The 71521-nt window shown below is 49.3% G+C and overlaps 1 long non-coding RNA gene across 4 annotated transcripts; it reads right to left on the bottom strand.

Annotated features, from left to right (window-relative positions):
• Positions 1–40958: 40958 nt before the first annotated feature.
• Positions 40959–49951, bottom strand: LOC119150244. 4 transcript variants are annotated; one of them, XR_005104983.1, is made up of 4 exons: positions 49455–49951; positions 49178–49368; positions 48930–49028; positions 40959–48031 (listed from the first exon to the last, which is right to left on the bottom strand). It is a non-coding gene; the product is annotated as an uncharacterized LOC119150244 (long non-coding RNA). The 4 variants fall into 4 exon arrangements; XR_005104984.1 differs by having other exon boundaries at positions 49178–49362; XR_005104985.1 differs by having other exon boundaries at positions 49178–49348.
• Between the last annotated feature and the right edge of the window lie 21570 nt (positions 49952–71521).

Genomic DNA, 71521 nt, shown 5'->3' with positions numbered 1-71521 from the left:
GTTTTGCTGCAATGCTGGAATCCAGCAGCATTTTCCACCTGGCAGGCTGTGTAGGATGCGCCCATGCAAGGCAGTGGTCCCTGCAGGCTGGGGCTCCTCTTCGGTTTCTGCTGCCAGTGCAAGAAAATGGAGAGGGCAACCAACAGGAGACAAAAGACAGTCAGAGACCTGCTGAAAAATATCAGTAGTAGTAACTCTTAGGACTAACCTTAGATGTCAGAGGAGTCGATGCTTCTCTCTTTTGAATGTATGAGCCATTTTGTGGGTATAACAGCAACGTGCTCCATAATCCCTTCCATATTTGGCTTTATTGGCTTATTGTGCAGAGCCATTAGAATCAGGATTGTCTCTTATGAAGCTGTTAATGGGATGCAAATTGCATGAAAGATTTCTCTGCATCAATAGAAAACAACCTAGTAATAAGTTCTTGCATAAAAATCTGCTACAAAAGACATACTTTGAAAGAAGCAAAAATCCTTTGTCACTAAGGAATAAATATGCTCACCACGGGCAAACGAGTATCAGGTTTGGAACTAGAGGTGACCTATCTCAATTCTGCTTGGATCCCGAAGGACAGATGTGCCTTTAACTACCGAGGTACCGCGAAGATGTGGTTCACACAATAACATGGCTAGAGCCATGTAAAAAACTGCAATTAATATTTTATGCACTGAAAAATGCAGTTTCAGGCTGACCAAGCCTGAATCTGTGCTGAATTCAGCAAAGAGCAGTGGCCAAAATATATATGCTGTTTGAATAACATTATAAGTCTAAACAGTTTGCTCTGTGTGATGCACTTCTACTTTTCGTGCTGAAGTGATGCTTCAAGACTGAAATTTGACTTTCAGTAAGGTAGAAACACCTAAAACTGGCATGAAGTGCCAAGCAGTAAGTCAAGAGAAATGTCGTCCTTGATCTGCCACATTACTTTGGGGATTCTTTTTCCCTTTTTGGCGTTGACATCAGCACGACTGTGATTCCAGTCTGTTGTTTCTGGCAAGCACATAGCTGGAATGAACCTGTTACCAGTGTTCAGCCTGTGCCACCTAACACGGCGGCCCTGCCCACATCGGTGGCAGAGTCCCCAGCACCACCATGCACCGTCCATCTCCTGCATCATGCCATGGACATGCCTGTTCTGCCTTGGGCCCTGTGTGGCCATGAGTGCCCAGCACGGGAACGGGAGCGGTGGGAAATACCCAGACTGGGCAGAACTGCAGGTGTGAGCCCCCTTGGACCTGTCTGGTGGCAGTAGGCAGCCCTGGGGACACCTGCTATGCAAAACCTGGAAGACAGAGAAGAAAAGCAGCATTGCTGAAATTCCTTGTCCTTTTTCAACCCAAATCACCCATGCACGACAACAGAGCTCCCCTCCAGGGCCCATACTCTGTCTCAAGCATGAAAGACCAGGCTTTTCCTGAAATAACATCCAGCCTTTGCTTTGTGGCCTGCTGGGCTCAGCTGATATACATGGAGCAGCCTAAATAAAGAAGTGCTGAACTCATTGCCCAAGCTTTTCCTCACCGCTATCTGCATACTTTTGCATTCATTAAAAAACAAACAAACCTGTTTCCTGATAGCAGGGAGGAAAATCACAGGTCTGAGTTGTTTGGTGGTTGCGGTTTTTTGGTTTTTTTTTCACTTGCAAAAGGCACTTGAGTATTATAGACACAAGCAGCACTCCAGCATCTAGACAGAGATTGGAGTGGCCGATAATAGACAGGGGTTATAGGAAAGCAGAACAAACAAGAAATCCACTATCCCCATCTCTCAGAGATAGGAGGAGGGAAAGAGGGGTGTGAAAGGAAAAAAAAAGCATCGGCACTGATCTAACAGCCAGGTCTGAGAGAGGAGCCAGCGTGCTCCCAGACTGGCCCAGAGACCTGCCACGGGGAAGCTGGCTAGCAAGCAGCTAGAAGGGCTGGGGGACAGAGCCCCCTTTTTTTTGCAGTGGCGATTAGGTCTCTGAGAGAGAGTGAAAAGAAACAACAAGTGTAGAAACCCACGGCAAACAGCAGAAGCTGCCTCCAGATGATGACAGGGGTACAAAATAGCGCTGGAGGCTGCGGCACTCCTTGGCGCAGGGCTGGCCAGCGGCGGGAAGTGCCTCACATCCTCTTCTCCGCATTGTTCTCCCAACTCCTCCGGTGGCTGGGAAAGTTTCTTCCAGTGATTTACCCCATCCTCACCCTGCAGCTGGCCGGCCTGCTGCTATTGATTCACTTCCCCAGGCATTTCTCTTACTGTCATGCTCTTGTGGCATCAAAGCAGCCACTGGGCTCAGGGAGGGGGGAAGACCACAGCTTGTGTCTGCCGGAGGAAACTTTTCCTGCATACCAACATTTTTTAACCACAGGGAATGGCAGTGATGACAGTGGAGGTAAATGAACACTCAGCTGAGGTGCAGGTGGATTTAAGAGGCATTACTGCTGCTTTATGTGAGAGGAGACACGTTTCAGTACCCAGCATTGCTCCATTATGCATAAGGCTGCTTTCTCTCCCTCTTAGAACAAAATAAAAATTGTAGCACAAAGAGCCTTGGTTTTAGATGTGTAATTGGATCAAATTGTGTGTAATGACCTTGCCTGGTCTATCATGCCTTTGTTTTCCACTCCAGCTTGCACCCGAGCAGGTAGCATGTTTACATTGCAGTCAAGGTGACCTGACTTGGAGCCATCCTGGTTTTATTCTTTTCTTCATGGAAAGAGTGAGTCCTTGGGAGAGGGCTGGTGTCCTGCAGGACAAGGCTGGGTCTCACTGCCACAGAGCTACGGATGACTGCTAACATGTCGTGTCAAGATAAGTACAGGCGATGGTGTGGCAGACTGGAAGCTTCAAGAGAATGGTGTGCGAGCACAGAGCTTTAACAACACCAAGGTTACAATTAAACCTCACCTGGGGCTGGCTGTTTAAGTGAAGCAAGTCTTGTTTAACCGCAGGAAAGAACATCATGTAACAGAAATCTAATTACGTTGAACAGTACTCGATGTAAAGGTTATAGTTTATGGATTAACAGCAAGAATTGATGCTGTGAACTGGGAACTCATCTGGAACTGGCTGAAGGGGAAAAGGGCATGCTGGTAGTTAATGATTTTGGACACCAACGGGATGCAGTTATAGAAAGACAAGCATGATCTCAGGATGCACTGGAGAATGCATCCAGCAGAGGAGGTGAAATACAGAGATGCTGACGTGCACAGGTAGGTACTGGGATGCTGAAGGCCATGGGGAGCCTCCCAAGGGGGATTTTCTCCCTTCATCACATGTATAGGAGAGAATGACCAAAACAGAATAATGTTTCTCTGTGTGGCACGAGGGAAACTGGATTTGCTCATGGCTGTAAAGCAGAAGCTTTCTCTCTGGCAGAGCAGTGATGCTCTGGACCAGCCCAGCAGTCAGAACGCTGGGTACAAGATGCACAGCGAGGTTCATGACAGCCAGGTTGGATCAGGACAAGATCAGTGAGAGGCAATGTCTGCCATGGGAGAAGCCAGCATTCAGAGGACATTCTTCCCCATCCCGTGAGCCTAGGGAAAAAGCAGAAGCTGAGTGGAAAATTTGCGTAGCTGTTTAAACTGGTAGGGGAAAAAAAAAAATCCTACTAATGTGCCTCTGCAACTCTTCTGGTGCTGGAAGTAGCCAGCCTTTGATCCCAGGCCTTTAATGCACTCAATAAAAGGCACGAAGGCTGCAAATCCTCTCTTGTGTTATTGCTTACTTGGCTTAAAGGCACATGGTGCTGTCAAGGACATCTCCTGATGGCTCCAAGGGGAAAGGAGGAATGAAAGAAAATGAAAGATTTCATGGCAAAGACCACCAAGCACCGTGAAGGGCAGGCGAGCAGGACACACCAGCGCTGTGTGCGGGGAGAGCATGGAGGTGACCTTGCGTGGCATGTTTAAAAATAGCAGATGCCACCGTGCTTCCCACTCTGCAGGCTTCACGCTCCCTTCTTTGTCACAACCCGACACATCCCCTACAGCACTACATAAATTGTAAGTAATTTAAAAACAACTAATTACTTTGGAGAGATGTTTAAACACCTAAGTCTTCAGCAGCTACAGGACACTTACCAGCGCTATGGGCGTTGTAATGCAAGAGCAGAAGGTCTCCCGCTGGGTACCCGTGCTGGAGGAGCCAGCAGCCCTAGCACCGGTGGCACAGGGAGGTCAGCCGTCAGCAATCCCCACAATCGACCTCTTGTGTCAGACGTGTGAGAAAGCTCTCCCTTTCCTGTCGCACGCTGCCGGAGAGCCGTGGCAGCTGCAGGCCCCCTCCAACACCCCGGCGGGCCTGAATAGACAGAGCTGCCCCAGAAACACCCAGATGTGTGCTGGGTTACTCGAGATTTACTGGCACACCATGTACGAGATCAGCATCAGGCCAGGATGGTGATGTTTAGTTAATTTGCTTGTTCTGTTCTAATTTCCTTACTTTAACTCTTTTTGTCCCCCCAGCGTCTTGAAAGGAAGAAAAGAAGCGATCCAAGGTGCCAACGACTCCAACTCCTTTAAAGGGTCTCTGTTTGGTGTTCACTCCTCACCCACGTTCCTTGCTGTAAAATCTCCCCATTACTGTGATTTAATGCACACGCCAAAACAAGCTGCCAATTACACTGGTGTTACTGCAAGGAGGCTCCAAAGACACTGCCCTGAGAGCAGAATCAAAGAGGTTGCTGGGCGAGCTCAGTGACAAGCAATAGCTGCCTGACTTACAACCTCTCAGCCCCTCCAGGCATCTCGTTCCCTCGCCCCATAGCAGAGGCAGCCCTCTGCAAGCCACAAGTCTCTGCAGCATGGTCCACACCTGCCCCAGCTGTTGGGATGCAGCTCCTGTGGCTTTTACAAGGGATCATAGACCGTAGGAACCTCCAAGCTATGAGTAGTGTGCACCTCTTTGCTAATGAGAGCTCATGAAGGACCCACTTACTTCCCCTTCCAAAGACCCTGGCTAAGCTATGGAAGGTGACTTCAGGCGAATAGCAGAGCGTGGCTTTTTGACCCCAAGCACAGTGCATCCATCAAGTTTACTCGTCCTCTGGCCTAGACCCAGCTTCGAGGATTGAGGGATTCTCCCACAAAGTGAAATTTTTATGGCTTAGCCACATTTTGCAACAAGCCTCCAACTTGTCTAAGATCCCCCTGTCAAGTCCCATTTTTCAGGCTCTTTGTGCAAAAATGCTACTTAATGGAGGAGCCTCTCCAGTGTATGCACAAGCAAGGAGTAAAGAAGACACAACATGCAATCCATAAATAGAGACACTTTAGAGGCTCTTTAAACATTCACGCATTTTGCATAATTGATGATTTTCCATAATAGATATGGATGATAAACAGATTTAAATAAAATGAAAATTTATCGTTGTCATATCATTTATCAGCATTATGTTAAACTGGGAAGTATGGGAACAATATTACCATGTACTCACATGAAATTGGTGGAAGTGAGAATAATTCAGGGCTGCATCATTGCATTCATCAGAGTTTTTAACACGCTTGTCAACAGCCAAGAACCCATACTATAATCTGGGAGCCAGAGGAAGAATTTGTATGTAATTGTGTATCCACCATAGGTCATGGGGCACCTCCTCTGTGGCTCCAAAGGACCAAAAGTGACTCTGTTCTCTAGGGTGGGTCATACCATTTAGTGCTTGTCTTCTCTAAGGTGGGCAGCTATGGCTAACCAAACCTCCCAGGCTCCCACTATGCTCCAGGGAAGAGGCAGGCACTTCCAGCAAGAGTTTTGTCCTGCTGAACATATACGCGAGTCATGCTTTGTGAGATGCCTGTTCCTCCTCATACGCTATGAGAACAAGGATGATTAGCTTGGATCATTATGTGACTTTCAAACATCTACAGTCAGCTGAGATGAATCCCACCTCTGAGAAAGACAGCGTTCCCAGGGGATTTGAAGTCACTCCAAATTCCTTCATCGCGGGGAGTCTCCCGTGTCAGGGAAGTAAACAAAATTTCTTAGTTGTGATGGCAATGGGTGTCACGAGGCACTTCAACATCTCAGCCACAGGCTGCTGAGGAACCTCCTGTGCCCCAAAGCTTTGCGTTCCCTGTGATTTTTCAAAAATAATTGACAGCGGCTCAGCAGGTCAGCTAACTCTCCCAGGGTCCACCCTACCTAGCCTGCTCGTGCAGATAGGTTTGATTTTCCTAAGTATTCCCTTATCAACTCGTTGCTGATATCTTTGTTGACAAGGTCACTGAAAAGACAGACCAACCAAGCAAACATAACAAACCTGCATTCAAAGAAAAGTTAGTAATCATTAAAAAAAAAAAAAAAAAAGAAAAAGAAAAAAGCGGGTTTGTTTTTTTTTTACTCGCCTGCAGCATTTTTAAACCCATGGATGGGAAACAAGGTTTTCATGTCACTTGAAATACAAGTGTGCTCGAAAGACACGGGGCAGCGAGTGCTTTCTCTCACCAAAGGCCAGCCAGACTGCAAGCAGCAACCCAGCGAGCCGATTCTGCAGGGTGTCTCAGCCCTGCCGCCGAGGGAGTGTGGTGCAGCTCCCCGATGCATCCACAGCTGTGTGAGCCATCAGGACCCCTTTGCCTCTTCCCCTTTGCCCCTGGGGTAGCTATTCCAGCTTGCCAGCCCCTCCCTCACTGCTCCGAGCCTGGCTGCTCTACCACGGCCAGCAGCAGCAGAGCTGTAAAAGCCCTAGTGTGAGACTGGAAGAAAAGCTGTTTATACCTGGAGGTAGCTGGGGTCGCCATCAATCCACATGGCTTTAACAGAGAGCAAAGCATCCTGGACAGACATCTATTGCTCTCTCTCTCTTGCTCTCTGTCTCTCTATTTTTTTTTTTTTTTTTTTAACCTAAATTTCCAAAGTCTGTCCCTGACCTCTGTTGGACTTTGCTACTCTGGCTCCTCCCAGCCGGGCAGCCCGTGTGGCATCCTGCTGACTCCGCTTTGGCGGGGGTTCGTGCCAGCAGGTCCTCCGGCAGGACCGGGGCCCGAGAGAACAAAACAGCCAGCCCAGCAGGCCTGGCTCCCAGCACCAGCCCTGAACTCTTGTGCAATCTTCCTTGAAACCAGTTCAAGTTGGCCAGGAGCAGAGCATTTGCGCATGGCCTGAAAGCTGGATCAAGTACCATAAACAAAAGGAAACAAAAAGAGAGGGAGAGCTCTGGGTCCCGGGGTGAGGAGGAGCGCAGGCAGCTGACCCGGCCGAGCTGTGCTGAGTGCTGTGACGAAGGCACAGAGGCGGACGGGATGCAGCATGTGAGAGGTTGAGCTGGTGGGGGACCAAGGGCTGGGACCCTAACCCTGCTGTGGGTGGGAGCGTGAGGCGGAGGTGCTCATGGCCCCATTGGCTCCATACCAAGGAGCTGCAAGTATGGGAACATGGAAGAATAGAAACGGGGTGAGGGAACTAGAAGGGACTTGGAATGACCACAGAAATCTATTCCTCCTCCAAGCTGGTAAGTGAGGAGCTGGGACACTCCCGCAGCTCTAAACAGAGGAGGATGCACACAGATGGTAACTTCAATGCAGGACAAGGGGTGCTCACAGCATTTTTGTGAAGGTGATGGAGGGAAGGAGACTGCTTTACATGAGGTGTCCTCAGGGGTGTAACTCAGGCCAATCCAGTTATTTTGACTGTGCAGTATTTGCTCCATCCAGCTTGGGCACCTGGGTATGAGGCACCCTGCAACCGCACTGGTGATGTTCCTCGAAGGGACAGGACTGAGACTGCCCTGCTCGCACTGGCCTGGCCATTTGCCCTTTCAGAGTCACACCGAGAAGTTCCTCCACCCAAACCTCTTGCCTGCTCCTCTGCAGGGAGCATGGCCAAAGGAAAGGCTCTGTGTGGCCAGGGTGTTTCTATGCCTCAGCAGTCCTACTTGGCCAGAACAGCCCCTCTGGGCCGTTAGTAGTCAGTGTAAAATAGAGCATCCCTCCAGCTGCGCTTTCCCGTGCCAGCCGCTGAGCTCATGCTCACTGGCCTGGAGCTGGAGAAACACAGAGCTGTCGGGGAGCCACCACTGCCACAGCACATGGAGCCTCAGCCCCACACCAGGGAAGCTCTCTCCACCCAGAGATGCTTTGGCCACATCTGGCAGACCCAGGCCAGCATGGGGCAGACAGCAGCAAAGAGCAGGAAGGCAGTAAATAATTAAAAGATTAAGACTGACCGATGGAGAAAGTGAAAAGAGCTCAAGACATCTAGCTTGCCTGGAGAAGACAGGAGCCTACAAGCAGCTGGCATTTTGGGAAGCAAGCCTAGAACGTAGAGCTGAAATGTTGAAGCCAAATGCAGGGCGAGATGCACATCCTAACAGCAAAGTGCATTAGGCAGTGATGGAGTTTCCCAAAGGAAGCCCCATCACTTGAATTGCTGGAAACAAGGCTGGACAAAATAGTGGACCATGTCCAAGAAGGGATAACTCTTCATCAGCAAGGAGAAAGCAATGAATAAGATGAATACCTGGGCCTCTTCCATCTCCATGAATCTATCTATCTAGCGCACTCACTCTTTTTCCAACATCTGAAAAAGGTGTAAGTGCCTTTCCTGTGCCATCAGCACATCTCAGCATGGAGCCAGGGTGGGCAGACGCCTGGGTGGGAGCATGCTGCTGTCCCCTTTGGCACCCAGGAGCAGGGAGGTGAGGAGCTCTTGCCCCCTCTTTCAGAGGGACAGTCCTGCAAGCAGGCAGGGAGTGGGAGCAGAGCCCTGGCTTCTCTGCCCTTCAGCACTGCAGCAAGTCCCTCGCCCACAGCTAGGCTTGACCAAAGCCACAGCTCTGCTCTGCAAAGCACTCCCTGAGCTGTGCCTTACATGCATTATAAAGCCCAGGGCATGGCTGAGGCTTGCTTTGCTTCCTTGGCACAGCTGGAGGAGCCCAGGCACCAGCCCAGCCTTGTGGCGCATCAGCTTGGGGCAAGCAAGTGAGGGCTGCTGCTGCAGGGGGGTGAAGCCACTAGGGTCAGAGTATGCCAATTTTGATTTTTGGTGCCCTCTTTTTCCCATGAAGACTCAGGGCCTTTGGAAATGTTCCCCAGGGAAGCCCTCCCTCCAACGCCAATCCCTCCCTGGGGCACACTCATGCACCCCTTTCCCAGCGGAGGGCAGTCCCCATCCTGGGAAAGCTGCTCACAGCATCACAGCCTCTCTCCTGACGGCTGATTCTGTAATTATTTGGTTGCTGTTAATTGCTAATTAATTCCCAAGTTATGTTATTAGCAGGTGGGCCAGGGTGACATGGCTGGCACCAGGCACGGTGCCTGGTAAAATCACATACCTTGTCATGGGGAAGGGCACTACCGAATTTTTTAGGCCATTGCCTAGTTAACCATTAACAACTGGTAAAATCCCAGGTCTCTGCACAACCAGGCGAGTCCTCTTGGAGCTGTTAGAAAATCCTATTTCTAGTGGGTTATGAAACAGAGGTTTTGATGTGCTGCCAGGTTTGATGTGGAGCTCTGGGAGCTGAACACTTGCTGCACTGTCAGCTGCCGGCTGAGTGCTGCTTACATAAAGCTTTCCTAGCAACCCCGCTTTGCCATCTACGTTTGTCCATCCGTCCGCCTGTGCGGTGGAAAAACTGTGAGACCTGATGAGGAACCGGACCAGCCAGCTCTTCCCATGCTGGCAAAGACCACAGTCTGTGGCCAGCCCCAAGCTGGGGAGCTTTTCCATCACTGAGCGACCCAAAGCCCACCGTGCCCCTCGGACCCCTTCCCCACATCTGCAGCAACAGGAGGAAGCGAGCATCACATCCCGTAGCCCGCGCCAAGGAAAACAGGAGCGCTGCCACGAGGGAGGCAGGCACGGGGAGCAGGGAGGCCGTCCTCCTGCCCTGGCTGGCCCCAGCCTACCCACACGGGCCACCCACCCTCCTGGCTGCGGGTACCCCTGGGGGCTCCCTGGGGAGCCGGGCATGACTCTGCTATTTGGCTGGCAAAGAGACCAGGTGGAGAGAGGAAAATGCCCAGGGGAGAAGATGTCCAGAAGCAGAAAACTGGTCTTGGCTTTGAGGAGAAAGGCAGAAAATTCAGCGGTTTCTCCTGCGTGTCTTTCTCCCTGCCCTTCATGGCCAACAGCAACTAAAAATTCTCCTAAACAAAGTCCTGCCTTAACGCAACGGGCTTCCCTCCCGCGCCACCCCACAGCATCCCTATGGGCCCCCAGGCACCCTTGCACCCTGGGCTGGGTGGTCTCATCCCCATCATTTCGAGGGGCTGGCGGGGACTGCTCCCGGCTCCCGGGCCCTTTAAATCGGCGCCTTCATCAAGGCGATTTCTCCATGGAGTTTCATAAGGAAGCACATGACGAGGGCAGTTGGAAACCACAGCTCTGTGAGCGCTGATTACAGCCTACTGAGGAAAAGGAGATTTTTATCTTGCAGGAATTCAATTATGAGAAGCGAAAAAAAAAAAAAAAAATGCAGCGCCTGGCTTGGTTCACCCCAGCTTGCTGCACTTAGGGGGCTTTAATTTAACAAGAAAGGTGTGCAAGTGTTACCTAAACCATCGTGCTTGCTGGTGTGTGCACGGTGGTGGTTTTTTTAAGAGAAGGGGAAAAAAAAACCACCCCCCAAAAAAAAAACCCCACCACCCCCAAAGTCACCCTGCTGGCAGCTGAATGCAGCAGGGATGATGTCATTGGAACAGTTGGAGGAGAAAAGAGAAAAACAAGTCTGTGTGTGCTAATCCTGTTTGCTGCCCTAAAGGGAATGGAAAGCCGCCAAGGCGAGGAGTTCTGGGAAACCATATAAGGGTGCCAAACAAGCACCGCCGCCAACACGGGGAACTGACATCTTTGTTCTCCCTCGCTGGGCAGCCGGCCAAAGGCCTCATTTCGGCGCTGCGGCATGATTACACTGGACATCTGCCAGCTGAGTGCTGAGCCCCTTTTCTTCTCCGTAAGCTTTTTGCCAAACATGTAACAGTTGCCATGGCAGTCGCAAGTAAAGTTAAAAAAAAAAAATAATAAAAAAAAAAATAAAGCGCACATATAGATAGGGAGGGAGATAAAAAAATAAGAAAGCGAAGGCACGCCTTGCTCCAGATGCACCACATGTGTGGATATAAAAAGCAAGCAAACCTATTAATCAAAGATTTCAGGGATGGAGGTAAGGCGAGAGGCACAGGCTGAAAGGTGACGTGAGGATAAAACAATGAGTGCACGCAGGCACACGCACACCGCAGCGGCCGGGCAGGAGGTGGTGGGCTGACCCAGTGGTCTCCTCCCCTGCCTGCATGCGAAATTGCAGGCAAGCAGGATTTAAAATAGAACAACATGGTGGCACTTTCACTATTGCTTGCCTGCTTTTTTTTTTTTTTTTTCCCTTCTCATGTTGAAAAAAACCCACCACACCACCAAGAAGCTGTTCTGAGGATGAGAAGGGGGTTATTTATAAGCTCTGCATCGCAGAGGGAAGCAGGCAACCCAGATCTGGTCATGTCTCAAGGCGGAAAATACCATTTCGGCCCGTGGTCCAGGCCAAATCGTACTATATCAAAATGTGCCCTAAACAGTTAACAATCAGCCACCCGGTAGTCCCATGTTTATAATGAGTATTTCATTTAACTAGGCAAGTGCTGCCAGACCCCGATGGGCAGATCTGCGCACATAATAAAAGAGGTGTGGTCCCCGCTCGCTTTCTTTTTCCACCCAGAGAGGCACGGGCTAGTTTCATTTTACAAAGCAGCTATATACAAAAAGTTCACTGTGCAGTGAGCTGGAGTTCATCCAAATATTTATAATAGGGTTCCTTCTCCCCACACCCACCCTGCAGGCAATGGGACAGCCGCTGGGCGATGGCGGCCGTGTTCGCAGCCAGCCCGGCAGCCGATACGGCCGCAGCGTGTTTGCAGGCGAGGTTGCAGTGAAAGGACAGATAAGGCTGCCTGGGATGGGATGCAACACCCAACCCGTCCCTGGGGCACCCTCCTCTTCAAACCCACAGCGGGGTCCCCTGCCTGTCCCGAGGACTGGGGTCATTTATGGAGTGCAGGGCATCACCTCACCCCAAGGGCATCCCAAAATGCAGGAACTGCCGGAACAAACCTGGTCACATACCCCAGAAGCAGTAGCAAGCAGCTGCAGTCACCCAAGGACCAGCCCACCTTGAACAAGTGGGCGCTGGGAAGGCAAACAGCCCCCTTGCAGTGAGCAAGTTGGGTCTGGCCCCCAAGAGCCTGCAACAGCTCCTCTGATGGCTCCAGAGGAGCACCGTGGGCATGGAAAAGCTGGCTGAAAAACAGCACAGGGGAGTCGTGGTCACAGGTGGTAGGGAAGGAGACTGGACTCTCACCATACCTCTCTGCTGCCTTCCTGCGTGGCTGTAAGTCACTTATCTACAGTTTGATTCAGCTTCCCATTTGTGAAAAAGAGGATGGTTTTCCTTAGGTATCTCAGAGATGGGCTAAGCATCTTAAATCATTAATGTCTGTAAAGTGCTCTCATTTCCTCAGATGGAAGTTCTTACTGATGTGTGAAGTATTATTAGGATTATTATTGCTAATAAACAAGGAGAGCAGGGCAGTTTTATTTCTTGCTAGGGCTTTCGTGGGGCATGAGGATACAGAGGGTGGGGGAGATGCTAATTTGCCCCACAGCCTCTTCGAGGACTCGCAACAGCAACCCCCTCACCAGCACTAAGCTTAAAAGCAGTATTTGTGAAACATGGGGAGAAGACCCCGGGGTCCCAGTGGGTTGCCATCCACTGAAGACCTCCCTGGGAGCTCTTCCCACCCAGCAACCCCCATGGGGCCAGCAGCAGGAGCTCTGGGCCCCTGGCAGGCAGCATCCCGCTTTGCTGCACCTTCCTGGCCTCCACCATGTTTGGTGGGTGGTCCAGAGGGGGGAACCTGTGCAGAAGGTGATTTTTGCCTGTCTTTAGATGCCAAACTCCTCCCTGGTGTGCACCTCAGTGTCTAAAGCAAGGGGAGGTATTGAGGCATCATATCTAGTGGCTTGCGCAGATGCGTGTGTCCCCCCCCCCCCCCCCCCCAGCAAGTTCTGTAGAGAAACTGAGACACAGCATTTGCTGAGCCAAGAAAAGTTGTTTCCCTACCCAGTGGGCTGGGGAAAGGGAGGCACCTCTGCAGAGACATTCACCCCTCTGGGCCAGAGCTGGTCCCTAACCTTGACAGTGACCACCAAGGCCCCTCAGGCACCCTGGCATCCCTTACCCCAAAAGCGATGAGCCACAGGGCATTTTCCCAAGGTGACATGGCAAGTGGCTGGGGAAGGCATCACCCACTGCCTCAGTGCTCAGGTGGGCTGTGCGGGGCTCCACGCTGCAGCTTATCCCCTACCCAAGTGATACCCCCCCCCCCCCCCCCCCCGTGAGGTTGCTACTAACCGGAGGGTTGTAACCTGCTGAAAACTTTGCCAGCACATTTTCATGTATTAGAGCCTGGCTGTAAAAAAGAAATTTCAGGGAGGTGGATTAACGTTACTTGGTTCTGGCCAAGTTAATAAAATATGGGCTGAGTTACTGCCAGGCTACTTAATTCATTTTTATTCAGAGTGGCTGGGTAATTTCCCTGAGGTTGGTTCAGCGGGAAGCAGAGTCAGCTCCGGCTTTGTCTGCTCCTGCATGTCACCTTCCTGGCTGAAAACGATGGCTGTGTGCCCGTGGGGCTGGGAGAGCAGGGAGCAGGGGGACTGTCCTCTGGAAAGGCAGCACATGCCAGGGGCTGCAGGGTGATACCTGTTTCGGCATGGACCAGGAGGGAGCTTGGGCTGGGGGCACATGCTTGCACAGGCTGCCAGCTGCATGTGATGCTATGGGTGGCACCTAAGGTGGTCTCATCACAGCTGCCACTACTGCAGGTTGGTCCAGAATGGACAGGGTAGCCATCAACTCTATCATTGAAGGGCTTTGAAAAGCATCAGACTGTCACCTTGTGCCCCAAAAGCCAAGCTCCAGCTGGGGAAGCCAGTCAGAGGTGTTCTGGCACCGGGGCATGGCAGCGGGGGTACTGGGGCATGGCAGCAGGGGTACTGCAGCCTCGTGCAGGTCCTTTCTGCCCTGTGTGGGGGACTGGAAGGGCCAAGCATCTTTCCTCAATGGGTGAGCAACACCAGCTCCCTGCAGTGAGCTTGCGGTGCCCTGCTCAGCCAGCTGCTTTAAAGCAAACCCTCTGCATCTTGCCACCTGGCACTTCAGCTTTGGTGGGAGTGACATTTGCAAAGGTATTGCCATGCCTGTGCAAACTCTTCCTTTTCCCTGGCATCCTCCAGCTGATTACTTCCCCCCAGTTTCTAAACCCAATCTCATTCCTTTACCCACCTGCATGGCAGAACTCCTCATTGGCAGGCGTTATGCTGGCACTAAAAGCCAGCGTACAGGCGCATTCCTGCGTGTGCTCTGAATCATCATGAGGCTCCCAAGCTTTAAATGGGAAGCAGAACGCGCTGCTTTCTAGATAGACAAATGAAACTTTACCCAGTCCTCTTGCTTCAGAAACAAGCTCTGAATCATGCAGAGGGCGAGGTGCCAGAAGCGGCTCTGCTCTCATCCTGGCTCCACCACTTACTTGCTGTGTGGCCTTCAGAAAAACTCTGAGGGGGTAAGCCCTGGCCCTTCCTCCTCCCCGCTGGCAGCCCCAGGGCAGAGAAGAGGTGCAGGGGCTGCAGTGCTTCATGCACTGGGGGATGGAGGAAGGAACTGCTTCCCATAAGCTATGATACTGCACTCCCCAGCATAACAGGGCTCTTCTGCTTTCTCTGCCTTTCGCCCTCCTCCCAGGCTCCTGGCAGAGGAGGATGCTCCCAGTGCCAGAGGGTGCTGAGCAGCGGGGCTGGGAGCTACAAAATGAACTTTGTGAGGCTGCATGCAACAACTTCTGAGCTCAGGGGTGGAGATCCTCCTGCTGCATTAACAAAAGCCGAGATTCCCAGGTAAACAGAGTGCATTAGTATTTATTTTAGGAAGCTTGGAATCATGATTTAATACTGAAGGAAGGGCTATTCTTACACGGCATTTGCAGAGTTTCTCCTAATGCAATATTTCCTAACTTCAGACATGGTAACCCAGTAAGCTCCATTACTGAGCTAATACTATATAAAAATGATCCTTTATTATAAATCATACTGTACACCAAAAGGATATAAATAGAGCCTCGATGCAGCATTGGCATGCCTCATATTTCTCTTGGTTCGCATTAAATGAGCCACTAAATTACAGTGTCCTTCTTTATAATATTATCCTCCAAAGCCAAGCATTTTGTGTGTTACACAGGGCTGCTATAACAAGAGAAATTAGTACGGCTGGTTTAATTCAGCCGGGTCTGCCATGCATGTTATACCAGAGAATGTTAAAATGGGCCAGAATGGGCAATTTCATTGTCCTTTCAAAAAATTCATGACTTGGAATGTGTGATTTGAGCAGGGCTTTGCTAAGGTCTGACACACAGCCTCTCTGGAGGGGTTTAGCTTCAGAGAGGCGAAGGCAGGGGAGAGGACATCCCCACCCCGTCCTGCTGCTACTGCTCCAAGGGCATGTGGTCCTCAGGCATCCTGCAGGGAACTGGGTGGCTGCCTGGGGGAGAGGCAAAGGCTAGCAGGGCAGAGGCGGGATGATGCGGGGGCAGGGGGGAGCTGCCTTCAGATTGGGGTCCTGGTTTTGGTCTGCTGCTCGTTCGTCCTCCAGCAGCATTGGAGGTATTGGTGATTTAGGTGAATACAGATGCAGGCAGATTCAGGTCCTCACTGAGTGATGCTGGCAATTATTTAACTTCCCCACATCTCACCTGCAGAAATGGGGAGGTATTTTGCCCACAGGATTGATGCCTGCCCCTTTGTAAAGCAGCCCAAGCTCCTCTCCCTGACAGCTGGCACTACAGAAATACATGCAGTTATTGTTTGTATGGCAAAATACAATTATAGTGTTCAGACTAGGGGGATCCAGCTTGACTGTCATGTCTAATGATGGTATCTAACCGTACCAAAGAAGAAAACCCTCCTACAGTCCTGGGAGCTGCACATGCCTTCAGGGACATGTAAAGTAATTCAGGTCAAAAATGTAGGTTGTTTTATTTAGCAGACAAAGAGGTGGGGAAAGGAAAGAAGGAGACGGAAAGAGGAAACAGGCTGCTGCAAAAATACAGTCTTCATAAAGAGCCGTTCAGGATTTCCCCCCAAAATTTAAAGTGAAATGGAACTCTGAGTTCCAACATTTCCTCGGAGGCCTTGCTAGGTCCCAGCTCACACTGGCAGGGACTCAGGTTGGCTCCCTGCAGGGCAGAGATCAGGGTTAGCACATGGAGTTCATGGCTGGATGGAAGGAGGGGGTAGCTTGGAGCAGTGCCCTGGCAAACAGGGGCTACCAAACCCACCCAGGGGCAGCAGCTGGGCTGGTGGTACCAGGAGGGCCAGAGGTAGCATAAGTGCTTGGTGAGGAGCTGTTTAGGATTTCAGAGTCAAAGCCACCTAAATGCTTGTTACCTGCAGAGCTGGAATGCTTCAAGCAAATTTTCAAGCCAAACTGTCTGTGGTGAGGAAATATGTCCCCTTATGTGTGCTGGGAGGCTGCAGGCTCTGTGGCCTGTGAGGACGCCTAGCAAAGCAAACTGTGCCATGAATAATCAATGAAAACTAAAGGTTTCTATTACCTGCAGTGCTCCATGACCATGTGAGATAATGTAAAAATGGCAAGCAGCCTCCTGGAAGTGAAATAAAACCTCTACAGTGCAGCCCTTGGCATCATACCCCTCAGCAAAATCCTGAAGCAAATCAGGGTTATGCAAGCTGTGAAACACCCAGCCTTAGTGCTGAACTGATGAAGCTGCCAGGACCACATCTTGCTGCTTCCAAAAGTATCCAGCACCTCTTGGCAGGGCAGGTTATAAATCCCCCAGAGTTTAATGTACAGACCCCCTTCAGCTCCTTCTGTGTCTGTCCTCCCGCTCCTCAGTCCCTTGGGAAAGGATCTCATAGTGCTGTGCAATCACAGAGTCATTAATTTTGAGGCCTTGGGTTTAAAATTGGTCTTGCACAATAGATAGGAAGGCAGGCACACGTGAAGTAGTAATCGGCTCATAAGAGGAAGGCTGAAATCTGATGTCTTTAGCTATTCCCAGGGCAGAACAGAGCATGACCTGCACAGCCTGGACCACAGTCCCCAGTCCCTTAAAGCCTGGAGAGTGTTGGTTGGCCCGTGACAGTGACAAAGGAGAGGACAGGAAAACCTGATGGTGTTTGGATCTTATAATTCAATACAAACCCGTTTCTGTCATTTAAAAAACATTTAATAAAAAAAGAAAGAAAGAAAAAGAGATGATGATGTAGCATTTATCACAGGGAGACAGTGATATGCTGCAGTGTCCCTGGGCAAAGGTTACATTAAAGATGGTGCTACCATCATTAAGGTGGTGAGCTAGCATCTCTTACAAGCTCAATTTTTGCCTTTCCTCCTTAAAAATCTACATGCAAAAGCAGAAAGTTAGCTGCAGCATTGATAAAGGAGGTCTGGTCCCAAGGTGGAGTTTTTGGTCAGATTTAAAGTAAATCAAATACATCACCTTAAAAATAGCAGTGTTCAGCAAAGCCCAGAAAGCCTCAGTGGTTTCTACTTTGTGACCAGAAAGACAAGCAGGGTAGGGAGGTGGAGGGAGAGAGAGAGAGAGTGATATTAAAACAGCTTTAATTTTAGGACTCGTCTCATCAAGAGATAGTATGTGACACAAAAAATTAGTCCAATTAAAAATGTTTATAACTTAAAGTTGCTTAATTAGCAACTTCAGAAGTTTCCTGATGTTTCCTTGCTACCTTCCCCTCTCCTGTTGGGCCCACACATGGTGACAGCAGGTCCTGGAGGAGGGAAGGTCAGGGCTGCTCCAGCCGTATCCCAAACCTGGATGTTAATCCCTTGGGGACATATCAACCTCCTAGCAAAACCTTGGTGGTGGAAGGTCTCCAGAGGCTTCTGGGGGCACTGGAGGACACCTCTTCCATAGCCTCCAATGTTGCAAGAGAACAAACAAGATGCAAGATCCAACCTACGCCATCACCCTGGGCTGCGGAGCTTGCCCCACAGGGGCATGTGCTTTCCCCCCGGCACCCCGTGCCAGTGCTGGCTTTCCCCTTCGTGCTGCGTTTTCTGTCAGCACCCCAGCATAGCTGGCAGAACATGCAGCGATGTGTCTGGCAACAGCACCCGTGCCACCTTGGCCCACGTACAGGGTAAGTGGCAGAAGCCTTCTCCCCATCTTCCCACCTACTTTACAGCCTGGAGGAGACAGGCAGTTAACGAGAGATGCCTCATCAGGACTCCGCTTTCTGCTTCCTGCTAAGAAACAGCCCCAAAAGGGTCCCCTCCCCAAGCACCCGTGCCAGAGGTGCTTCCAGGAACACAGGCTGGGGACAGTCAAGGGGACACCATCCCCCCTGCCCACCTTCTGTGCTCATCCCTGTTGGAGGAGTTTGGGGAGCAGAGAGGTTCAGGAAAACCACGTGGCGAAACACGGGGACGTGGCATACTGCGGCAGCCACAAGGCAGGGAGCCTGGCTAACCCGGGAGGTGAGGCAGGTTTTGGAGGTTTGTGGCTCTGCCCCTCTAGCAGCCGCAGCCAGGCAGCCACTTTTGTGGTTTTTTGTGGCTTTTGGAGGGAGGTCACCACAGCCCCAAAGCGTCGGTGGCTGCTCAGCCGCTGCGGGGCAGAAGCATCACTGTGGGGACCTTGCACAGCGGAGTGACAGCAAATCGCAATCCAGCTTTAAAGGGTTTTTTTCCCAATTCTTTTAGAGATGGAGGAGGATTCTGGAATATAAGAAAGGGGTTTTCACAACACACATGAGATTTCCTCTGGCCTGGAAGAATAATGTCGAGAGCCAACTGAATTTCAAGGAGCCCTGACCCTTCATCCCCCGTCATCCCTAGCCGTTTTGTGGAGTTCACACAGAACATCCTTTTTGTTCGCTTTGGTTTGCCAACAACATAAAGTTTCGAGATGTATAGTCAGAACTAACACCTCATCTCGCTGACTGAATGTCTATCTAAAATGGGATGGAAAGTATGTAAAAAATGTCCATGCTGGATCAAATGAAAGGCCCTACCTATTAGTCTCTTTCTAATAGCTTTTCACCCTCTATTGCATCATGTATATAGGATTGTGTTCTGAGGTCCTAAAAATAATAAATAATAATTTACTTATTCATTATCTATTTCTGTTTATAGGCTATACTTACACAAGATACAGTGCCAGGCCATTAGACATCAAAGGCTCCACGGTGCAGGCAGCCTACAAAGAAGTCAACATGATTTTTCCAGTAGCTTATTTCACTATAACAACAATAATCATGACTTTACATAGTGCCTTTGATCCAGATTGCCAAAGCATTTTGTTCTCTGATTGGGAAATTACATATAAGATAGGATTCAGTTTGCTCCTCATTGGCATAGATTGGGAGGATCAGTCTCCAATGATATCCAGCAACTCAAACAACAGTTTCTCCATGTAAAATAAAAGGGAAATTTTAAGTTTGAGGAAGGAAATACATGATCGTCTTGGAAAGGATTTTGCGAAAATAAGCAGAGTTAATGTTCCTAATAATGTGAAGAGTGCTTAGGATCTTAAATGATGCTGGATAGCTAGGACGTCACTGCAAGTGTACCTGTAAGGAAAGTACCTCCAGTAGCAGAGAGCGTCAGTACCCACCTAGGGGAACAGCGTGGCCATCCAGGCTGGACCACCCCCACCCCATTTGACATCCAAAGTGAGCTGCAGCATGGTTTCCACCAAGGGCATGCCAGCAGAGGAGGTGAGGACAATGCCAGTAAGACCTTGGCCCTCCTGGCTGGAAGCCTGAGTTCCTTCTACAAGAAAGATGCAAGGGAAGGTGGAAAAGATAATTAAAACTAAGAAGGAACCAAAGTACAATTCAACAAAATGGATCTAAATAAAGTAATTACAGGACCTGCAGCACAATACATAGGAACAGCAGATCTTTTTGATTACTGCTGAGCCTTCAGGTCTCCTGGAGGTTCATGGCTTACCTTAGAAATCACATCTGTGGCGATGTCGACCGGGGAGAGTGAAGGGTTATGGTGGCTTCAAACAACCAAGCCCAGGACTGTCATGTAACCTCACTGCTTTATATTTCCCCTATATTAATCCTCAGACATTAGCAAAAAAATAGCACAGCCTTGGCTCAGGGCAGGGGAGATATCAATCAGGAAAACTTCAGAGATCAGGAACAAGTTGGTTCTCAGCAGAAAGGCAACCTCGCATCTTCAGTAAGTCACAGGACAGAGACAAAACACTCTGGCCTTTCTGATAATCATACCCTGACCAAGACAGTTCCTTTGATGGGTCCTTCTGAAATATAAATTAACTTAATCACTTCTGATCTTGGGCAATGAAAGACATTAGAGTGTTTTGACTGACACAGTCACAGAGGGTAAAGGCTGTGTCTGTCTTAGCAAACAGAGCAGCAGCAGAGCAGCACTGGTGTGCTGTCAGCCTGTTTTACTTGTGACTGGCTCCAGCCTGGAGCTGTGGCCCAAGCAGTCACAGGTTGGAGCATCTCAGGTGCACACCTGCATCTCCTCTCCCAGCACAGCATCACCCAAGGGGAACCCAGTTTGCATGTCCCAATCCTCTTCCACAGTGTGAATCATTGAACGACCATTATGTGGCACGACCAGGAGATGTGTTGCTTTCATCCAGACTGAAATGCTAGTGAGAAGCACCTTATGTGTCCATGTCCTGCCTCCCCAGCCCCAGCTTCACTTCAGTCCCTCCTAAAGCCAGGTTCCTACGCAGACCATCCTTCTCTGGCTGCAAGGTTTAAGCCTTCATGGGCAACAAGGGAGCAAAGCAGCAGTTTCTGCAGTTTGCAGAGGACACACACCCCAAGTCAGACTCATTGTGGCAAGGTGAAGCAAGTGAAGCAAAGCCTGTCTCAGCCATGCACTACTGTGGGCACAGACCCTGGTTCTGGACCAGCATCTACAGCACACACCACACCAAGAGCCGTGTCTTGTGACAGCAGGGCTTTCCTCAAGCATTTGGCCTTAAGCCTCTGTAAATGCCATCAGTGCAAGCAGGAGCTATACTTTGGGTTTAAACCAGTCATTCCACATTGAAAAAAACCCTTTTGCTGCAAGATTTGAGAGATCACCAGTCTAAAGGCCGAACAATAGCTCCTATTTTGCTGCACACTGTTCTCCTGTGGAAGTGGTTAATTTCAAGATGATGCAAATACTATTGTCAGCCCCTTTGACTCTCCCTGCTGACAATCTTAGCATTCAGCTAATGTCCCTCTCCCACAAATCCACGCTGCCTCTCAAAGAGCCAAGAGTGCTTGTTGTCCCCTTCCCAGCTGCCAAAACCCTCCAGCTGCCTCCTAATTACCCCTATAATGTGCTTCTGCATATCCGATACACAGTTCTGCAGCACACTAAAAATTTAAGGACAACATAAAATAAAGAAATACTAAATTAAGGAGGACAAGGGGTGCTGGAGCAACCACGTTGTTAATTTTCCTGTTTAATTCACTGATAACAGCTATTTTTGATCCCAAACTGCTGTACAATAAAGTGCCGCACTTGAGCACAGCTGAATGTCAGGGATTCATTGTTTAAGGTCAGAAGAGACCATTATGATCATCAAGTGTAACCTATTGCAGAAGAGATCCAGCGTACCTCCCCCAGTCATTTCTGATGCTGGCCCTTGACTTCTGTTTGAGCTGCCATGCATCTGTTAGAAAGTCATGTAGTCTTGGCTTAAAGACTGCAAGGTCCGGAGAGCCTACCAGGGTGTTAGAAAAGCTTTTTCTTTGGTTAGTTACCCTCATGTAACAAGCGCATGCTTTTTTTCTCCTCTGCCTCTGGCTTGCCTCTGCTTTCTAGCCACTGGATCACACAATGGTGGGTTTTTGTCCTAAATGGAAGTCCACGCTCAGAAATCTCTTTCCTATCGCAGTACTTCTATTCTGTTATCAAGTTGCCTTATAATTTCTAAATTATGTGAAATAGATCAGTGCTTTGTGGCCCTTGTACTTTCTTGCAATTCCCCCCTCTGAATGCTTTCATTTAGCCAAGCTTACTTTGGAGTGTGGGGATCTTTGTGTAAAGCCCTGTTCTTCCTCAAAAGCCTTCAGACCATCATAGTGGCCAGTGCGTGTCCTTAGTACTCGACTGCCCTCGGCAAGGTGCACTCTTGTATATAACCAGAGAAGAAACACCCATGTCACTCAAAGGTCTGGCCATCCTCTTAACTATTTTGCTGCAGCTCTTCTGGTGGGTTGAGCAGGGTGGCTGGTAAATGGGGGCAGCCACCTCACTGGCAGGAGATGGAGGAAGGCATTTTCTATATGCAGGTCACAGCTCCTGCTCACCTTCAGCTGTTACTAACAGGCAAGTATGAGCCCTGTGCTCCTTCCTGCTCTCCTGCCGCCAGCCTGCAGGCTCACCTGCCTGGCCGAAAGGTGCTGGCCTTTGCCAGTTGCTCAGAATATTTCCCCCTTCCACCTGACTGCACAAAAGCACACCGTCTGCAGTGCAGCTCCTAGCGTATCTGGCAACACCTCAGGAGCAGGCTCTTTGCACATACTTATTTAGTTCTGGCACATCTGATCCTAGCACCATGCACAGTGTGGAGTGGGTGAAGAAGCATGCAAAGATGGTAATTAAATGCAGAACAAAAAGCCAAAGCAACAACTGGAGGAACGGCTCTAGGAACTGGATGTCAGGCTGGCCAGGCATCTGACAGAGGGGTTTTCATTGTGCCAGACCTGTTCACCCATCCCTGCTTGTAATGCTGTCTGGTTTCCATGGCTTTTTTATCAAACCTGAAAATGCAGAATGAGCCCCATGGATAAAATGAGAGACTTGACTTTCCACCCCTAGAGCCCCATGGATAAACACCAAGCGGCAGGTATGGTATTGCTGACTCAGCAACCCTTTCTGGGTTGTGCTCATTCTGCTATGGGACATCATTAGAAAAGGCCGAGATATTTTGTTTTCATAGCTTTTTAACCTTTTCCTTCCCAAAACAGTGTTTGTGTTTATTTTGGCACCTTGAATGTTTTGAAGAGAGAATTGATTTGGATTTGCTAAAGCATTTTTTCCCCTTAATCCCATTAAGTCAGTCTCTAATTCTTTCCAGGGCTCCCTTCTGCGGAGCTATTTCCTCTTGGAATCATTTACTTTCTGTGGATTGGGGGAATTAATGAGGCAGATGCTGCTCTCATTCTCATCACTGTAAGCCCAAAACAACTTCAGCAGTTTCCTGGCACCGATCCAGATTTTACTGGTGTAAATGAGGTCAGAATTTGGCTTACTGTGCTTACTCTTGCTAAGAGACAAAGAAATTGCCGAAAACAAGAAGTCTTGTGCAGGTTGGGAAAGTCCAGTTGGAAGTGGGCAACTCCACGATTTCATTGAAAGGCTGAGTTTCTGCATTTCCCCGCTGAGAGGCTTTGCTGAGCACCACAGATATTCGCACTAGCTTGGTACGCGGGCACTCAGGAAAACAAATCCAAGGACAAAGACTTTCAGGAGCGTTGACGTTGTCTATGGGAACAATTGCAATGTGGCACAAACGTTAAGTCATGCCAGTGCGAAAATGAAGGTTAAGAAATATTGGGAAAGATCAGCTGGCTAAGCTGGTCAGTCATCAGGGGCCTCGCAGGGAAGGAGGAGCAAACAGAAGACTGAGATGCATGTGGATGGCTAAGGGTTCTCTTCAAAGTTTGGCATATATTGTGATGGATAAAATCAAGAAAGACGTGAAAAGGAAACACAACCAGCACAGGACAGGAAGGCGAGCAGGGAAGCGTCCTGGCTATAGGCTGGTGGTCAGAGCAAGGCTGAGGAAAGCAGCGGTCTGCCAGCACGGCAGCGGTGCTCCACACAGGGGCTGGCCCAGGCTGGGATCCTCCAGGATCCCTTGGGAGCAGCGTGGGCTCCTCACAGAGCAGCAGCCTGCCTGGCTGCGGAAAGGGGAAACAAGAGGCAGCTACGACCAGTCATCTTGATTTCGGTTCCTGGAAATGCACTGGAACAAATAATTAAACAAACTAATCATCAGCACCTAGGAAACAACCGAGAGAAGAGGAACAGCCAGCCCTGATTTGCCAGGAGCAAATCATGTCAAGTCGACCTAATTTCATCCTGCGACAGGGCTTCTGGATACAGACAAAACAGGAGACATCTTGTGTCTTGGCTTTGGCAAGGCCTTTGGTATCATCTCACTTCACGTTACAAGATGCACGCTAAGGAAGCACGCCCTGGACAAATTACCTGAAGGAAGGGGTAAAAACCAGCTGGAAAACTGTCCTCAGAAAGAAGGCGTTTTTGTCAAAATACAGGGAAGGGTTGGGTAGCGTTCAACAGAGGTCCAGCCACGGGATGATGGAATAGTGAGCATCCTTATCACATATGCAGATGACACCAAGCTGAGGTGAGACACAAGGACATGAGAGAAGAGGATTAGAATAAAAAATCATCCTGACATGTTAGAGATCTGAACAAGGTCTGAAAAACAGGATGCAACTCCATAAGGAGAGAAGCAAAGCGATGCACAGAGGTAGGTACAATCAGCTGCACAGGGACAAAATGAGAGATATGCAGCAACTCAGGAACCTGAAACAAATAAAAAGTGCCGTTTTGTCACACACAAGGCAGTCACCATACCAGGGCATTCAAAGACAAGCTCTGCCTGTAAAATACACGGCTGATATTTCTGCTTCATGCGGTGCTGCTGCGATCTTTACCCAGCTCAGGAGAGTCTGCAAGAAAGTGGGATGAAAGGTCTAGAAAACAGGACTTGCGGAAGAATATTTGTTCAAAGGGGGTTGTTTACTCCAGCAAGAAGGAGGCTAAGGGAGATGCAATAATTTTCAAGTGTGTGAAAGATATCACTGGAGGAGGAGGGGATAAGCTGTTCTCCAGACAGTTCTCTGTGTCCATTGCGAGTGTGGCAAGAAACAAGGGCCTGAATTGCAGCAAGAGAGGTTAAAGTCAGATGCCTGGCAAAAGGGAAGGCTAAGGAGCACTAAACCCACCTGCCTGGCAAGGATATGAAACCTCTATCCTTGTCAGTGTTTAAGAGTGGGCTGGAAACTTCAGGAATATTTCTGAAATCAGCCTCTTGAGGTCCTTTCTAGCCGTGGTTTTCTCTGATTCTGTGATGAATGGTGTTAAATGAATATAAATTACCTCACATGGGGACACTGACGTTCAGGCATGGTGATGAATAGTGATCAACGACAAAACTGTCAGCTTGCGGGGAGGCATCCAGTAGGGTTATTACTAGAAACTGGTGTTAGCTCCAGTTTTATTTACCATCTTCATTAATGATCTAGAAAAAGCATTAGACAGCATGTTTATTAAAACTGCAATTGATACTATATTGGGGAGGAGATGCAATCAACAGCCAGGAATGGAATATAACACAAAAGGACAAAAAAAGATATGGGACATGGGGAGAAAATGACCTAGCTCAAAGGACAAACAGACTAATTTGTCTAGGGAGGAAATAGTCCAAAATTAAGACACCCTATGGGAGGAGGAGACCCAAATGCAGTGAAAGACGTTGCAGGGTTAGCACACAGGAAATTGGACAGGAGTTTACAATTTGTCACATCAACAGAAAAAGTCTCAGGAGGGTTTTGGGCTGCATGATATATCCCAGGGCAGAGAGATAAGCAACTGTCTGATCGCTGTTGTGCAATCTTTCCTTCTGGATGCCTCCTGATCAGCGTGGCAGCCAGGCTGGAGGAGGAGCAGGGGGAACCACAAAAATAATTGAAGGCTGAGAAGTCTGGCTTAAAGGGAAAGAATTATATAGGTGTTTTGTGGCAAAGTAACCAGGTCCACGCTTCTGAAGTGTAGATAAGCACGTCAAAAAAAAAAAAACCTGCCCTTTTTTCCAGGCATAATTATGACATAAAAATTGGACACTGCAAAAAGATATTTTATACTAGCAATGCATGTTTTAGTTGGCTACAAAGTAGTTTCAAACCGAGGCACTAGCCTCCTGGGCTTCATCCACCACTTGCTGCCAGGGTCCACGCTGGGACAGAACTGTGTGAGAGCTGAAGCATCACCCCAGCACCTGCCTCGGGAGGTGCAGCCCACGGAGGAGACTCCTGGGAGAGCTGTTGCTGCCACACAGTTGCAAAGAAATGGATAGTGGGTTCGCTTTGTGTGACCAGAGCCATGCTGACATTCGTTGATAATGGAGTTGCATAAGCAGATCGACATGATGAGCCATGTCAGTCGGAGGGGGAGAAGCCAGTTCTTCTCAGGGGGACAAATCAATAGAGAAAGAGATGCTATTTTCAGGTTTCTGGAGATATTATTGGCAAAAAGAAAGCACGGATAGAAAACTTTACTTGACAGAGTCCTTTAGAGACAAGATAAAGGTAAAGGCTTTTTCTAACATGTGATTTTGAGCCTTTTCACCCTTTGTCCAGCTGGCTTTTGAGATTGAGGTCTAGGAGTGCAATGGTGTGTTTGTCCCAGCTGATACTGGAGCGCGCAGGCTTTGAACAATAAGGCTTTGTTCTTTTGCCAAATGCAGCAATGCCTGTGCTGTTGCTTGGGGAAAAAAAAGGAACAAACACATTAGGAAGTCACCGAAAATGAAATGATGGCTCACTTCAAGGAGTGCAGCAGCACACTGCGGAGATGAATGAGCTCTGCATGGCGTGAGACCGTAAGAGGAAGAGATCTTCAGAAAGACACCCTTTAGTCGTCCCCCCCCCACTTGCAGTATGACAGAGGAGATGACCTTCAGATACGTCCCTGGGATCAGCAGGCACCTGAAACACTTTGCATTTCCCACACCTCCCTGCTGACCACAGCTTTTGCAGGGAGCGTGGGTGTTGCTGGCCGGGTGCTGCGTGAGGGTGCCCCTTGCCTTTAAGGAGCAGTCACCACAAAGCAAATTTGGTAGCTCTTTCCAGCAGAAGACTTCAAACGCAGCTCCGCAGCGTCGCTGGCATGCCAACACTGCTAGCTGTGGGACCACCGAGGTGCAGGACCACCCGAGCCTGTGGCTTGCCGAGGGGCAGGCGGCTCAGCTCCTACCTCACAGCCCAGTGCCACCAGCAATGGGGAGGGAGCCGGGGGAAATGAATTTACGAAGAAACTCGAGGGGAAAATAGGCAGGCTGAATAAGCACAGTGATCCGGAAGAATAAATTTACTGAACCTACATCCTCGATTTTAATGGGCTCTCTAATAGCAGGGTGAGCCCAGCAGAGTCGGTTATCTCCCAGAAAAAATGGGGCTCTGGCTTTTGTTCCTCCCGCTTGCTTGATGATGGGAACCATGGGACCCCCAGTATGAACACAACCAACATAAAGCCGAGCAGATGTTACCTTAAATTCGTCCTCAGCTCATGGGGGAGGATTAAGTGATATGAAACCACAGGAGCAGCCCAGGTGGGAAAGATTACTTCAGTGGGGTATGAGCTCTTATTGGAGTTAGGGGAAAGGGCTGGTAGTTGTGTGTTATATGCTGGGATCAATTACACTGGAAAAATGCAGAATACAGTGAAGTGGAGGTTTGGGGGAGGGTGGGAAAGGAGATTAAACCTAAACGGTTGCGTTAAAGCTGAGCAAAGAAGAGAGAAGCAGAAAGATGGGAAGAAAAGGTGCACAGGGTGGCTAATACAGGGTCAGGACAAGATTCTCATGAGCTCATCCAAATGCGTCTCAGGCCAGTAACTGCACAGTAATCGCCTTGTGCCCGCGCTCACAAGTGCTGGGAACGGCAGGAACAAGGGGTGGGCTCTTCAACTCTCTAATTCTCCTTCCTCATTTTGCAGAATTGCCACATGCTGAAATAGCAAATGATGTATGAAATGAAAAATCGCTCCCCAACCAATGCATATAGATGATGCAGAGAGTATTTGGCCATTACTTCCTTGCAGTAATATTTATCTACATTAATGCCTTGTTCAGAGGTAGCTGGAAATACCCAGAATGTGAGCGGCAAGGGGATCGGAAGAGAGATCACCGAGAGAGGCAAAGGAGCAAGGCAGGCACTTAAGGAGGCAGATATGAAGCCTTTCCCCCTATAAATCACCAGCTCAGTTCTAGCCCAGGTTATTAGCAACCACAAGGCAATATCCTGGCACCCAAAGTGAACCAGTTGCCTGTAAAGAGCAAATTCATTTAGTGGAGACGTCAGAGGAGTCATTGCCATTTGGAGGCTACTTCGGGGCCAGCGTGGAACAAGCCAGTGGCCTCAGGCCAGTGCCCAGTAATACTGGGAGGTACTTTCATGGTGAGAAAAGCCCTCCTCAGGCGGCATGCTACTGGGTGGCGGGAGCCAGCCCAGCCACGAGTGAGGACAGCAGCAGGGGGGCAATTCCCTGTGACAGCTCCGGGCAGAGGCACATTGATGGGACTCGCACTGAGGGGACCATGGGCAGCCCCAGCACCAGATGCAGCTCCTTGTAGCTCTGTGGTGCCCCTGGAATGACTTCAGCCTCTGTCCTCCTGGGGAAGCCTGCTGAAGTTCAACAGGGAAAGATAACCTCTCCTACAGGGATTTTACATCATGCCACACAGTTTAATAGGAAATGATTGCTAGCCCAAAAATCCTGCCAAAAAAAAAATCTCACTTTTATTAAATATGTAGCTTTCTAGTAATTTATTTTGAGTGCTGTTGACTCTGTTATTATTGAAATCTTGGGGAAGCTTCCCTCCAGGCAAGGCTGTGGGTCTGCCCCTTCCCAGCACACAACACACACTCCAAATTTCAGTCTAAACCCAACCCAACCCTCCACCCTTTGGAAAGGGCTGGTGCCTCCTGCTTCAGACTGCACCTTTCAGCCCCGGAGCTGTGAGTTGCACTGAGCTCAGCCTGGTGCAGAAGGGGCTGTCTAAGGCAGGACAGAAGTTTGGAGGGTGGGATCTGCAGATAAATGTGTAAATCCTCTGGTCTTTCATTTTAGAGAGAAAGGGTAACTGTGTCCTGTTAGAGCTGGTGACCCTGGGGGAGCAGGAGCAGCAGCACCAGGAGGGCTGCACATGCCTGTGCGTGCTCACCACCTGCCCAGCAGCCTGCTCTGGCCTGACCACGGGGACTGCAGAGCCCTTCCACACCTGCAGGCTGGAGGTTACAAAGGCACAGCAACAGAGAGGAGAATACCTGACTTGTTCCCAGTTTGTGGGAGGTTTCACAGGCACAGAGGGTTGGATAAGCTCAATGCTCTAAACAGCAGGAGTAGATTTGCAAAGGGTTGCACGGTGTAAGATCTTGGGCAGAAACAGAGGTGGAGGCAAAGTCTGCTTTCTTGTGATGCCTGCTGCTTATTCGGGTGTGCTTGATCATTTCTCCCTGTAAATGCCTGGGAATTCCCTTGTCTTTCTGTATGCAAGAAACACAGCGCTGGAGCACACTGTCATGTTACTGCACGTACCCAAATCCAAAAAGCTTCAATGCTTTCTGACAGCCCAGTCCTCTGCCTATCCTTGGTAGCATGCCCAAAGGCTCAGCATGACTGTCTAGTTTGTAATCTCCACGCACAGGACTGAGTTTCATAAGGTGTTGGCCAAGCACAGCATCAGTGTTTAGCAGACTGTATTTAGTGCTGCTGGCTCCCTGATGTCTGCGCATAGGACTACATTTACAGACGTCTTCTGAAACCAGGGGACAGGAGGTGGACCCAAGCTGAATGCCTCTTGCAAGCACCCCTAACCTTGCACAGAAGTGCCAGCTTGCCAGATGGACCCAACAGACAAAGTCAGTAGAATTAGCAAAAAACACACACTCAGTCAAAGATGCGGCTGGACTCGGTGCTAGCAAAGAGGCTACGGAATTGCTCAGAGTGACTTATAAGGCAATATAGCAAAATACTTCACACTTAAACAGCTAGAAACCAAGGGATTATACAATCCTACAACATGCAGTTAGTATGTTACTTTTGCCCCCTCTTACACACGTTTTATGTCCTCATCACCAGAACAAAGCAACTGGAAACTGCTGATAACTGCTTTTGCCCTCCTAAAACTTCTTTGGCACACTAGATGTTTCAGCTTTGCAGGAGTCTCCGGGTCCAAGTTGACCTTCAGATACCAGGGAGTCAAGAGGAACTGCAAATACTCATCCAAGGACAGGTTTTGGCTCTCTGCCTAGCATCTGAAGCACTTTGTATTGTCTCTGAGTGATAACACGCTTACATGACATCAACATATATTTCAAGATAACACTAAAGACATGATCCACAGAAACTTAGCTATCAAAAATATTGACTATCTGGAAAATTAATCTACTTTCTAACCAGGGCTTTCAGACAGGCAGGAGCTCTAAAACCTCAGTCTCAAAGTCTACACAAAGCTCACCACATGCTGGACAGGACATGGGAGGTATTGGCTAGCTTGAAGGGACTCGCCAGCATGTAAGTCTGGGACGATGCTACTGAACTTGGAGTTACCCCTCCCATGCTGCTGTTAACCTGAGAGACCACACTGACCTCCTGGCCATCTCATGGTCAAACCCACAGCCCTTTAGGAAGTCCTTTGGTTGATGATTTGGTACATGCTAGTAGTGGACAGGAACATCTACCATTTGCTGCAGGAATTTAACTAAAAGGGAACCTCAAGTAAGGATTCTGCATTTGTGTCTGTTTTCCGAGTCACACACTTAGTAGCAATACAATTGTGTAGGATACACATACAAATGCTTGTCTCAGGAAGTGCTTTTACGTAAACCCAAAGAGAATATAATTTTCACAGATTCCATAAGTACTAGAATTTATGAGATCTCTTCCACACCCAAAATATGATTTCAAAATTTTACTGGCACTCTGTGAATGGAAAGCTTGTTACGGAAAGTTGGATAATAAAACATCAACTCAGCTCTTGATTCAGGCCTCGCCCTTCTAAAGGCTTCTAAAATATTCTTAGCCCAATATTTTCCTCGCAGGTTAACAGGAGATGATCTGAACATAGTTCAGTTCACACAGAGCACCACATATCGCCAACCCTTTTAACTCAGGAAAGTCTGAACCCTGGAAGGGGGCTGAGCCCTGGGGAAGCCCAGAAGCAGGTGCTTGCCCTCCCTGCAAAGCCAAGGAGGGCTCTCGCCTGGCCCCATCCCGGCTGTCCCTGCCCACCGGCAATGCCAGGCTTGGGAGAGCCGCTCCTGGGACACACGCAGCCACGGGGCAGAAACACGCACCAGCAGCGTCTGGGGGCAGCGCACATACACATACTTGCTTGCTGGTTATGTTTGGAATGTCTGGGTTACTAATAATATACTTAAATGAGATGTCCAGTGGCTGCTGGATGACTGAAAAATACAGGTGAAAACATATCTATTTAGTCTGCCTCCTCCAGCTCTTCCTCCTAAAAGATACCAGCACTCCAGCAGCAAGGAGAAACCAGGAATTTTGGCAGTGGCCAGAAGCAGCTTTATCTAGGAAACCAGAGCAGCTTTTAATCAGATGGAAAAGTTTTGACGCGCTGAGCTGGAGGCAGAGCATGGGTGTTGTGGGTGACTTGCTCCTCGGTGCAGAGCACCCACAGCCGTGTGGAGTTGTACCTTTCCCGTGCTCTCCCCCTGCATTACCCCTGACTTTCTGGAATTCATGCCAGCTGCCGGGGTGTGGGAGCAGGGAGACGGCAAGCTCCTGCAGCCACCACCATAGACCAGCACTGGCTGGACAGACCTTTGGTCTGCAATGGCACTGCAGCCGTTTGTACTGCACCTCTGCAAAATGCCTTCCTCCACAAATACCTACCAAAGAGCACTGGCTGGCTCAGGATGTTACAGGCTGTTTCTTGCTTTGCAGCCTGCTCCCCTGAGTGATGAAGTGCGGTGGGGGGGCGGTGGGCTGGGGCAGCTTCACACCCTGCTCTCCCCCTCAGCATAGAGCCCGGGGGCTGTGGTTGGGGATGCTGGTTTTAGATCATGAAAAGAACTTCCAGCATCTGATTTATGCTGTGCCATTGCTTTCCTTTTGTATTTCAGTCAGCTTGGACACTGAGGAGAGATGAGCGCGAGTGATTAAGAGTCACAGGCTGTCATCACCCTTTCCCTCCCACTGCCATTGTTCTGGTGCAACACTCCTAAAAAAGCACCAGGACTACCTTTGGGAGCAGCAGCCTTTCTGCTATTGCCATCAGTCCTGTTTCTGTGCTAGCTCCCACCATCGTGCTTGCACAAAAATCTGCACTGAACACAGGTGGTAGAAAGGAACATTTGCTCTCAACCAGTGCAGCAGCAGCTGATGGTGTGTGGACCACAGATTGGCCAACTCCCTCCCCCGTGCAGCTTTCATTTGGGGTGCTGCACGTTTCTTTGCATCCAATGTGTCCTGCAAGGAGCTCTGAGTGGAAAAGCCCTGAACAAGACAAATTCCCATGCAGCTGCAGAAGGCTGGAGTCATCTTCCTGAGAGACTTTTTAATATGCACAGCACTGCTGGGCAGCACACTGGACACAGAGCGCCAGCCAGCTCTGCCAACCCTTGCAGCAGCACAAGCGAGGGGCAGCAAACTGGCCCAGGGAGGGTGGGAAGGCAGGGTGGGCTCCAGTCTGGAAGCCCATCTCTTGTGAACCTATATCTTCAGGCTCCTCGAGTCCAGGCGATCACTGAACAACACAGCCCCCTCTTTGTTTTGACCGTCTAAATCCCTATAAACAGAGCGCTTGTTCTTTTTACTTTAACGTCCTTTGTGGTTTCATGAAAACACCGGATGCTGCAGAAGGCTGAAGCATGAAAGGTTCCTCTCTCTATCCTGTCCTCCCCGTCCAGCAACCACACTAAAAAGAAACCACCAAATAAAGTGCTTGCAAATACCTGGACCGACAGCCCTGGTGATGGAAAGCTCTCGTTATTCATAGACCAACTCGAGCCCAGGCAGCAGCTGTGCAAGTTTCCCAGCTTGGCCCTCAGCAGCGCCGATGGAGGCCGACCCGAAGGGCCCCATCTTGCTGCACGCTTTCCTCGCTCATTCAAACCCTTGGCAGCGCGGTGGGTCTGCCCGCCAGGCTGCCAGCGGCGGGGGGTGCTTCCCACGGGGCATGCAGGAGCGAGGCAATGGGGGGGGTGGGGGGCAGCTGGAGCTACCCCAGGCATGAGATCGGGGTGGCGGCAAATTATCATCTTCCAAGCCAATGCTGCAAGCAGCTCTGTGGGTGAGAGTTAAAGCTTTTCATCGCTGAAACCTTAGGTTCCTGTTTACCAAACAGTTGTTCACTCTTCATGCATTTGAGTGAATGAGGAAATGAACCACAAGGCTGGGCACAAATGCCAAAACCCCTGCTTAAGTATGTAAATCACCCTTGTGCAACTTCCTCTGCCTACTTCGGGGTTGAAAAATGAATCCCTCTCCTCGGATTTGTTGTTTCTCGTGAGCTCCTGCCACTTCCCGGTTCACCACCGAGCCACCATGAGCACAGCCTCTGCTTTTCTGGCAGCTCCATCACTGCATTCATGAAGGCAGAGGCAAGTTACTGAGAAAGCCACACTCTCCCTTGGCCAGTGCTCCCACTGCCAGTCCTACCCTACACATGGCACATGCCCCACTGGAGCAGCAAAGGGAGAAAGACAAGACCTAAATTCTCCTCTCCAGTCTCGAGGCTGGGATTGCTGCCATACTGTCCCAGCACTGGACCCCCTAAATAAGCTCCCAAGCCACAAACTTTGCTTTTCCTGAGCAGATCCTTCTGCTTGGGTTCCTTCCCCTGTCCTAGACCTGTTTGTTACACCCAGCTTGAGCTCCTTGCTTGCCGGTCCCTCCAGCACCTCACACTCCCTTCTTCCTCATCAGGAGCAGCCTCTTCAGCCACCTCCTTCTATTACCTGCATGCCCAGAACTCATAAAACCCTCCAAAGCCCAGAAAAAACTTACAAAGACAGATACCCCCCATATCTGGAAGGGGGAAGGCATTCTGCATGCCCGGTCTAACAGAGAGGAGAGGCCACCCTGCCCACGCTGCAGCCAGCCCAGGCTCAGCTTCTGGCTGCCACGTGGTGCTGCAAAACCAGGAGGGCACTGGCCCTGCCGCGGGTACACGGTGTTATCTAGTGGGGCAGCGTCTCTTTTTCACCCAAAACAGCTTCCCCTGCCCGTCCAGATCAAGGACACTCATAAGACAAACAATCCTGGCTATTTTCTCAAGCTGATAGCACATGAGAAGGGAGAAAGGACACAGCTGTTTGGCTTCCAGCAGTGCATAGCCCCAGGTCAGAGCCTCCTCTCGAGGGGTCCAGAGCCTTTCAGCTCATTCTGCCCACTGTCCCCTTTCCCTTGCACCCCTGTTGCCTCTTTTTGTCCCTGCACAGCCTCCCCATCTCCCTGCTGCTCTCCCAGATGAGCTCAAACACCAAAGAAACGAAATGCACCCACAAGGTGAGGAGAAGGGGTTCGCCGCAGCAGAGGAGCGCTCGAGGCAGTGGCAGGAGAGGGTCTTCCAAAGGCTAATGACAAACAGCACCCGCTCCACTTTCCCACCTGCCTCCCTAGAGGGGGGCAGGGGGGGCATTGAAACTCCCCCCGCCTGCAGCACACCTAATGTTTTCATTCCTCTCTGCTGTGAGCAACTTGATCGCCTGTTGAAATTCAGGCTGGGTAATCTGACATGCTATCAAAACTCAGGATGGCTGTTGATGCTTCTTGAATTCATCAGCAAACAGTTATGAGTTTTGTAGATGGTTTCATTATTTATTTTCTGTTTTCTCACCCCACAGCGGCCTTCGCGTATCACACCTTCATCTTGCTTAGGAGACATGCGCAGCCCAGCACAGCTCCACACCACGTTGTGTACTGAGAAACACCTGGAGGCTACCTGCCTGTCTCTCATTATCATATTTATGTTGCTGTCCTTGGCTCAGGTAGGTCGTCTTCTCATCAAGCTCAGCAGAGTAATGCTGTGGTCACTCTCACGGGAGCTCGAGGCTACTGTCTCCACAATCACTTCTCAGCCACCCAGACTGAAATGCCTTGGGCTGATGGTGCGGTGGTGCCCTCCCCAGCCACCTGGGAGACTCACTGGAAGGCACCTGGTCTGTTTGATCCTGCAAACACCACTTCTATCATAGGCTGCACAACTGAAATACAGAAGAATTTGGTCCAAAGCACTAAGTGAGCCTCTTGCCTCATGCAGGAGTAAGTACAGCAAAGAAGAAGGGTTTGCTGGTGAGCACAGTTTGCAAGGTCCATGTGCTTGAGCTTTGCGCACTAATGTTCCCTCTCAGAACTATTTCTTACTGTCTCCTTAATCATTCCGAAGACTAGGATTCATTTACTTAAGCCATGGTGGGACTTCCTACTGTCCTGGCCAGAAGGGAGCTGCTGTGCTCCAGTCAGTTTCCCAGCTGAGGAAGCCTGGAGGGGAAACCCAGGGACCCAGGACTTTGAAGCATGCCTCTGAACACACCATCCAAGAAGCTTAAATTGCGACGGAGATCCACAGGCACCAAATTTCTATTGGTTTCACTGGGGGTAAGAGGCCAAAACATCTTTAGGTGTTTGTAAGTGTAACTGTAGGTTGAGGTCCTCACTGGGGCAGGCTTGGTACAAACAGGATAAAACGTTCCCTAAAGAGTTACAGTCTGAATTTGAGGGTAAGGTGCAAGGTAGGACTGAGCAGACAAGGGTGGGAAGTGGCAGAACAAAACTATAGAACAGAAACTTGCTGCATACCAGGCAACGGTTTCAACTTGCTGCCTGCCTGTTTTATCACACTGAAGGACTCAGAGACACATCTCAAAGATATTAATGCACCTTTCTTAGCTTTGGCTTTCTACTTCTTGTGCTTCCCAGAGACATTCATATCAAGAAAGTGTCACTGGATTGAGCCATCTCCTAAATTTTGTACCAGGCGGGAATTTATATACCACCAGAAGCTCAGATCCAGAGTAACTGTCTCTTCCAAACAGCTCCCTTGAGACAGAGAGAAGTGTAGAAACAAACGCAGAGACAAGTACTTGCAATGCAAGCGCCAGGCACCCATGTGTGACACAAATTAACTACCCCGGCTACATGCACATCAAACCCTGCCCTGCCTCTGCCTTGCCTTGGAGCAGGATCCTTGTGTTGCAAGTGTGTGCCGTGTCCTGCTGCTCACCAGAGAGCAAGAGTGCTTCACAGTCGTAACTAGCAAATAACAACACTACCTTCAAGTGGGGAGCGCATGCAAATGTAGTAAGTACTCGGAGAGAAAAGCGATACCTGTTCCATCTCTTCCCGGCAGCGGGAGAGCGGAACAGTTGCAATGATCACCACGCTGAAGTGACAATTCACTCATGGCTTGCTACCTCTGGCTCTGCAGGAAGGATCCCCACAAGGTAGCTGGCAATCAGTTCGTGATTGCTTGGGTCTGAGTATAACCAAGGCCCGGCATTAGCCACCCAAACCATCTTCCCCAGCCATTATCCCAGGCATACTCTAATATTAAAAATAATCGGGGTCATCCGCACCCACTTCTGAGACCTCTGCCTTGCTGTGAGCCTGCCACTGCCATGGATGCGGTGCCCGCAGCTCTGGGTGGGTGGCACTTGGAGGGAACAAGCACTACAACAGAGGCGCTGGTGCTGTAGCTTCCCCAGCTCTGCCCACAGATAGAAATGTAAAAAGCAAAAGCTGCACGGCTGACACAGCTAGAATGCATCTTAGTTCACACTGAATATTCATTTCCCGGCTTTTGCTGAAGGCCTTCAAAAACACAAGCACTCACCAGAACAGCCGCTGCCTCCTTGTGCTATTTTATTTTAGAAGAGGCTGCCCTGTAGAAGATTTTAAGTAACTTCATGAAGTATATAACTAACAGGTCACTTGGCTAAGTAGACCGAGCCGGCTGTCTTACAGTCTCCTCCACATTTTCATTAAATCTAAAATCAGTCAGTATTATGTAATATAAATGCAGTGGCGTCAGAGACTCGAAGCTGAATAAGGATTTTGAATTAAGAGTACAGAACAACCCAGAATTGTCTTCCCAAATAAAAAATCAGAGCACCCAAGGGCTCAGTCTGGCCCCACAGAGGCACGGAGTTTCCATGAAATGGCTGTGAGCTGAATAAGTGCTCTGGGTATTAATATTCAAAGCAGGGCATCACATATGGCTTATGAAACACCTCTTCATGTGGATTAAAGACCTGTTCTCAAGGCAGTGAGCTTCCCATTACAACTGGAGCCACTAGGCTCCAAATTCATTACCATAGCACACTTACTGGATAAAAAAAAACCCAAAACCTGGAAGGCTTCCCTTTCTATTAGCCTCCCTCTCTAACTATTAAGATTCAGCCTCATACCTGACTTGACTAATGATGAGTCCCGAGAGAGTAAACCCAGACTTCAGAGCAGTGCAGCCACTCTGAGTAACCTCTGGTTCAAGGTGAGAAGCCCACGTGGGATTAGTCCAAGCTGCGGCCAGGTGGAAACATTAATGGCCATCATTAAGGGAGCCACAGAGGGGTTTTCCTCAACTGGTGAGAACAGAAGCATCTTTCCATGAGCCGTGGTAGCTGACCTGGTTTGTAGTCTGTGCTGCTGCGTACCCACACAGGCTGCTGCATGGTCCCCAGGCACGTTCTACTGACCAGGATGACATGCCACCGTCCCACTGGCTTCATCAGCACTCGAATGGCATTGTAGACATTATGGGCCTAATTACACTTAGAGAAGGACCTTAATGCAGGGCAACGAAACCCTCTGTGGATGCTTGCTATGTATTTTACTTGAATGAAAGTCACTTTTTTTGTTTCTGGCCAAATATATGTCATGATATATATGTATATAGCACACACACACATACACAAGTTTGATTTGCTAATGGTTCTCTGTTGCGGTGAAGCATCATCTCATATTGCAGTGCAACACCTTCCCTCCACGTTCTGCTGCTGAAAAGCGAATGCCTCTTGGCTGAGGAGGGCAGATTTGTCCCTATGGTATGGCTCAGTATGCAAGAAGCGATGCAGAGCACCTGTTGGCTTTATTTGCCCACCATGCAGGTCCTCTGACTGCTAGCCCTGCTCAGTGCTCCTGAAGGGAAGCAGAGGTTTTGGTCTGTTCCAGTGTATCTGTCCCTGTTTTCAGAAACAGTTCCCTAAGTAGGCCAAAAATGTCTCTTACATCTTCAGCCTTAGAGGATACATTTGTAAGGCAACACACACACACGAACGGGGTGACCAGCTGTTCTACTTTTGGAGGTACTGTCCTAGTTCTCAGAAGCCAAGCTGCACTGCACCTCCCATAGCGGAGAGAGGCCAAATGTCCTACTTTCTGTTCTTGGTGGCCTATTTGTCCCACCATGAGAAAGTAAGGTGTGTGACTGTACTCCCCACCGTACGCCGCCTGCACAGAATGCCAACAGACATGCAAAAGTCCCAGACCGCTTCCAAGTTACGTCTCAAAATCCTACCGTTCCAGCTCAGACTCTTGTCTTGCAGCCACATCCAGGTGCAGTGAATGCTATTAAAATCTGGTTTCCCTGTCCTCTAATGTCACTTCCACTCTGAAATCTCACCTCGTTAACACACGCAGTTCACTGCTCCTAGGGAAGCATATTATCACTTAGCTCTGATTCAGCAAGACAACTACATTTACCTGTGCCTGCTCAGTAGGGCAGCAAGGGACACTCCTGAAGATGTTTTGAACTCTATTAGGCATGCACTTAAACTTAAGCACAGATGTAAGTTCTTGCCTAGACTGATGCCATGATGAAAAAAAGGTTAGTACATCAGAGGGCTAAGCTTTGAACTGAGAATATTTTTGATCATAAACTTCAGAAAAAATTCTTTACATACAAAGAATTTCTTCTGGAAATGCTTGACAAACATAAAAGTAACAGGCTCGATAAAGATCCTGCTCCTGAGCAGTGGGAGCAGCAGGCTGCTGTGAAAATCCAGGTTTCAGCAAGGCAGTGGATGAGCACAGCACCTTTCTGCATTGTCTGTATTAAGCTTTAACTAACCGATGTGCTCTGAATCCCTAAATTAGAGAGAAAACAGGTAAAATTAGAGAGCATGGGTAAAATTAGAGAGCATCCCTAAATTAGAACCGCCACCCACTTTTTCTCCTGCAGCATTTACTGTCAGTCCCAATCATCTTCTGCTCCTCGGTGAGGCAGCCTGGGTAAGAGGCATGGAGGAGTTTCATGTTTGCTTAGACGGCTTTAACACCAGAGCCGCTCTGTCAGTTAAGCAGACAGCAGGAGGCAGAAAGGGAGCAAGACCATCCGTGCGCTTTATCCTTCAAACATTCATCGCCATCGACAAAAGCTGTATTCGTAAGTAAGCACAGGACTCGAACTTCCTGGGCCTTATCCAGCTTCTCAGAGCTAGTTATCTGTGCCAGCAAAGTTTCATGTACACGCAAGTCCCTTTTTCCCTGGGTATCCGTCTCCCATGGTGCCAGTGACTACACACATACTGGCCTTTTTTAAATCTTCTCAAGTCTAAATGCTGTATGGGAGACTTTCCTGATCTTTTGTGGGTTACATCTCAGTAGATAGAGAAAGCTGACCTGACAGATCAGATCTGCTGTTTCACACCCTCAGTTTCACACCTCTCCATTCACAAGCTACTTTGCATTTCTCTTCACGCTGCAGTTTCAAGCTTTGTAAACTTTAATCAGAGGTTTGATCATAGGGTGTCAGAGATTTGGGGGCAGGAACAAGAACCTACCTTCCCTTCTTTCTTCAAAGCATCTATCCCCCAGTATCAGGGACTGGTTCTTATAACAAACTGGTAACGTGCTTTCAGAGAAGATATATTGCCTTCTACGTTTTTGACATTTTGGGTTTAGTTAAAGCACAAATCTTCTCAAAAATAAGGGGTTTGGAAACACTATCTTACTGTTTACAGTTTGGAAAAAAACCCAAATCAACACTCCTGCATTTGTTTTTGAGAGTAGACGTCACTTGTCCTTCACTTTCTGCACAGACAATAACAGTGGGTTTAGATGTCTCGTTATCGTAGCCATGAATAGCTGAGAATGGAAAAATCAACATCTGAAACCGGGTGAGCTTTTGATGCTACCTCCATATGACAGCTTTAACAAGACTTCCACCCCTCGTGAGTCACTAACTCTCGCTGCAAGCCCCTGGCCGGAGCGGGAAGCTGGAGCATGCATTGTACACAAAGCCCTTTGGCAGGGAGAAGTTCTCCTCCGGGTTTGTGTGACGCTGCCTCTGACTCTGCCACATCCCATCCTCGCTGCGGTCTGCAGCACATCTGCAGGTTCCTCAAGGCAGCTGCTGGGACTCCTGGTAAAAATGTCTCTGCATTTCCTGGTGACTTGGGTTTTCCTCGAACGCTAAGGACACTTGAAATGGAGCAAGCGAGCACCATCAGAGGGGCGGGCAGACTGTGACAAGATGTTCGGGTCAGTTAATCCAGGGCTTGGCAGAGTCCCGTGGCTCTGTGGCAACAGTGAGGTTAACGCACTTTTCTGATTGCAGCACTAGTTATTAACCAAAAGACACATTCAGTGGGTAAAGGTGGGAGAGTCTCAGCTCCCTGGCTTATATCGGAAGAAGAAAGTACCCTTCAGGACTTCAGACTCTGCAGTAAAAGGATGCATTTTGTGAAAAGACACTAGGTACTATCAGGGAAAGGATCTCAGCCCCAACCCAACACCTTGTTAGGTTATCGGCTGAAGGAGGAACGCTCTGTGCTGCTGAAGGTGAGGTGCCACTGAAGTGTGGGTGACAAGCAGAGCCAACACAAGAGCCAGTGGCAGGGTCCCCCCCGGGCAGCCGAGAGATAAGGGTCCTCGCCCAGCGCAGCCTCGGCAGGGTGGCTGGCACAAAGCGCGGTGGAGCCCGTCTCTGCCTGCCCTCACGTTGCCAGGACGAGCCCCGCAGAGCACAGCAATTATTTGCTATAGAGGATGCATTTTTGGCACCCAGTATGCAATATGTTGCTGTCACCCTCATGACAACTCCGTAATCTCTTCTTTCCTTTCCAGTGTTTTTGTCCCAGTTTCCAAGAAGCAGACATGAAGGATTTACTCTTCTGGGGTGGGATAATTCCTCACCAGGAAAGAAATGAACAGAGACAGAGTCAGGAAATTCTTCACTTGTCTATTTTTATTTACAGTGGAGTTCCTGTTATTATCTTGAACAAAAATAGCACAACAGCAAGGCTGCAGCCAAGTTTCCTTTGCCTTTCTGCAGGAGCCCATTGACGCCAGCCCCCGGCCACAGCCCCCTCCCACCGCCTCTCCCCACGGCCAGCACTGGCTCAGCCCAGGGCAGCCCCAAGGATGGGCACCAGTGGTAGCCCCACGCCTCACATGCTCACCTAGTGGCACTCAACCAAACCAGCACTTACAGCTCCTGGCAAGTCCTGTCTGCACCTGAAGGTCCCGAGTCAGCTGGTAGCAGCCAGCCAGCATCGGCACTGGCGATGGTGCGGAGATCCCGACAGTGCACACTGCCCCTGCGGTCCCCCTTCCAGGGTGTGACGAGTTAAACCACCCGGGTTTAATATTTACCAGCAGAAGCAAACAGGTGGTGATACCCCTGTCAAAAAGTAACACAGGCCATATAAAGTACTACTAAAAGATGACACAAGAAGAGGCAGAGAAGTGGTACTGTCTCCACGGGTAACAGCTTCCATACTGAGAGGCTTTCCATTTCCAGCAAGGTTACGCTATGCCCACAGTGACGCCAAGGGGAGAGCAAGTGGCAGCACCTGAGTTATCGTCAGATGAGTTACTGTCCTTGGGATGCGGCAAAATCACAGGCTGTTTTTAAGTGCTTCTCCTTTAAAAATCAATTGGTGGTTTTCACAGCAAACCTAGGTTTTGGACATCATCTTCAAATCCATCATGTTTTATCTTCAGAAAAAAAGGCAGGATCTGCCTTTTACAAAGCCAAGGAGCTGCCAACTGCTTCTCACTTCCTCCCCAGCAAGGACGTACGTGTAGGACAAAATTTTCAAAGCACCTCCAGAGATTAAGCACACATCTCCTGTTGACCATCAATGGGACAAGCGCACCCAACTCCCTTAAGCTCCTCCGGAAAGCTCATCTTTTGATGTCATTTCAAAGGCTTCAAAGCTAAGATTTGTCTCTTTGAGGCGGGAAAAAAAGGAGTGCGAAAGCGTTAAAGCAACTCATCTTAAAGCCCTTTGCCTAGTCCTGCCAGGGTGCAGAGCATCACCAAGCAGGGAGCCTTCCCTGGCTCCTTCCCTGGCTGACCCTGCCGCTGTGATGCCCACGACTGCCCTCTCCCAGGGAGGAGAGGGATGGGACCGAGGAAGACGGTGGCAGAGCCAGCAGCTTGGCCCAGGGTTTGGAGGGCCTGCAGCAAGGGAGTGACATCTCCTACCCAAGGAGACCAGAGTGCTCCAGAGCTCCAGAGTGCTAACACCACTCGTGCTAATCCCTGCCTTATGGCCAGGCAGCAGAGGCACGGGCAGCGAGTGTGCCTTGCTCACAGTCAAAGGCAGGAACTGCTACTCCTGGCTTTGCTACAAGGACAAGCCCTTTCTTCCCTGTGCATCTCCCCACCTTTCCCACATCTGTTTTCTTTGACACCAACCAGAAAGTCCTCTTTGAAACATTTCAGCCTCTGAGATAGGAAGTTGCTGCTAAGAGCTTCATGAAAACATGCAGCTGGACATGGTCTCTTCAAATGCTCCTTCGAAGGGAAAGAATTATTACACCTTATTGGGCATCGGAGAATTCAGTCTTCAGCCTGTGGCCCGCTCTTATATGGAGTTGCTGGATTTTAATAGATGCAAACTGTAAAGTTTTTTCCTATGATTATGGTATCCATAGCAGTGCTAGGCTGAGTAGACTCTCTGAGTGCTCATTTTCTTCAGTATTATGAGAATTCAGTCAAAGTCAGCCCTCAGCACCATGAGAATCATATAAATCCATAGGAAAAAAAGCAGTCTTAAATAGTTCCACTACTCACTGAACACTTCTTTTCCCTCCAAAACAGATCAGGCAACCAAAATGAGAAGTTATGTTTTGTGGTTTGCCCAGGGAGGGGAGAGACAGAGAGTTTGGGGGGGCTCCTTTGCCAGTTTTGCTACAAAAAACGCGATAGGCTGAACCAGAACATCGCCATCCTGGTTGTTACTGCTCCCAGTAACAGACCAGCTCCCCAGTCATGCACAGCGGTTTGCTCGTGCCCCCACCGAGCCGGCAGCTGGCCCTGGGCAGGAGAGCCTGGCTCAGGCAAGGCGGCAGCGGCAGCCGCCCGGAGTTCATCCTCTGACCTCCCGTCCCGCTCCTTGCCATGATGTCATTTTTGCAAAGTGCAAAGTAGGCGCCTGTTTCTGTTTCCATTGTGGTATCACCGCCGGCGATGATAAGGATGATTTATTTTGATTACAGTACCCAGGCACTCCAGTCAAACAGGCAGGCCCCCCGTGTGCCAGATACAGGGCAAAGCAAGAAACGCTGAAGGTCACCTCCTCCCCGGTGAACTTGCCGTCTGGGTGAGACCTTGTGCAAATACCTTAGCAATGTAAATGCCATCTTATGGTTTACTAATCACCTCGATGAATCAAGGTGGGGGGCTCTTGTTTACCTTACAAAAGCTTCCCAAAATAGCAGAGCAATCAGAAACGTTGGGCCATAAGCACTTCCCCATCCCCACAGTCCCTCCTCTGGAGTGGGGCAGCGGGGGGAGTCCCCGGAGGTAGCTCTGCCCTGCTACCCCCCTGCAAAAGATGCCGTACCCAGGGAAGCTCCCCCTGATCCCTCCTCCCTCCTCTGGCTCTCTGGGGCTGTGTTCTGTCTGCAGCACAGCCAGCTTTTATGTCTCCCCAGGGGCAAGAGAGGGAGGGAGAAAGCCTGGCTGAGGAAATGGGGATTAGCCGGCACCACTGCTCGCTCCACCGTGTTCCACTGGCCTCCACGTAGGACATCCACCGGAGGTGTCACAGCTCCCATCGCTCCGTGGCAGGGACACCATGCGTCCCCCACCTGCAGCGACATGTGCTTCCCTTAGCTACTGCCCTGCAGCTGTGGCTCACAAAAGAACTTCTTAGCCCAGAAGTCTCACTGAAGCCAGTGGAAGAGCTCACATCACCAGTTAGGGCTCACACCTCCGGGAGCGAGCAGGGTGGCAGGGAAAGGGAGTGAGGGGCTAGGCGGAGATGAATGGGTATATTGTTCCCGCCTGCCTGCCTGCAGTTTTATTAAGTGCAACATCTTTCATAAGATATTAGAGCTGGTTGACATTTCTCAGCCAACACTTTTTAAAAAAAAATTTCAGCCAGAAGTTGCTTTCAGAAAACCTTCTGGTTGGAATAAAAAGTTGCCAACTTTTCTATTATTTTTTTCTATTTTCACAGGAAAGGTCCTTTTTTTTTTTTTTTTTTTTTTTCCCCCTTCACTGTTTCTTACTCCTTCCCCATTCCTTCAGGTAAAAAAAAGAAAAACTATAACAGAGCAGTAGGTTTTGGTTTAATGTTGACAACCTTTCAATAATACTTCACCCAGCATGACTTGTTTTTGTGAGAATGCTGAGCTACTGTAAAACTTTTCAAGCAACACTTAAAAAGTTGTCACTGAAAGAAGGTGTCATTTCTTAGAAACCTTGATAATCAAACCAGGGATCTAGACCCAAATGTTGCCAGAGCCTGGGTGGGTTGATTTGGGTCCTTCTCTGGCACCAGCTGTACCCAGCGCTGATATGGCCAGAGAGAAGCCGAGGCAGGAGAAGTACCTGCCCCAAGCCATGGCATGCCAGGAGAGCAGGGAGCAGCTCCAGGCTCAGGAGATGCGGCGGCCTTTGAGAGAAGGCTGTGACAGATAGAGGCAGAGGAGGTGAGGAGATGGCAAGGAAGGAACGGGGACAAGCGTGGGAAGAAAGCATCCAGTGCCCTGGCTCTGCGCTCCTGCATGCCGCTGCCGTGTGGGTCGGTCCGCCGGCAATGGCAGCCCCCAGCCCCTGGCTAGCACCAGGGATAGGCGGCACCAGCACGGGTCAGTGGGGCTTGCAGGCAATGCACAGGCTGAAAAGATCATGAAAGGCATGGCTGAAAATGTCAGCGCAGGTAGCACTGAGTCAGTACCACTCCCTCCCTGAAATCCTTGCTCAGGCAGCTGTTCCCAGGGCTGCAAAAACAAAAGGCGTGAGAAGAGAAGGAGACCCAGGGAAAAAACCAAACTACAGCTATAGAGTGTAACTATCGTAAACAGCTAATTTAAGCAGCTTAGCACAAGTCTTGTTTTGGGCATCGTAATGGCACGCTGGCTGCATCCATTATGTATGGAAACAGAAATTTGCTGATTCAGCTGTGAGGGCTTTTGAAGTGATGGCAGCTGAATTCATCCTTTTAACTGAACAGGCACGTTCTTAACAAGCTGCCGCTTCTCCAGCCTGACAAATGGTTTCTAAGACATCCCTTCTCTTTCAGCTGTTTGTCACTCACTCACGCTCCTTCAGGTATAGACGCTTGTGTGGTTTTTGGTTGTTGTGTTTTTTTTCACAGCAGAGCACTCCCTCTTCCTCTCCAGCCCATCTGGCTGTGCAGCATCACACTGCAGAAACTCTTATGCAGCACCAGAAAAAAAGAAAACAGCTGGGGAAAGGTTACCGTGTCACATGCCCTCCCCCACAGATGCTATAATCTGATATACTCAGCTCTCAGTATCTGGGGTAATGAGGGAAAAGAATGAAAAGCAGAACAAATACTACAAAATACATGTAAATAAGGCCCCAGGAATGTCGTGCTTTAACATCTTTACCTTTGAAAAAAAACAAGTTTAAGATGCAGTATGAGGTTATAAATAAAAACAAAAACCCATTATGTATTATACTTTAAAATGGCTCTGAAAGAGTTCTGGGTTTTTCAAACATGGCACATCTAATCTGTAGATCAGATAAGGCACCCACAGATAATCAAGAGTTGACTATAAAACATCTCTTTTTGAATGACAGCTTGAAAAGTTCATGCACATTTCTTATGACAAATCCCCTAATTATCATTTCCATCAATAGACTGTTAACACATATTCCGGGCACTACAGGCAGGAGAGAAAAAACAAGTGGGAAGTACCAGAGCCTTATCGTTCAGATGATAAAAAGTGCAAATTCTAAGCAGTGTTAGAAAAAGCCAGTGGTCAGCTCAGATGAGGATGGGGTTTGTACCTTGCTCATCAAGACTGCCCGCTGTAGCCAATGTCATATGCCATGACACCACAGAGCCTGTAGACGTGGCCCTCAGACTCGAGTTTCACAGCTTCTCTATTCAGCAGCAGGCAGGGAAGGGGAGGGCCAGTGGGACAGAGCCCATCCAGGGGGTTCACGCTCCCTCCACGTCTCGCTGGCTGGCACGGATAGTGAAACCTGGCCTGAGGTCTCCCTGGCAATCCTTGTGTGCTTAATCAGATGTGTGAACGTAGTCCTAAAATAAAACTGAACTGCATTTTCCACCACCCCCACCCACACAATGAGAAGCCCGCCCGATGTGCTGTGTATAGGTAACGCTGTTAGTAACTTCTCTCTGCAGGTGCAGCTTTAGGAGGTGGACAGTTTGGATTTCAGGAGCGCACGGTCCAGCCATTCATTAAGACAGAGTCAGTCACAAAATTCAGATCCAGACCTGATGAACCTTCAAGTACATCCACGTTTCAGCCTGTGTTGCAATATGGGGTCTGGCTCTGCCCATCGTGAAAACAATTACCTCCAAAGCACAGCGTTCTCCCTAAAACTCAATTTCTACCTCCTCCTTAAGCAAAGTTCATGGATTTAGATGTGGGCTAGTCAGAGTGGCCACTTCACAAAGGGATGCAGAGGCCAGCTCAGACCTCTGGCTGAGGAAGAAGGAAGCATCACCTGGAGCCCTCACTGCATCTTCATGTGCCCACTGGGACTCCCCCCGCCTCAAACCTAAACCTGAGCAGACCACAGCTTCCCATGAAGCCATCCCAAGTCAGCTTCCCACTGGTAGAAAAGCCTAGTTTGAACACCCGTTCCCAGACCAACCAGACCACATCTCCAAGCATTCGTGAGCAGTTGGAGGGAGAGGCTCAGAGAGACCAACCCAAACACTGCAGCCTGAGCTCACTGCTGGCCAAACACTGGTGACTCGCTGGGGCTGGAGTCCTAAGTGCTGGGATTTGCCTCTTGTTCTGGTAGCTGTACCCTGACAGCCAAAAGCTGGCCAAGGGCACCCAGGCAGAGTGCCCTGTGGACCCACAGAGCCCTGGCAGCACTGCAGGATGATGCCAGGCAACAAACTTTTAGGAGGACACAGAGGAGTTGGATCATGGAGACTATGCTACAAAGTGCTATTTTTGTCCCTTCTACTCATAACAGGGGCTCAAGTCCACGCGTGGCACTTCTCTTCCACTCTGAGTCACTGGGACCATTTTCAATGGCCCATACGTTAGTACCACATAGGCAAAGCAGTTTCTCAGCTCTTGTTGGTTGGACCTCCAGATAGAAGACAGCGATACAGCAAAGGAGAGGATAGAAAAGGCTCTGAGCGGCTCCCAGGAGTTTCTTCTCCCAGAATGCACGACAGCACCCCTGTCCAGCCTAAGAGGTGTGGACATCCAGGGTACCGCTCTGAGATGCTCCTGAGTCCCACCAAATTGCTCCAAAGTAAGAGCCCTCGCCAGTGCCCAACTTGGAGGAAGATGTCTAAGCTCCTGGGCCACCACGACCCCGCAGACTCCACAGGAGGAATGCAGCACAATTGGGGGGCAAGAAGGGGGGGCACCAGGGACATTCCCCAGCACCCTTGCTCCTCCATCCACTCTGTCAGGAATTCACCCCTGCAACGGGCACCGGCCTATCAGCTTCACAGGCTACATGACCCAGAAAGGCGAATGATTATTTGGGAGACAAAATATTTACCTAGAAGAGTAGGGTAAAGTGCAGCAAACTTTATGAAATCCATTATGAAACTCCATATGCAGATCTCATGCACCTGGAAAGCCCTTTGGTATTCTTGTGACAGAGCAAGTCCTAAAATGGAGGGATCTCCTACCCAAACATCAGTGAGATTGTGTCACTTGCAGCCACTGGGTCAGAAGGAACAGACTGCTTCTCGCAGTGACCCGTTTAGTCTTCCTCTTCGTGGCTGTGCCTTTCTCATTTAGGAGATCAGCTTGCTCTTGCCAGATGAAGTCAAAGTCACCACTGTGAATCCAGCTTTTTTTTCCTTGTTTCTTGGAAAGCACCAGTCAGTACCATGTCAAGAAAAACAAACAGAGAGGTTTGCTTAGGATCTATTTAAAGCAAAGCATCAGTGGTAGCTCCAATAACAACCCCGGGGCCAGTGCTGATGTTTGTGACAAAACTGGGGCTACTGTGCGTGAGAAGGGCAGAATCATTGCAAAACTGCAGTGAACATCCTGTCTTCCAACCAAAGAGGTCATAGCCATGCACAGTGCAAGTGAGAGCACTCCGCTCCAGCATCCTCGTCACTGACCATGTAGGAAAAGTCCTGGAGCTCAAGCACTGCAAGCTGACATAAGGTCCCGAAATCCAGCAGAGACACCCTGAGCAACACAAGAGGAGGATCTGAGGTTTTTTCCTCTGCCTATCAGACCCTGGGTGGATGAAGATTTCTCTGACCTAGGAGAAAGCCTGCACCTTGAAGGGGGGTGACCCAGCAGCGTGCTCGCTGCCACCCCCTCCCACACCCACCCTCGGTGTCTGGCAACAGAAACCAGCTGGGGAGGCAGTGGTGGAGCAGACCAGGGGCTGCAGAAATTCCAATCCCACCGGGGTATTTCCTGCTGGAAAGCACATGGACACACACCCCACACAGCTGGGAGTCCTACACCACACGCACGCTGAGCCCAGGGAAAGGGCTACTAGCGCATCCCCACCTCACAAGAGCATAGTGAGGCTAATTTCATTAGTCTCTATGAAACACTCTGACGCTCTCCATATGGAGCACAAAGCGTTATTAAACAGCCATGCAGAGCAAAGCAAATAGTGCTTCGCTTTTGTTTATATAAGGTATTCTGCTGATACCATACCCTTGGGAAACAGTAACAGCTATGGTTACGATAGAGTATTTACTACCACCACAGCTCACTGCAGCAATACTGACCGTACCTCTAAAAGCAATCTCAGAAATGTCTAGTCCACAGGGAATCTCGCTCTGTCCCACTTACAAGCATGCCAGTGCTTGCCTTTTCCTTCTGCAGCTCTTTTCTGTAAAAGAGACATTCATAACTCCAAGCTCTTTACCAGTGAACCTAATCCAGCAAGTATCCAAGACATTCAGGAAAAGAGACTTTCATAGCATTGGAATTTTTCCATGCCAGCACTTTTTCATCCTAAGATAAATGGCTTTTACTTACGGGGCTAAAGGGTCTATTCTTTTCAAAATACTTCTCAGCTTCAAAGCAGCAATGGAAATTGGCCGTGCACCTGGCCAGCTGATCCAGCCTGGAGTCAGCCAAACAGCAAAAGGCATCTTTCTTTCCTGCAGCGCCAAGCGGTGCTGTGCAGTGGACAAGCAGGCTGGAGGGCTGATGTAAACAGGCTAGCACTTAATTAATCAGAATGTATTTAAACAGAGCCCGGTCAACACGGCGCACTGAATTTCCAACCCGGGGGCTAGTGGCCAGGACTCACCTGCCGTTTTGGATGCCGGGTCTTGGAAAAGCCTCCTTCTGGGGAGATGGCTTTTAGGCACCTGGCTGCTGCACTGGGGCAACCCCCCCCTGAGCCCTGTCACCTACGCAGTTAACCTGAACAGGCACTGAAGGACAGTCCCCTGCAGCAATTTGGGAAGAGTCCACACCAGAAAACAGCTATGCCAGACCCCCTGTGCTCACGGACTCCTCTCAGGCACAAGTGAGAGCTCCTGCAGATACTGCATGGAAGTTGATTTATTTTTATCATAGGGAAGTCTATAGGCTCCACCTGATGAGACATTGTTTGTCCTTCTCACGAGACGAGCTTAGCAAGCACCTTGCTGAAAGCAGTCTTGACCAAACTGGTCCTGGCCCTGGACAGCAGAGAGAAGTACAAAGCAGGGGAGGAGGAAGAGGAGAAGATGCACACTGCTTGGGGGAGCTGGGCACTGTACTTGGACACCGGCATGGGTCACCATGTTTGCCTGCAAAGCAACTTACCTGAAGCCCAAGCAAGAGCCAAGAGCTGCTCCCAGCCCTTGCCTACCACTCTGCAGGAACTGGGAGGGCTCAACCAGAGATGACTAGAAAGTCCTAGGAGATCTTGGAGCCATCTGTGTCTTGCTCCAAAACTCTTCCCTCTGCAGCTCCCTGCTGCCCAGGACCACCCATTTCTCCCCACCTTGCTTACCATTCCCCATCCCCAGCACGTCCCTCCTCACTATGGTCCCACCGCAGCCAGCCCATGGCTCCTGGCTGTCCAGCGCCAAGACCACCCGCAGGAGGTTGCACAATGCTTGGCCACATTCAACTTGACCCAAGCTGGGGTTGTTGCTCTCACTTTCAAGAGCCAGAGCCATAAAAAGAGATGGGATTTGCTGGCCAAGGAGAGGCCAGGGCGAGCTGATGCAGTGCAGGCTCCTGAGGTCAATGGTTGCAGCATTGTGCCGGGGGAGGACATGCAATGCCTAATGTGGAAATGTTTGTATTTGGAGCAAGATATAGTTACATTTAGCCCGTAGCAGCTGCAGAGGCTGTTTACTGTAGCACACAGTCCTCAGCCTATTAGCTGAAAGCCTGACAGTGACCAGATGCAGAGAGGAACACTGCGAAGCCTGCAGCCATATTTATCTCCTTGCCAAGATCCCAACAATACCTTGCCTAATAAGTCTGGCACAGAAATAATCATTTAAAGAGCTAAAAAACACAACATCCGCAGCCCATCTTTACAGCCAGAAGGGGAGTTTTGTGAGGGTTACAGTCTAATCTTTCACCGTCCCAAGTGCTTCCCTCCTACTTCACAAACAGCGGGGTGATTTATTTCCTGAAAGGCTGGACACGAGCCTCCTGCATGCAAACGCTCAGCATGGAGGCTGCACCTCTGCAGCCAAACCCAGCGGCTGCACGGGGAAGCAGGGAGCACCAGAAGCCACCACGCTGCACCTGCAGTGCCGGCAGGCTCTTCGGCATGGGGGGTCGCCTAATTCACGAGGGGCTCCCCCACCACCCCGCACCTCCGAAGCTGGGAGGAGAGCTGGTCCCTAGGGCGGGCAGCCCTGACCCTGCTGCTGAACCGCGGCGCGCACGCAAGCACCGGTCTGCGCACGTCTGGCGCGGGGAGAAGGACAGGCTGTACTGCCACAGCGCGTGTCCCAGCAACACCCAGCGCTCCGCTCATTAACCTTAACCTGCTGAATTAAAAAAAAAACCCCACACAACATAAAAAAAAAAAAAAAAGCCCAACACTCATTAGGTGCTTTCTGAGTACACTGAGAACCCTGTCTTTGCTAGCAGGAGATGCTGGGTGTTGGATCAACTGGATGTTGGATCAACATCAACACCAAGAAACATAAAGCTGCGCTCCGCTGGTTCACGTAGTTGATGACCTTGGCTCGCAGATAAGCCTGTGTAGTATGAGCTTCTGTGTTTTCCAGGCTGCAGGTACCAGGTGTCGTTGAAGGTCAGCGTTGAGGAAAGGGCTCTCCCACAGTTGGGAGAAGGTTACAGAGAGTGATTTTTATGCAACATAAGCTTGTAGATGATTAACAATTTTCTTTCAGTTAACCACGAAGTTAATAGTTATTCAAAGCACTCCGTTGTAATGGGAGTGGAGATGGGGAGACGTACTACATTAACCTTTAATCTTGGACTGTGCAATAAAAATTAAAATGGAATATGGCACATAAGTATGATTAATTCTGCTTGCAAAGGGAGAGGGTGTCAGTGTATGCTTTGGGTGGGAGTGTTTCCTTCTGACAGCAGGATGCCTGATGCAGGTGAGGATATGCCACAGGAAGGCTTCACTCAGTGTTCAGTCCTGTGTTTTCTGCTTTTCTCAAGCTCAAACCACGCTCCGTTTCAAAATCCACTTTGTTAGCTCTGCACCTCCTAAAAATATCTAAACATTCAGGAGCGGATGGATTCTTTTTTGTTGTTGTGAAGGGGAGAAAGGAGAAAGAAGGGTGAAACTTGGTGATTGGTGGAAGAAGGCTACCATCAGTGAAACATCTGCTAGCCTGCACCTGCTGCGGTGCACAGCTCCAGGGAGAAGGATGGAGGATTTCCGAAAGAGCTATGCCCCCTTGCCTTGCCTTGGCCACCTCTCTAGCCGCAGCCGTGGTTTGAGCTCGGCACTGAGCACAGCCGGTGCGGTTCCCCTGCCCAGGGCTCACCAGTGCCTCCCAGCCTCGGCCCGCACCACAGCTGCTTTTCCCAAAGACACGGGGCCATTGCCATGCGCACAGGGACTTGCTGAGGTCAACGCCATCGAGTTTCTTTTCTGCTTGCAAGCTCAGTGGCAAACCTTCGGAGAAAAAAAAGAGCATGGGAGACAGGCCTGGGAGGGAAACTCTGTGCTCACAGTGTCCCCCAGCTCAGCAATGTTTGGTTCTGGGTTTTGATGGGGGTTTTGAAAAGTATTGCAAAATCTGCGTTTGGATTTATCTTTCCTCTTTTCTCCTTCCCGCTCCCCCAGGCCTGTCAAAAGTCCCTCGCCTGATGTCACTGGGGGTTTTGGCCAGGGTACTGGCAGCCAGCATGAGGGCTGAGGGAATGTGTTCCTCTGGCTGAATCAGAAATGTTTTGAAGCCGAATTCCTCCTACAGTTCAGATACACCTGAGTGAGCCTGCCCACTTGTTTTCTGAGGAGCCGGCACTTCCTTGTCCCAGCCAGCAGTGGAAGTGTTAAACTAGTACAAGCGGCTGGTTGTTTTTACAAATACTTTCTCAGCTATGGGTGTTTCTGTGAACCGTGCTAGATCTCCAGCTGTCTATAAGTCAACATGCATTTCCCAACACTTTCTGCCTTCATTTGACAGCCATGGTGATATAATATGTTCATTAAAAGAGAAATCAGCCAGCTGATGAGAACACGCTGGAAGCAGCTCTGCAGGCTGATGTGTGCTGGTTCCCCCAACAGCCGAGCGGCATGACCACGCACCAGCACAGCCCTGGCCCCCTTGCAAGGCTGGGGTCTGCCCCTGCTCCTGACAGCATTTGCTGAGCCAAGAAAAGCTGTTTTCCTACCCAGGAGAGGCACCTATGCAGAGCCGTTTACCCCCATGGGCCGGAGACTCGCATGCTGGCAAGAGCACAGGGAGAAGACATGGCTATTCCCCTGATCCGCCCGAGCTGTATCGCACGTACACAGGCTGCCAGCTTGCAGGCAAAGGGGAGACTAACACCTCCATGGCGTGCCTGCCGATCCCGGCACCATGCTCTGCTTGCCTGTTGTGCAGGAAGCCTCGGCGGGGAGGATGCAAGCATCCAGCCTCCACCCTGCTCTACCTCTGCCCAGGGGGTGTTGACTCCCTTCTTCCCCCATCATCAGCACCCAGCCGTTGCAAGACAGTGTCTGCTCATGCCCTCATTCCTGACACCAGGCTTTGCATTGGTTTTGGTAAACCCCGGCAGAGCTGAGCCTTGGCAATCACAGCAGGGCAGGCAGCTCCTGGCTGAGCTTGTGGGGAGCGCAGAAGCAGGCAACGCTTGCAGACAGCACAAGCAAGGCCCTCTGCTACCGCAGCCTGTGCCTAACAGCATGGACGGGCATCTCCTCGAGGTCTCACAGTCCCAGGCACCCTCCCAAGAAGCAGAGTAGTGGGCAGGGCAGGCAGGATGGCATGTCCCACTCAGGAGGAAGGCAGGTCACTCAAAGCCTGCGTCAGTCTGGGCTGTAAGAACACCTCATGTTCAGTGTCTCTGCCTTTGAGAAATGGGGTTAAGAAATAATGAGGTCATAAACGTAAAGAGATACATAATGGTGTATCTATACTGGCTCTGTAATTGCTGAGCTTTAGTGCACAGTTATCTACAACCTGGATAACTTGCCTCAAGGTAATCAAGAGGCAGCAGCAAATGGGTTCCATCCTCCCACTTTGAAACAAACTCCCACCTCCAAACATTATAAAGAAAGTTAAAAAGAAAGAGTTGCCTGCAAAAGTCTGCAGGATGAGGCCTTTTATATTTTCCAAAGCCAATGTGCACCCAAAACCAGGACGTGCATCACCATGGAGTGATGCTGAGCCAGCAACATCCCACAGAGCCACACCACATGGGGCACAGCACCCAGGAGAGGGAGGCCTCATGCCACCACTTAGCCCAGCTGTGGAACCAAACTTTGGCAGGACTCTATATAAAAATGCTCCTACATGAAGTTTATTTCCAGTGAGAACCAAACACGTGGGAGAAAATGCACTCCAGAGGAGCCTGGGAATAGGAGCAGGCATAGAGCAGCTGACTCTCGTCTTGCTGATGACAGAACCAAAGATCCAAGATGCTTTCCTGGAGAAAAAACAGGCCTCACATTTGCTCTGCATATATGTAGAAAGCACCTGAACGTGGTATTTAAAGGGAGGATATTTAGGAGCATGCCACAACCGTCCAGAAACCATTGTGTTGTGAATTACTGCAAAGTAACACTTAGATTCAGGCATTAACCCCAAGCTGAATGAGTAACTATCTAGTAATCATATCTGATAAAGCACGGTCATGCTGCATTTACATCTCTCCTCCACTTCCCACCTCTTCCATTTACTGGCAAAAGTCTTATGAGAAGCTGTAAATTTGCTGGAAAGGAAGGTACAGCAGCAATAACAACATGCTGCGCACAAAGTAGGCTGTATGCAAAGCCCACTCAGGCTTTCCTTCAGACCCTGGCATGCTGAGGGGCAGAGCTCAGTGCCCCCACCAGGCACACTCAGGTCCCTATCACGATGTACCTGTGGGCATGTGGAATTCATTTTCCCATGCCACAGCACACAGCTGCTTCTGCTCAGGTCTCTCCTACAGCCTCCAGCCTGCCCCCCCCCCCAGTTTTCTCTCTCTTGCTCCCTCTAAGAGTACAACTTTACATCAAGCGATATGCAAACATCCTCTCTAGTCTCCCCCTGTGCCCGTAGGATGTCCAGCCTAAAGCCCTGAGAGCCCCTACAGCTGGCACAACAGTGGGATTGAGAAGTCAAGGGCATCCACACAGCCATGTCCCCCTGCAGCATTGCTGAAGCGAACTACCTGTGTGCACAGTAAAGCCTCTGCAGGGCGCTTGCTGCAGGTGCTCTGTGGACAGACTTGTCAGCCTCCAAGGCTGTGAAACTGGTAATCTATAAAAAGCATGAGTCACTCAAAAAAAAAAATAAATCTCATATCCTTTTCCAGTTCAAAAGTGTTTCCTAGAACTGTACCGACTGTGAGGCCTTGAAGACACAACTGTTTTCTGAAATTAAAATTTCTCCTTTCTGATTTTTTTTTCTCCTGAAGCACATTGGTGGGGTATTTTGCTGTTTCTCATGTTTAAAAATTTTGTGAGCAGAAAATGGGTACTAACAATGCAAGAAATGGGAAAAGGAGAGCTGCGGCAGCTGAAAAGTTCAACTATTATAACACAAAGTACATTCTTTGCTTTTGGAGAGACAACTTCTACGCCACATGGATAAGCAGGCAACTGAGAAAAAGGCAGGGGAAACCAGATGCTTCATGTGCTTTCAGTCCACTGAGGACAAGGGAGCAATGCGGGCACCATCTGACCTTGAAACAGTGGTTGAAGAGAAAGATGACGCTGAAACATCTTCAAAAAGCAGTGACTTTTGTCTCCACAGTCCAAGGGGGACTACATCTCCCTGGCAGAAGAGAGCAGAAAGCCAGTCTGTCAGCCCGAGATGCAAGTGGACTCCTGCTGCGTGGGAGCTGAACACTGCTGGTGGCCTTGGAGGCATAACATCAGTCCTGGGAGAAATTATCGCCCAGCCAGAGCTTTGCATGGCTGTCACATGCATAATAAGCAAGTTATGTCTGTAGCAACCTGTTCACTGATTTCTGCTCTACTGAGAAGTCAATAAAAATTGACAATACCCCCATGAGATTGTTGTTCCTTGGTCACATATACCAGAAGTGTTTCTTCCGAGTAAAAAAGAATGTAGGAAGGGGCAAGACAAGAACTTTATTCTCTACATGGAAGTGAAACCGTTAAGAAAAGCTTTTGTCAGGCAGGACACCCATTCAGCAAGCACTGTGCTTGACGAGATCCTTCAAGGCCCTGCTATGCTGGGTGTACCAAAGGGAGAGGAGGATGCTTAATGCATCTTCATTGCTGCCTCTCTTGGGAGAGGCACTGCATTCTCCTTCTCTTTCTCCCCAGGCTTATCTGTTGATGGATTACACCAAAAAAAGCCCTTCCATAAAGCTCTATTAGAATGCCAGTGCATGCAGCGAGGGCCACTGAAATATTCCCAAAGCCACAGACAAAGCTGACAATCTGCGATATTTTAGCATAAGCTCTGACCCAGTATACAGCAAAAAAGACGAATGGCACTTCCCCCAGGGCAGGAATCACTTCTGAAGCTGCTGACAACTCACTGTTTATCTCATTGCTGCCCCAGTCTTAACCACAGTTTGAGATGAAACTTTTTTCAACCCGAATTCCAACCTGAAGATGCCCAGAAGAAAGACCCTTGACCTCTCTCCTGGTAGCTTTCTCAGCTCCTGGCGATGCTGCAGTATTGTTTCGTGCTTGCAGGTCAGGAGGAGAGATGGGTCTGGGGCAGGAGGAGATGGGTCTGGGGCAGGGGGAGAGATGGGTCTGGGGCAGGAGGAGATGGGTCTGGGGCAGGAGGAGATGGGTCTGGGGCAGGAGGAGAGATGGGTCTGGGGCAGGAGGAGATGGGTCTGGGGCAGGAGGAGAGATGGGTCTGGGGCAGGAGGAGAGATGGGTCTGGGGCAGGAGGAGAGATGGGTCTGGGGCAGGCTGTGTTCCTCACTGCTGCCACAGGGCAGGCAGCACTGCCTCCAGCCATGGAGGGAGCTCACAGCAGGAGCAGCGCACCCAGCTCCCAGGTCAGGGCCAGCCAGCCTCTTCAGCTTCTCCAAAGTTCACCTCTGTTTGCTCCTGTTGTTAGCGCCGAAGCAGGAACAAAACAGCAGATGCACCATTTAGGCAGTTTTGGTATTGCACAACTGAAAGAGAATAGGAAAGCACCCACAGGAACGGAGCCAAGTCAATAATGGAGACAGATTAAGCAATACATGCACCTGGCTGTCAGAAGTGTAAGATACTCTCTCTTTAGTAATTACAGACCAATTATAAAGTTAACAGCAATTCCAATAAGGATGTGTATTTCACAATACAATTTTGTTCATAATCCATCAGGAACAGTCATACCAAGGAGATACGGCTCAGAAACCAAACTGTCCTCACCCCTGCAGGCATGATCCTTCAAATGCCAATCTTGGGGGGGGGACGACACCTTGCAATAAGTCATAATTCATAATTAAATGATTAGTTATTAACAGGATGTAATTGAAGCTGTACTTTAATGTGACTTTAAAAAAAATCTCACTTTTAAGATAAGTAAAGGAAACCAAGATGAGATGAAGAGTTTGGGTATTGAATTCATGCAAGCTCAGTTAGCCTATAATTCTGCAAAACTAGAAACAGATTAAAGCTGGGTTTCAATATATCTGAAGACATCAAAGTCTGTTCTGCATGGTCTGGATGAAAAGCTGCAGATTTTCTGCCTCTTTATGGCAGTAAAATCAGGATGATCTCAGTTTATCCAATCCATCCAAAGAGTAAACAGAGAACAGAAACTATCATAAGATTGAGAATAGATCCATCCCCGAATTTAAGATAGAAAATCAAAGTCAGGTCTGCTGAAGTTCACAAAGTCTGACTTGCACTGAAATCCAATTTTGCTTCAAAATACTGATCTGCCATTTCACGCCTGCTCTAAGAGAGAAAACAGCCTACCGTGCTCCGAGTACCACATGGCAGCACAAAGTGGAGGTCTCCTGTGGTGGCACTCTAGTGCCATGGCTTAAGGCCAGCAGCAAGGAGCACTGCACCATCACCATTTGCTAACAGCGAGTAGAGACTGTCGAGCAAGTGATCCAGGTTGGCTGCTTCAGCACCTGGCCTGACCTGCCTGAAACGGGCTGCCTGGGCACACGCAGCAGCGGTGCCTGTGGGGATGCTCCTTGGTGCCACGGAACTGGATTTCCAAGCGCTGCAGATTCACATCCAGGCTATAAGCCACCCCACACCATACACCCACCCAGACAGGTGGTGACAGTTGAGTGTTGTCCACTTCCCCCACCTTGCTCTGCCTCTGCAATACACTGCAGATAAGCCCATCCACACAGCCACCAAAGAGAGGGTGACCCAGACTACATAACCATGAACACAAAATGTTCAGACCCATGGGAGAGGAAAAGAGCACACAACATGGACGGCATCAGGTGAAGAAATGCTGCCAACAAGCGCATAGAACCCCCTAATTCTCTACTTTAAGGGACTTTCTGGACAAGAGCAGCCAGCCAGGAAGTCTTCCCTTAAGCCTAGCATTAATCTCCTCACTGTCTCTTTTTCATACCTCCTTTCAGGCTTTATTTCATTCAAGTAGTGAAACCTGTTGTGGTTTACTTTGATAAAGGCAGAGCCAGTCACTCAGTGTGTTCAGGCAGTAGGGATGTTTTACTATCTCAGGCTGCATCGCCAGTTAGGGCTGAAAAGGTGCTGTTGTGGTTTGACAGCTAAGGGGATATGTGATTCTATCAAGGGGTATCCAAATATCTAGAGTGCTCTGTAAAGATTAAATAATTAACTATCAGGACTCCTGGCAGAAAGATAACCAAGCATGATCCCCATTCTCTAGATAACAAGAATATTTTTGTAATGAGTCATGGTTATAGGAGCTACCCAAGGTTTGCTGTGAGGTAGTGAACCTAAGCACAGGTACTGTGACAGGCAAAGGTTTACATGTCCCAGGCAGCAGTTTTACCATCAGTGGAGCTAATGCCCTCTAATGAACCGGTAGAGACAGGGTCTCAAGCTCGTGGAAGACACACAAGAGTGTGTGTGAGCTGCCATTTTAGTACACAGAGCTGAGCAGCATTTGGAGTGCTCAGAAGGGAAACAAGGTAGCCATGGAAAACTTTCTCTTCCATCCTTTTTTTTCCTCTTCATCCCCTTTGATCATCAAGCATCACTAAGAACTTTTCCATTCAAATTATTTATGGGATGACTTTGTAGCAACTAGAGCTAAAGTAATGCTTGTATATACACATATGCACGTGTGTGCATATGTGCATAGACACTTACACACAGAATTGCCATCACTAGTCTTCATAAACTTAGCAAAGGCTGCAGTACCCTGTCAATATAACACCTCAGTGCCTTTCCCTCTAGTGTCCTGTTATGTCATCTTTTTACTTATGCTTTATCTATGTTTAGATCATATCTCTGGGGCAAAGACTACATTCTTTATATGTTTCTCTGATGTACTTTTGAGATTAGACACACCAAGTTGAAATAACTCAAGTCTCTCCAAGTAGAGCATGCTATATTTTTGTGTTTTATGGTGGGTCCCTGGCAGTGAGAAGCTTTAAAAGCAAAGAACTAGAAGGACAAACCATAGATCACCTTTAAATGGCAACATTTCAGTGCATTTCACGTGCTGTGCCGTTGCCTTAGAAGCAGCCACACAGCACAGAGCAAACCCAAGCAGGATAATGTGGTGGAGAGCTCAGCAGGCAGACCACCCCCTCACGCACACCCCTGGGAGCCAGAGTCACCCACCGCCGATGCCTGGATGCAGCCCTGCACCAAACTCCTGCAGGCCAAGCAGCTGGGCAGGGGGCACCCTGAGGAGGCTCCAATGCCTCCAGACCGACAACTTTGCACACCATGCTTTCTTCTCATCCCTTGCTAGTGCATTTATTTCCCCACAGGCCCTCTTTCTCTTATGGGTTTTCTTTAACAAGTTTAACATCAGGTTTTTCCTCTTGCTTCAGTCTAGATCCACTAGCATTAAATTTTTTTCTTTTTTCTTTTTCTTTTTTTTTTTTAAATCAGCTTGCCTTGGGCATTGCCCTTTTTATAGGCAATTTAACAAAACAAGTCGCAGCTGCCCTGATGCTGTCTCCACACCATCTGCGTGAGCCCTGCCTGGGTGCTATCTGCCCAGACCAACAGAAATTTATCCCGGTTTGATAGGGACAGCCAAGACAGGGCCCTCAGTGTGACCAGCGGAGCCTTTGGGTCACAAGGAGCACATGCTGGTTCCCAGGGAAAGTCGCTAGGGCTGTGCTGGAGAGGTGACCCCCCCAGCCCTCCCCTGCCTGCTGCCAATGCTGGCACCATCCTGCCATGGGCAGATCAGCTCTGTGGGGCCCCCACACCGCTTCTTCCAAGTGGCGTCACTCGTTTCCTCTCTGTATCGTGTTTAAAGGCAGTATTCGTCTTGTCATATCTTGCAGCAGTTTCTCTGTGGCAGGTTGCCAAGGATGATGCTGGGATGTTTATTTCACCCTTTTGTTGAAAAGGATGACAGGTTTTTGGATGAGCCTGCTGTGGTTTGTAGAAGCAGAAAGGAAAAAACAGGTTGGTCCAAAGTTGAGGGAAAGAGATAAAGGCTGAGAACATTTCTGAGGCACCTGGACTTGCACCAGGAAGGGTTTGCTCCCTAGTGTGTGCACAGCTCCCATCATCAATAGTTCTGACACTGGTGCCTCCCACTTTGACAGCACTGGCTTGCACATCAGATAGCTCTGCAGCCCCTGTGCACACAACTGTCTGGAAATCTGTCTTCATATTTTGATGCAAACTGCCTGAACTGGGCTTTCCTCGCCTGCCCCCCCCCCCCCCCCCCACCTGCCCCTAGTTTGTTTTCTTTTAATATGATAGCATTGCTTAATGGAAGTTCTGCGGGCTTGGTTTAACTTGGGTGTCTTCTGTTGAAAGAGGAAAAAGGCATTCAGTGGCACTGATGAAATCTGTTCTGGAACAGAGAGTATTAACAGAGAAGGGCTGATGTCCCCTGGCAGTGCATGGGTCTGATGGAATGCTTATTTACAGTGTGGTGGCCTCCCCAGCTTTGGGGAGGGAGTTTATGCTGCCTGACCGTCACCCCTGCACTGGCCCCAAAAGGGGTGAACCTCTTCTCCTCCTCTTCTCCTGAAGCTCATGCTAGCCTACTGCACCCAGTGCTTGTCCTTCCCACATTTGCTGGGATGAAGGGTGTGTTGGGACACAGCGTCATGGTCAGCCCAACACTGACCTCAGACAGCATCACTGCTGAAGGCTGTGGTCCTATCCTGCCTCTCATCTCTGCCTGTACCTTCCTGCCTGGTGTCAGACCAAAGGCTCATGAAGCTGTGGGGTGAATTCCCTCTGCTTCTCAACCCCCCGGAGACCAACCCCTGCCCCACTAAATCATTCATTTCCATCTGGACCCGCGAGCTGCTCCAACATGCAGCAGGGTCGCAGGGCTGCTCACACAGCACCCTGGGGCACATGAACCAGTGAAAATGCAGGAACACCCTCTGGTGATGGCAGCACGGTTTTAGGTGAGCTTCATGGTTAGCCCAACACTTCAGCCTGAGGTCTGGACATGGCAGAGGATGCTCTGCCCCTGCTGCAGTGGTGCAGCAATGGATGTGGGTGGTGCTTGGCCTTGCAAAGACTTCAGAAGTGTGCTTAGTTTCCAGTGAAATCCACTCTGCTGCATTTGCAGAAATTGTAAAAATACAATTCTGATCCAATTAAAATGCTTAGCCTTGATTTTACTTTTCAGCCAGATTTTCCAAGGGAACAGGTCATGGGATGTGCCAAGAGATGTTGGGATTGAGGAGATGGGAACATGGAAAAGAGCTGAGGTTATGGCAGTAATAAGATGGAAGACAACTGAAATTTAGAAGGAGAAAGGACTTGGAAAGGAGCTGAAGGTACTAAGTGGTAGAGGAAGCCATATGGGATATGGTGGAGGAACTGTTTTTTTTCTGGTGGGGTTGCAGAAGATAAACGACGCAAATTTGTAAAAAAAAGGGCTGTTTAAATTGCATAGCTCTTGGAACAAATGGCTTTTGAAATCTAGGCATTTTGTACACAAACACACTGGATGAATCCAGCTACTGCCCAGTCCTGTGGGAAGCAGATTTATCATGTGAGCTCAGCTCTTCACTTGAAACAACTGGTCCCCGCCTCTGAACAAGAGGCTAAACCAAAGCCACAGATCCGAAATACCCTAAATCTGGGGAAATTGAAATCTGCAGCTGGGGCCTTCTGTAAACAATGCAAACATCAGCATTTCAGACCAGCCAGCCAGCTGCGGACACCAAATGTCCCCCAAGACACCAGACTACTCATCTGGCAGAGGGCTACATGTACAGTCCTGCTCTCACACAGCTCATGTCAAACCAAAAGTGCTGCACTGGTCACCCCAGCCCAGCCCAACACCTCAGCATAAGGAGAAGCAGGAATAAAGGGTCAGTTCCCACCACTCCTGGAGATGATGGGAACTAGCTACCAGCTGGCCACCAGCAGCCTGAGCAGGGACATGCACCCAGTGAGCAGCATTCAGTACCAAGTATTCATCGCTTCCACGGCTGTTAGTTTGGGGATTTCCAAGCTGGACAGTTTACAGAACCAGGGCTACACACACTGTAGGAAACAGCAAGCCTTGGAGAGCCCCAGTGAGCAGTGAGATCCAGGAGGGACAAAATTCCTTGTCTTGATGGGGATACATCTGATTAGCTGTTGCCACTGGCAATCAAACCCAGCTTTCCCCACTGCTGTAGCCCAGCTGCCTGAGGCATGACGATGTCCAGCTAGGGTAACCCGTGCCAGGGCATGGCCTCAGGTGCTTTTCAGCTCCCTGGCAGGGCAGTACAGATGCTGCAACCCCACTCCACCTCTGCCTTGTCTTTTCCTCACTGCACAGAAACACTGGGGATGCAAAAGGAGGGAGAGGCAGCAGCAATCATACTACTGATATAAAGCAGGTAGACAGGGCTTGCAAGTGGCTGGATTTTAGGATGCATGCAGTGGGTGTTCAGAGAAGATGACAAAAATATAGCATGTTTTAAATGAATTTAAATGTTTGAAAATAATTTTTGGCTAGGCAATTATGGTTAAGGATTCAGTGGACTTGAGTAGCTCATTCAGCATACCATATTCCCCAGTCAAGGCATGAGCTGTTGGGACAGGCAGCTGCCAACAGCAGAGGCAGGCTGCGTGTGGGACAAGGTTGCGTGTGAGGTGAAGCTGGGAGGGGTGCCTGCCGCTGGAAAACCCACCAGGAGGAGCAGCTCAGGATCTGTCTAAACTCATTGGCATTGCAGGGCAGGCATCCCTTATGCTCTGTGAGCTGGTCTCCTGCTGATCCCAGTGAAGCCAAGAATAAATACAGCTTTTTTTAACTCCCAGGGGAGCAGCAGAGTACTCTGTGTTTTGAAATACTTCATCAATGGGAGAAACACCCCAGCACCACCGCAAACAGCCACAAAGAGGTTAATATCCTGGTTTCTGCGGTGTGTGGAGGGTATGAGCAGGTGTGAACCACTACAGGCATTGGGGTGCATCTCAAGTGCTATGGTAAACAGCTACATGGCATGCAGGGCCAGTGAGATCTCTGCCTCAACCACTTTAACCCAATTCTGGCTTCTTTGCCCAGTGCCACTGTCCCCCCAGGGCAGGCAGAGATGGATTGCCCATCACTAAGGGTGAGGTACCCAGGACAGAGACATTGGGGAGCCTGTGCCATCATTAATGATGTCCACTGGGCACACAGACTGTGGCTTTTGACATGCACCATGCTTCGGTCCTTCACCCTGGAAAGGCAGCCCCAGCACCCAGGTGCCTTTATTGCCACCTCCAAAGGGGTCACATAGCTCTTCCAGATGCAGGGAGAGGAGTGGAGCAGGGAGCTCAAAGAAAATGCGGGTCTAGGACATCCCACCGGCACTAGGAGCTGCATTATAACATTACAGATCTGGGGCTCTGTCTAAGCTCCTAAATCAGGGATCTGAGAGCACGGTGCCCCGCTTGCCCTCCTTGTTTCTGGGCAGCCCTTCCTGTGCCCTTTGGATCCCACCTGAGAGTACAGTCCTTGCCAGGTTTGCAGTTCCTCTGGGTAGGCATACTATGAATTCCTGTCCTGCCTGAGAAAAGGGTACTGGTTGAGATCATTTTCACCACGTGCTGACTTCGCTTTAGTGCCTTTGGGCAGATTACAGTAAATTTACTGCTCTTCTCAAAGACTGTTTCCTTAAGTGCAGCGAGCTGTCTGCAGAGAGGTACTGACAGTTCCTGTGCCTTTCTTCTCTCTACCAGCCAATTTGCAGTGTGAGAAAGATGTGATCTTAAAAATGGACAATTAGCGCCCTTACTAATTACCCGTACTAAGCATCTCAATTAGAGGAGTGCCCGAGGGGGCCTTAACCAAAGCTGGAGTTCTGTTGCGCCAGGCTTGGTGCGATGCTGCTCCTGCCCCCAGAAGCACACATGTGCTGTGAGGGGTTACCCGAGACCCGCAGCACCAACCTGACTCGGGTTGCTTTTCAAAGGGGAAAATTGAAGAACCATGACCGCCAGCTATCACCCAAGAAGCGGAGCCGGTGTTATTGCAACCCTTCTAGCAATTTACCCCCCACGTGCTCATCAGATTCATTTTGGGTTTGCCCTCCAAGTGGCTTTGCCACTAAATGCCTTGGGAAAATACTCTGCATTATGTGAAGTGCACATGCCCAGGGTTTGGTCCCACTTTGCCACTCATCTCAGTGTTTTTCCTTCTCTCTTAACTGGCAGAACTGAAGTTCCTGGGTTTGATATGAAGGTGATAAACTGAAGAGGAGAATCTCAGGGTCTGAATAAATGAGCAAGGTGAAACTCTGCAAATCATGAACAAAAGCTAAGCCGGGCTGATGTGGTAGCACAGATATTGTCAGTGGAGGACCTACAGTTAAAGTGAATGGGATTATGGAAAACTTGGAAATATCAGCTGAGAGAAGAGCTAGGAACCATGCAAAGGAGCAATGCTATGGTGCAAGAGTAGGTTGGAAAGATGCTAAGTTTGAAACTCAAGGAGGTAACAAAATATTAATGAATCAGCACCAACCAGCAACAAAGAAATCCATTATTTATAGGGAAGACAAATAATTATACATGCAAGGTCAAAGAAGACATTTGCATTGAAGTTTCATAAGAGACAGAAGAGCAGAGAGTAATTGACTGTCTAGACACAGCCCCTGCTCAAATACTGAAATCCTATGATTTGGGTGAGCAGGAGCAACAGGGTTACGTTGGCTAAACACGGCTGGTTCGCAGAGGGAGCTGCAAGAGGACAGCAGGGGGGGTGCACAGCCACCAAGGAGCTGGGCCTTGGTGGCACCAGGGGCTGAACTGTGGGCACCAGGCTGAGAACCCACGGCCCAAGACTCTTCCGAGGGCACCAGGGAGACTTTCACATCAAAGGCTGGGATTCAGGCAACTTAGGGCAAGCTATATTTTCTGTATGTATTCACTTTGATTCTCTGATAAGCCCTGCTTTGTTAGATACCTTCCCGTGTTTGTCACAGCGTACTGTGGTCCCACCAGCAGAGAGGCAGGCAGCCTCCAGCATCTGCGGAGGCCAGCAGGAGCCAGCCCCAGAGGGGCATTCTGGGCACAGGCACCTTCCTCGCCAGACCCAGGGTCCCAGGAGGGACAACACACATTTGGGTGTCACGGGGAGGTAGGGAAGTGCCACAGCCTGAGGGTGAACATGCAGCGTGCACGGGGCAGCATGGTGCCTCTGGCTCACCTGACAGAAGACGAGCCCTCTGAACTGGGGGCTTCTAGGTGCCACCGATGCAGATGTACTTAATAAGCATTCAGAAGCACAATAAAGAGGCACAAGGATGGATTACAGCCTCTTACATAGCAAAAGAGATGCCTTTCCTCCAACACATCGACTTGCTTAGCTCGCTTAAAGCCAGCTGATCACCGCTGCGGCCAGCAGAGCCAGCGTGGCCATCCTGCTCGCGTCCCACCACAGGCATATGATCCACCTCCAGAGGCACAGGTCAAGTTCACGCTCGGTGCTTACGCCCGATGGCTCTTCCTCTTCTCACACCCTTCCACAGGCACACTGAGCAAACAGCAAAAATCCCTCACACTGGTCATTTTCCTCCCTGCTAAGCCCCATCAGTCTTTAAAAAGAAACACACACACATACAAAAACAAAAAAAAAACCAAAAAAAAAAAGAACCCAAGTTTCCAAATTTCTGCAGGAAGCTCTGACGACTGTTTGTTTTGCTTTTCAGTGTGGTATGCAAGCTCTTCGTGGAACCAGAGGGCATTTCCCCACTGAGGAAAGCATTTACTATAAAGCTAGAGGCCCCACAGTTATTACCATTCTCATAGTTATGAAATACTACCACTGTGGAGAGGAGAGGAGAGACAAAAAAACATTACCAAGAATGAAAATGAAGTACACATTGGGAGTTTAGGTAAAAAGCGTGTTATTAATGATGCTGTGCCAGCATATTAGCCTCATAAGGACTGCATAGATTTCCTTCACTTACACTTGCCTGAAATATTGGAGGTGATTTTCTTGACACATAGAAGTGGGTCACATACTCATGTCTAAGCTATGCACGGGGAGAGGCTTTGCGGTGTTCCCTTACTGTTGCAAGCTGGTGGGCAACCACACAACGTTTCGTAAGGCTCCAGCCCCCCGGCAGTGCAGAGCGAACCGCTGCATGCACAGAAGGCTCGTGATGGCACGTGCACCTCCGTATGTAGCCCTGGGACTGTAAATCTCCAGGTAACCATGTGAAATGCAGGGCCAGGGGGGAGGGAAACCAGATGGGATACACTACACACTGAAAGAAAATGAGTCTGGGGATACCATGAGCGTTCGGATATCACATAAAGCAATTTGTAGCTGTGAGGATGGGTGTGATTAAAGGACGCGGCGCAGAATGGATGCTACGCTGGAAATGGATGGAGAAATCAGGACTAGTGAGCTCCTGCTGTGAATCCCGCTGTGAAACAGCGCATGAGACGCTGTTATGACAAGTGCAGTCTATTGGCCATCACTACCAACCTTTCACACAGCTCATTAGGGAAAGGTCACGGGTTATTTTAATTCCCAAGGATACACTTGGTTTGCTTCACACACTTCCACACAAGATTTCAGTCTACACACCCAGATCTCTCCACTCTTACAAACACGACCATACAGAGCTTGTATCCCTTTCTGCTCTTTACTTATAAAGCAAAACACAAAGCCATAAAATGCCTTTTCGAACTCCAGCTGTGCCACTTTATGGAAGCATTTGAAAACTATTACTTTTAGTGAATGCAGTAAAGGTCTCTGGCATATTATCCGTATTTTGAAGATTGATTTAGGATGGGACTCTTACCACGCAGCACATCTGGAGCGGTACTGTGCTCCAGGAGCAGTAGCGGTGTCCATGGGACTACTTGTGGAGGATGACTGAATAGCACAGGAAGGCTCAAATCGTGGTTAGGAAACCCACCAGGATGCTGAACCCGTAGGCTTTATCCCCAAACCAGCCTCCATTGACAGCTGCCCATGCCAATTCACTGACAGTGTTCTCGGTAAGGATTTCATCTCCTCTTCATTACAAGGACCACTGTAATGCTTCTGTCCTGAAGGAGGTCATCTGCTTGTAATAACATGATACTTTCCACATTGTAGTCAATTCTGGATCCTGCTTTTAACATGCTGTCAAGCATCTGCTTCAGGATAGCTTATCCCTCATGCAGAGGGGATAAAAGGACAGTGACGGTGACTTGTCCAGGGTTGTGCAGTAAAGATGGCAGACCTGCGGTGAGGCACTGGGACATTTTGGATTCCTCTACATGGCTTATCAGGACTTTGCATAGAAACAGAAATTTTCCACATATGTCTTCTTGAGTTCCTCCCACATGAGGAGAAGAAAGGACTTTCTTAATTTAAAAAATGTGTATGCCTCATTGCATACCCCTCCCATAATATAAGAATTTTCCCTTTTATAATTAAAAAAAGCCTATAGCTTGCCAAAGCAGAGTCCCCAACAATTGTGCTAGCATTACAATAAGTGGCAGCACTTTGGACTATTGCGGGAGATATATGGGCATTGTTCAGAAAGATAATGGTACATTTCATCTGGTTACAGTTAATTCCAGCACTGCTTTCCTCCCAGGAAACCTTCTTTCCTATTTAATGTTTGTCTAAACTTTCATTCTGCAGATGAAGTGATTTTTTATTAATATGATACTAATTTATTGATTTAATCACTTTTGTCATTTCCGTATTTTGCTTCTTCAAAACACTTCACATATATTGTTATAAGGAAGCAAATATACTGGCCAGGAAGTTTCTGTCTGCACATTTTCTTAATGTGCTCTGAGACATGACCTCAGAAGGCCATAGACAGGATTGCTTTCACCTCAAATAATGTCCTTCTCACTCTTCCCAGCCTCCACAGATAACTAGGACAATACTGAATACTAAATACCATTTGACACCAGGAAACCCAGAAGTCAGCCTACTTACAAATGAAGAAAGCACTGCTCCTCCACGTACCTCCGAGCCTTCCCCAAAGGCAAAGAGATGTCTCATTTCACAGATGGGAAGATGAGGAGCAGAGAGATCAAGTGCGGGGGTCACAAATCATACATACACTGCAGGAATTCAGTGGAATGCGCACCATGCTGCTGCCCTGCACGCTGATGGGGTCTCACGATCATCTTTCTCTATACCCAAAAAGTCGCAGTGATATCAGGGTGTATCAGGGGTCTTTAAATCAGCACAGGATGGATGAAAGAGATCTGTGGGTATTTTGTTCCCTCTTCAACTGCCAAAAGAAGGTCCCAAGCATGTGTTCTGCCACACCTACCTCCAAGATGAAGCAGGAGGGAAAGATTTTTTTGCATTAGATGCATGAAACAGTGGATATTTCAATATTTCAAGGAGAAATATAGACTGCAAGTGCTCCTCTGACGTGCAATAAGGTGCAGCATGTAGCTGCTTCCTGCGTGTGGGTGTCCAAAGTCCCTAAGATAACATTGATCTGGATACCAGCTAGAAAGGCAGCAAGGACAGGCCACATCTTCAGAGGATGTGAATCAGCATAGCCATGTGGACTTTCACAAGCTGCACAGCTTTCCCTCAGCTGATGCTGTGGCTGTTTGCAAAGTGGGAGGGGAGGAGGTGAAGGATGCTGCCCTGGGTGAGCACTGCATGCCGGTCCCCTGCCCACAGCCCTCCCCTGAAGCACTGTGGCGTGGGACCCCACCGGTGCTGGCCCCCAGGCAGCCCCCTCCAGACGGGTGCCTCTTAGGTGTGAACCCCTTAAAAGTAACCCTCAAATCCAATGCATCGCTTTGCTCTTTCCTCTGCTATTTGTTAGGATGGGCACGTTGTGATACCATTTATGATAGGAAACCTGTGGTGAAGCATGCCCCTGACAAAAGGAAGCCCTAGTTCATGCCATGCTGACTTTGATGTGCTGCAGAGCCGAGGAGGCACAATTCACACATCTCTCGCTTTCCTTTTTCAATGCATCTTAACCGATCTCCCCAGTCTGCTGATTACACCTTCTCCTTCTCTCCAGCCTTTCCCCTTCCCAGTGAGTTTGGATCTTTCAGATCCCCTGGCAAAGACCCTGAGCTAGTGCCTGCTTGACCTCCATTTCCAGGGGGAAGAAACTGCGTTTTCCACACCAACAGCTTGCATCAGGGATCCTGCAAGTGAGCAGAGCAATTTTGCAGAGTCAGTTGGTTGCCCTAAGCTTTGGCGGCTGCTGCGGGACCACGATGCCTTGCACAGCTCGGAGAGGAATGGGGCTGTAAGAGGGACTGAGGCCATAAATGTATATAAAGCCTGCTCTTTTAACCTGTGGATGGAAATCTGCCTGTAGAGGTATGTATCATGAGTAAGGTACAATGGCTGACAGTTTTCACCAACTGTTCAGACATTTAAGGCTTTCTTACATTTATCAGCTCCATCCCTTGACAAGATATATAAGCCTCTCTCTCTTCCTACTGTTTTCTATTCTGCTCCTTCCCTAGGCACTCCCTCGAGGCCCTGTGTCTCAGATTTACTTCATCTATTTTTGAAGAATAAGGGGCAGGTGGTGCCTGCAGAAGCTGAAACAAAAAAGATGGACATATCTAGCACATGCCAAGAAAACAAACATGAAATCTCTGGAGTCTCCCGATCCTCTGGAACGCTGAGCAACTTGCCACTTTCTTCTTCATGATGTGCTTATTTTTATGAGCTCAAAGAATAAAGTATTGGATGTTACACAGCAGCTGCCCCAGGAAATAATTCACTCATTCCATTGCTGCAGACTTCAAGGAAAAAAAAAAAAAAAAGCAGAGAAAGGGGGGGAAAAACAGTTCCTTTGCAAAATATCCAGTTTCCCAGCAGCTCTAACAGCCTAAATGAGAGGAATGTTTTGGTTTGGTGTCCCTCCAATTCTCGTGGTTTCGCTGAGGATTTTGGAGAATGCATTTACTCCTTTGCTAACTGCAAGAACAGATTTATCCTGCAGCCATGTGCTGAATGATTATACAGGCCTAGAGGGAGTCTGAAAGCATAAACATTTACTTCATAAAAGAGATTCTGCAGACAGGAGGCCAGAGACAGTTGACTCCAGGTTTTTTTTTTTAAAAAAAAAGGTCCTTGTTTGCCAGCAGCCAGCAGGGAGACATGCACACACTCCATGAACCAGCTTTTGCCACAGTGGATGGAGAAGAGATCCAGAGGGACCTGGAAAGAGGCCACCTCTTGTCTGAGCTCTAAGTGTGGCACTAACAGCGCTGCCATCTTCACTGCAGATGGGAAACCAGCCCCAGCTCCACCTCTCACTGTGCAGTGCTTCACCCTGACTTGGGATGGGGAAATACACAAATAGCTCCATAGCCAGGGAAAACCCTGGAGCTTTGTGTCTCCCATCCAGATGCTGTAATGAGATACAAGCTCCTGCTTTAGCCTTTCCCACAGTAGGAATATCAATGAGGACTTGTCTCCTCTTTACCTGGCTGTTTATTTTCACAAAACTTGTGAGAACATAAAGTTGCTGAGATCTCCACCCTACTGACAAATTTGATTGAAATCTGCCAAATGTTGAAAGATGTTTGTTAGGGACTTTCTTCCACACACGTGTGAAGCAAGACCCCACAAGCCTGGTTTTCTCGGGAAGGCAAGCTACAAGTTCAGCAGAAGGGAAGCACTGTACCAAGGGGGACATGGCTGCATCGGCAGTCTGAGAGGGGCTTACCAGCCACCCTGCAACCTGTAGGCATGCGTGGATTTTTAGGAGTGACCTGAACCCCACTAACTTCATGAGACCTGCAATATTTTCCAATAAAGTGGCAGCACCTTGCAATTTTTCATTACATCAAGTCCCAACATGGAGCAAAGGACCACAGCAAGAGTTGCACGCAAAATGAAACATCCTGTGGCAGTGTCTTGCCATTGCATGCAAATTACTTTTTTCCACCAAAATGAATAGTTAGGAGGTTCAGCCCTATCTGCCAGAAAAACTAAGCACATATGAAGTTGAAAGCAGATGCAGCAAACACCTCTTCAACACTCTCCCAGCCAGGAGCTTGCCCAGGATGGAGGGGCCTGATTCACAGCTGGGCAGCGCAGCACTGGGATCGCTGCACCATGTGGATCCCCAGCCGATGACAATCCCCAAGCAGAGCATCATGCTTGCATGTGAAAGAAAAGTGCTGGGGAAGATACTGGTATTCTTTTTTCATGATGTGCTGAAGAAGTGATGGGGTCATGTTTG

Source organism: Falco rusticolus, chromosome 6 (genome assembly GCF_015220075.1).
Source record: "Falco rusticolus isolate bFalRus1 chromosome 6, bFalRus1.pri, whole genome shotgun sequence".
Classification (NCBI taxonomy): domain Eukaryota; kingdom Metazoa; phylum Chordata; class Aves; order Falconiformes; family Falconidae; genus Falco; species Falco rusticolus.
This window is presented reverse-complemented; position numbering and strand designations above follow the sequence as displayed.